This window comes from Zingiber officinale, chromosome 6A (genome assembly GCF_018446385.1).
Source record: "Zingiber officinale cultivar Zhangliang chromosome 6A, Zo_v1.1, whole genome shotgun sequence".
Lineage (NCBI taxonomy): Eukaryota > Viridiplantae > Streptophyta > Magnoliopsida > Zingiberales > Zingiberaceae > Zingiber > Zingiber officinale.
Genome location: NC_055997.1, coordinates 43,702,114 through 43,774,202, shown reverse-complemented (window position 1 = coordinate 43,774,202; position 72,089 = coordinate 43,702,114). Strand labels below are relative to the sequence as shown.

The 72,089-nt window shown below is 38.3% G+C and overlaps 1 protein-coding gene across 1 annotated transcript; it reads right to left on the bottom strand.

Moving 5' to 3' along the window:
- Window positions 1–20,304: 20,304 nt before the first annotated feature.
- Window positions 20,305–60,269, bottom strand: LOC121994777 (uncharacterized mitochondrial protein AtMg00860-like). The gene is made up of 2 exons (XM_042548700.1): window positions 59,759–60,269; window positions 20,305–20,393 (listed from the first exon to the last, which is right to left on the bottom strand). The coding sequence occupies exons 1-2, from the start codon at window positions 60,267–60,269 to the stop codon at window positions 20,305–20,307; spliced, it is 600 nt and encodes a 199-aa protein (XP_042404634.1).
- Between the last annotated feature and the right edge of the window lie 11,820 nt (window positions 60,270–72,089).

The following is a 72,089-nucleotide window of genomic DNA, read 5'->3' as shown; positions in this document are numbered from 1 at the left end:
GTCCTTAGACCTGAAGTCACCATGGATCCCTACATAAGGAGTTATGTACTTTGGTTTCGTCAAACGTCACCCGTAACTGGGTGGACTATAAAGGCGATTACTGGGTATGTAACGAATTATGCAGAGGGATGTGATTGATGTAGATGGGATCTATCCCTCCTATATGACGGGAGTGACATTGATATTCTTGATAGAGTAAGACCACGAAGTGTATGGCCATACCCAAATGAGTCAATATGAGATATTGAGCTCATTTGATTGAGTGAGTCTACTTGGAGTTCAAGATTTAGATTGGTCAGAGGATGACACGGTCTATGCCTCACATTGATCAATCTAGATGTCTAGGATAGAAGGACACTTGTCATATATTGTGAGGAGTCACAATTAATAGTCACAAGGTGATGTTGGATCTCAACATTCTTGTAACTTGGGTAGCAATGATGTATTGCTAGATGCCGCTCATTGCTTATGTTTCTAAAGGAGTTTAGAAACATTACCAACGTTACAAGAACCAATTGGGTCACACACAAAGAACAAGTGGATGGATATTAGGTTCATATGATGAAACAATTGGATTAGGTACATATGATGCACCAAAGATTGGATTCAAATTAGACTTATTGAGTTAGACTCAATTAGATTCAATTGTTGAATGAGTCTAATTTAAATTTGATTCATTTAGTCAATTTATATTAATGAATTGAGATTCATTAAATTGAAATTGACTTGAATCAAATGTTGGATTTGACTCAACAAGGAAGAGAATTGATCAATTTGACTTGACCAAATGGAAGTTGAAACGTCAAGTTTGACTTGATGCATTGCCACATCATGAAGGTTGACTCATCCTACATGGCATGACTAACCTTGCCACATCATCTCCACCTCATGAGGTGTGCCACCTCATGGAGGTTACAACACCTCCCATTCCATTTAATGTGGCCGGCCACATTAAATGATGGAGTTATGTGTGTGGTCGGCCACACTAAAGGATGAAATGGTTTTCATTTAGTGTGTATTGATGGGTGGTAATTGTCTCATCTTCTTCCTTGCTTCTTCCTTCTCTTCTCTTGTTGTTGCCGAGAGCTTTTGATGAAAAGAGAAGGTGGTTGAGTGGGTTCCAACAAAAAGGAAGGGTGAAGGTCACAAAGGAGGATACTACTTCTTGAGTGTAAGAGATTCTTTTGAATCCTCTCTATTTCTTCTTTTCAAATCCTACCCGAGAGCCCTAGAAAGTGCTAGCACACTTGGGTGCTCTCTTCTCCATCCTTGTGTGTTAGAGAACACTCCTTGTTCGTGTGGATATCACTAGAGAGTTGTCTACGTTGACAACTTCGAGATCTGGCGTACCATTGGACGAGCGGGATTTGCGAGGGCACGCTTCGAAGGTATAAATCTCTTCCATGTAGATCTAAGAGTAGATCTCAGTAGAAACTCGTACTCCTAAATTTTTTGAAACCTTTTCTTCGCACGAGATCCAATGGCAAGGGTGATTCGGGGTTTCCGCGACGCGAAAGCGCGGTTTTCGCAGCCCGAAAAACCCAACAGTGGTATCAGAGCCACGTGCGAAGCTTGTACGAGTTTAGATTCGTATTTTTATGAAAAATATGCCTACTGTAACATTCTGTGAATTTCCTAATTTTTATGATTTTATGGGTATTTTTCTCGTAGAAGCGAAGCACAAGTGTTTTTACACTTGTAGGCTTCGACTACCGAGAAGAATTTTCCGAAACGGCAATGTTTCGACCCAAATCATTTTGGGACAGTGGACTTAGGTGCTATAGGATCGCTTAGGAGCAACTCGCGATGGTTAGATCGCGGGTAGGGGCAATGCCCCTAACCCCGCAAGGGGATTTGCTCCGCGATTGCGCCCGAAATCGCTAATCGGGACCGCCGGGAAAATTTTACTCATAAAATCTGTAAAATTATGAAAAATTACAGAAAACTATGAAAAGTATATAATTTTGAATTATATATTAATTTTGTGATAGTCATGGCCCAAAGACCCAATTTGATTGGACAATATGTGTTGTAATTCATAATACGGCCTGCGTGCCGTTATGTGATGTGCGTGCTTATATTTTTATTTTTATTTTTATTTTATTTTTCGCGACCTGCACATCGTGCCTTTCTTTTATTCTGGTTGTTAATTAGATTTAGACTCGAATGTAACTCGAGTTTCAAAATTGTAGTGTACAAAATTGGAGCTGTGGAAGGTCCACTCGCGACGGAGTTACGAGGAAGGCGCGAGCAACACAAGGTGGTCAAAAGGAAGGCGCTTGAGAAGTTGACCTTAGGTTGACCATCCGATCTTCTCATTAGCTTGAGAAGATCGTAGTAGGGTCATGACTAATCACAAAACTTAGTTAATTACTTGTGTATATGATGCATGTTTAATTAAGTAATTAATTAGTGCCTAGCGATTAAGATTAGATCTAAATCGTGCACAAGATGTACCCTTACGATTAGATTAGATCTACATCGTGTACAAGATGCACTCTATCGATTAGATTAGATCTATTTCATGTATAAGATACAACATCATTTAGATTAGATCTAAATCCCGACAACTCAAAAATGCCTACCATGCCGTGATACCTACCACTACCTCGATCGCATGATGTTGTTGAATCTGCCAAAGCAGAGCAACACATACTATCTTGGTAGGGTACGGAGGGACAATCTTGGTCCCGCCTATCAATGCATGGGCGAGTACAAACTCAATTAGATTGAGTATTCCTAGTTTACTCGGTTAGATCGAGTACAACTATAGGCATTCTTCCAATGGTTGGAAAGGTAGGACAAAATCACGTTTATATTAATTCTCGGGTGTATTAGCCAAAGCTAACTCGAGTTTTAATATAAATGCGGATTTCATCCTATAAACAAGAGTTGCATAGAGATGTAATTGGTAATCGTTACATACCGATCATACTAAATCTTGGGCGTATTAGCCAAAGCTAACTCAAGGGTTAGTATGATGTGGATCTTGTCCCACATGAATTATAGAATTCAGTGGGAGCATCATTTAGTTAAAGGCCTAATTAAATGATTAAGAATATGATACTTATTTCTGCATTTATTTCTGTTGTAGAATTGTCATGACGTTAAATACGAACACTTTCTCTCTGCGATCTATCCTTAAGAAGGACAAGCTCAACGGAGCAAATTTCCTGGACTGGTACAGGAACCTGAGAATAGTTCTCACCCAAGAACATAAACTGTACATTCTGGAGCAGCCCATTCCGGAGGCTCCTCCTGCCATTGCCACGTGAGCAGACCAAGATGCTTACAAGAAGCATCAAGATGACGCATTAGATGTGTCCTGTCTTATGCTCGCGACCATGAACTCTGAGCTTCAAAAGCAACATGAGTTGATGAGCGCTTACGATATGGTTGAACATCTTTGTCACCTATATCAAGGACAAGCAAGGCACAGGAAGAGGAACTCCAAAGAATACCTGGAAGATTTTAAGAAGAAGAGAAATAAGATTTCTACTTCAGGTATACATGTTATAGAAGTCAACCTCTCTATTTCTTCATCGTGGGTATTAGATACCAGATGTGCTTCGCACATTTGTACTAATGTACAAGCGCTGAGAAATAGCAGGGCATTGACGAAGGGTGAGGTAGACCTACGAATAGGCAATGGAGCACGAGTTGCTGCTATTGCTGTAGGAACTTATCATCTATCTCTTCCCTCTGGGCTTGTACTAGAATTAGATGATTGTTGTTATGTGCCTACCTTGACTAAGAACATAATTTCAGTTTCTTGTTTGGACAAGAAAGGATTTTCGTTTATAATAAAGAACAAATGTTATTTCGTCTATTTAAACAATATGTTCTATTGTAGTGCACCTCTGATAAACGGACTCTATTTTCTAGACCTTGAGAGCCCTATCTATAACATAAATACCAAGAGGTTCAAGTCAAATGACCTGAACCAAACCTATCTCTGGCACTGTCGCTTAGGTCATATAAATGATAAGCGCTTATCCCAGCTCCATAAGGATGGTTTGCTGGACTCATTTGATTTATAATCATATGAGATATGCGAGTCATGCCTACGAGGCAAGATGACCAAGACTCCCTTTAGTGAGCACAGTAAAAGGGCGACTGATTTGTTAGGACTCATACATAGTGATGTATGTGGCCCTTTCAATGTCGCTGCTAGAGGCAGTTATAGGTACTTCATCACATTTACTGATGACTTCAGTAGATATGGTTATGTGTACTTGATGACACATAAGTCTGAATCCTTTGAAAAGTTCAAAGAATTCAAGAATGAAGTACAGAACCAGCTAGGCAAGAGTATTAAGATACTTCGATCAGATCGAGGTGGAGAATACCTTAGCCATGAGTTCCGTGACTATCTAGCTGAGTGTGGGATTATATCCCAACTCATTCCTCCTGGAACACCACAGTGGAATGGTGTATCCGAAAAGAGGAATCGTACCCTGTTAGATATGCTACGATCTATGATGAGTCACACAGATCTTCCGGCATACCTTTGGGGCTATGCTCTAGACACGGCAGCTTTTATACTCAACCGAGTTCTATCAAAAGCCGTGATAAAGACACCATATAGGATATGGACTGGGAGAGATGTCCAGGTGTCTTTCATGAGGATTTGGGGTTGTGAGGCTTGCGTACGACGTCAAGTCTCAGACAAATTTGGACCCAAATCCGACAAGTGTTATTTCATTGGATATCCCAAGGAAACTAAGGGATATTACTTCTACATTCCCAGTCAGCACAAGGTAGTTGTGGCAAAGACTGGGGTCTTTCTAGAAAGGGACTTTGTTTCTAGAAAGACTAGTGGGAGCGCGTTCGATCTTGAAGAAGTTCAAGATGCGAACAATAGCACAGATGCCCCGATGGAAGTTGAGCTGGAACCACAAAGTGTTGTGGATGATGTTGTTCCACAAAGAGTTGAGGAATAACAACCAGTTCAAGTAGACATACCTCTTCGCAGGTCTGATAGGGTACGTCGTAAGCCTGAGAGATACTTATTTCTCTTGTCTGACCATGATGACGTTGTGCTCATAGAGGATGAACCTACTACCTATCAGGAAGTTGTGATGAGACCAGATTCCGAGAAATGGCTAGAAGCCATGAGATCCGAGATGGAATCCATGTACACCAACCAAGTATGGACTTTGGTTGATCCACCTGAAGGGGTAAAACCCATTGGGTGTAAGTGGGTCTTTAAGAGAAAGACTGACATGGATGGACTTATCTATAAGGGTCGCTTGGTAGCTAAAGGTTTCAAGCAGATTCATGGTATTGACTATGATGAAACCTTTTCTCCAGTAGCGATGTTTAAGTCCATTCGGATCATGCTTGCTATTGCAGCCTACCATGACTATGAGATATGGCAGATGGATGTCAAAACCGCGTTTCTGAATGGAAACCTGCTCGAGGATGTGTACATGACACAACCTGAGGGTTTTGTAGATCCACAGCATACTAGCAGAGTATGCAAGCTGCATAGGTCCATTTATGGACTAAAGCAAGCCTCTCGGAGCTGGAATCTTCGATTCGATGATGCAATCAAACAGTTTGGTTTCATCAAGAACGAAGATGAGCCTTGTGTCTACAAGAAGGTTGTAGAGAACACAGTTGTCTTCCTCATATTGTATGTGGATGACATACTGCTCATTGGGAAGGACATCCCTATGCTTCAGTCTGTCAAGACCTGGCTAGGGAGTTGCTTCTCAATGAAGGACTTAGGTGAGGCATCCCGCATTCTAGGGATACAGATCTATATAGATAGATCTAAGAGATTGCTTGGCCTAAGTCAGAGTACATACATTGACAAGGTACTCCTTCGGTTTGCCATGCAGAACTCCAAGAAGGGATTTCTGCCGATGTCACATGGCGTGAGTCTTTCGAAGACTCAAGGTCCCTCTTCTAGAGAGGAGAGAGACCGTATGGATCAGATCCCTTATGCCTCAGCCATAGGATCGATCATGTACATCATGCTATGTACTCGACCTGATGTCTCGTATGCTTTGAGCATGACGAGCAGATACCAGTCAGATCCAGGTGAAAGTCACTGGATAGCGGTCAAGAATATTCTTAAGTACTTAAGATGGACTAAAGAATATTTCTTGATATATGGAGGCAATGATGAGCTAGCTGTAAAGGGTTATAGTGATGCTAGCTTCCAGACCGACCAGGATGACTATAGATCGCAGTCAGGGTTTCGAAGCAGGATACAGTAGCTGATTCTATAACAGAAGCCGAGTACATTACTGCATTAGAGGCAGCAAAGGAGGCAGTTTGGATCCGCAAGTTCATCACTGAACTTGGGGTGGTTCCTAGCATTGCTGACCCCATTGAGCTCTATTGTGACAACAATGGAGCTATAGCGCAGGCGAAGGAACCTCGCTCACACCAGCGGACCAAACACATACTACGGTGCTTCCATCTCATTGAAGAGATCATCGAGAGAGGAGATGTGAAGATTTGCAGAGTACCTACAGAGGCTAACATCGCAGATCCCTTGACCAAGGCTTTGGCACAGAGAAAGCATGATGGTCACACTAGGTCATTTGGGCTTAGAGCCTACACTGATTGGCACTAGTGCTAGCGGGAGATTGTTAGCTAGAGCCCTAGAGCCAATCATTTGATGATTGTATTTTGGACTTATTGTATCATATTCTATATTAATAAAGGCATTTGGTTTTTGGTTATTATACTTACTTGTATTGGTGCCAAATAAACTAAGTATAATAACGTCCTTGAGTAGACGGTTCTCACCTAAATCAATCGGTTAGTTGAACCGATAGTGAGATGATATAGGGAACACTACTCTTAATCATTCCTAGTTGAGTATTAACATTCAGGGACAATGTTAATGTAATAAGACTAGCATGTAGGTCAACTCGATGACTTGATCTCACAAGTCATGGATATAGAGATATCAAGTTGACACATGAGTATGCATTAGAGAATGTATACTGAATGACCCGCCATAAGAAAGTATCATGAATCGTTATATGAGTGTCATATACTTTCTCATGTGGCTATTAGTATGACTACTAGTCTTTAGACCTGAAGTCACCATGGATCCCTACATAAGGAGTTATGTACTTTGGTTTCGTCAAACGTCACCCGTAACTGGGTGGACTATAAAGGCGATTACTGGGTATGTAACGAATTATACAGAGGGATGTGATTGATGTAGATGGGATCTATCCCTCCTATATGGCGGGAGTGACATCGATATTCTTGATAGAGTAAGACCACGAAGTGTATGGCCATACCCAAATGAGTCAATATGAGATATTGAGCTCATTTGATTGAGTGAGTCTACATGGAGTTCAAGATTTAGATTGGTCAGAGGATGACACGGTCTATACCTCACATTGATCAATCTAGATGTCTAGGATATAAGGACACTTGTCATATATTGTGAGGAGTCACAATTAATAGTCACAAGGTGATGTTGGATCTCAACATTCTTGTAACTTGGGTAGCAATGATGTATTGCTAGATGCCGCTCATTGCTTATGTTTCTAAAAGAGTTTAGAAACATTACCAACGTTACAAGAACCCATTGGGTCACACACAAAGAACAAGTGGATGGATATTAGGTTCATATGATGAACCAATTGGATTAGGTACATATGATGCACCAAAGATTGGATTCGAATTAGCCTTATTGAGTTAGACTCAATTAGATTCAATTGTTGAATGAGTCTAATTTAAATTTGATTCATTGAGTCAATTTATATTAATGAATTGAGATTCATTAAATTGAAATTGACTTGAATCAAAGGTTGGATTTGACTCAACAAGGAAGAGAATTGATCAATTTGACTTGACCAAATGGAAGTTGAAACATCAAGTTTGACTTGATGCATTGCCACATCATGAAGGTTGACTCATCCTACATGGCATGACTAACCTTGCCACATCATCTCCACCTCATGAGGTGTGCCACCTCATGGAGGTTACAACACCTCCCATTCCATTTAATGTGGCTGGCCACATTAAATGAGGGAGTTATGTGTGTGGCCGACCACACTAAAGGATGAAATGGTTTTCATTTAGTGTGTATTGATGGGTGGTAATTGTCTCATCTTCTTCCTTGCTTCTTCCTTCTCTTCTCTTGTTGTTGCCGAGAGCTTTTGATGAAAAGAGAAGGTGGTTGAGTGGGTTCCAACAAAAAGGAAGGGTGAAGGTCACAAAGGAGGATACTACTTCTTGAGTGTAAGAGATTCTTTTGCATCCTCTCTATTTCTTCCTTTCAAATCCTACCCGAGAGCCCTAGAAAGTGCTAGCACACTTGGGTGCTCTCTTCTCCATCCTTGTGTGTTAGAGAACACTCCTTGTTCGTGTGGATATCACTAGAGAGTTGTCTACGTTGACAACTTCGAGATCCGACGTACCATTGGACGAGCGGGATTTGCGAGGGCACGCTTCGAAGGTATAAATCTCTTCCATGTAGATCTAAGAGTAGATCTCAGTAGAAACTCGTACTCCTAAATTTTTTGAAACCTTTTCTTCGCACGAGATCCAATGGCTAGGGTGATTCGGTGTTTCCGCGATGCGAAAACGCGGTTTTCGCGGCCCGAAAAACCCAACAGATAGACGCCGAACTATTCAGGATCAACATTCTCAAGTTGGAGGCACCTTCAATGGGTATGGAAGGCACCCTCAATGCCCTATATATGGCAGTCTCGAGGAAGCTTCAAAATAGAACCAATATACGAGCTACTACTCATCCATTTAAGATTCTGACTGCACCAGGCTCTTGCAACAACTCTGCTACAAAGCTGCTATGCCTGATGACTACTCTAAGGACTTCTGATCATGGCCAGCAGACAGACATCAACACACAAACAGGCTACTTCATTCCCTAAATGTCGGTAATAATTTTTGTACTTAAATTCTGCAAATGGGAAGTGCAGCCTGTTGCACTTCAAAATGAGAAAACAAGTTTTCAAAAACCATGTGATTCCCCCCCCCCCCCCCCCCCCTCTCTCATGTGCGTATCAATCCTATAAGTGGTATTAGAGCCAAGTTCTGCTCTGAATTAATGCAACCACCAATCAAGACAGGGGGATTTGCTTTCTTCTTGAATTTCATATTTTTCGTATTCAATTTAAATTGGTAAAACTTTATTGATTCGGATAATATTTTTCTCATTCGGTTTTTACTTGAAGCTAGTGCAACACCACTCAAGTTCTTTGGAATTATATATATATATATATATATATATATACTTCTTCTCAAACTCTATTAATCCAAGACCAAGTCTTGTTACCTTTCTTTAGTTTTGTTTTACAACTCTAAAATGGCACAAAACGAAGAATACGGCACCGTTGATCCCCCACTCTTCAATGAGGATGATTTCCCATACTGGAAGAAGCGAATGGAGGTGTATCTAAAGACAGACTTCAACCAATGGTTCAACGTCACCAAAGGATACAAGACGGCCATCGACAACTCCAGAATTCCAATAGACCCAAAAAATTAGAATCCATAAATGAAGAAGAAAGCCCAGATCAACTTCGAGGCCCTCAACACAATCCAGTGTGGCCTAACGAAGGAGGAGCTGAACCACATTGACCTACACGAGAACGCAAACGAGCTATGGGACAAGCTCATAGAATTGCAAGAGGGAACCAACCATGCAAAGGAAATGAAGAGGGAATTTTTTAAATAAATTATTTAATGTTAAAATGTAGGAATGTGAGATAGCCAGTCAGCTGCACGTAAGGATAAAGGATATCCTCAACAGACTTCACACAATCGACCACCAAATGGAGAACCGAGATCTAATAAGGTATGGTCTAAACACATTTCCTCATAATACACTGTGGGCATCCATCGTGGATGCCTATAAAATTTTGAGGAATTTATCTAAATTGAAATTTGCTGAACTTTTCTATGAATTAGAGCTACAAGAATAGACTAACGCCAAAATTGAGAAAAGTATTGCTCTTGTTATAGGAATGTCACAAGGAAAATCCATAACTAAGATAAAACCAAAAGATGAGTCTGACCCAAAATCAGATGATGAAGAATACCTTGTGAACTTGGTAAGAAAATTATTCACTAGGAGAAAGAAGAACCTCACCAACAAGGACTTGCAGAAGATCAACTCCACCTCCAACTGTAATAACAAGAATGTGTCATGCTTTGGATGCAATAAGAAGGGGCACTACAAGAACGACTGCTCGAGTCGAAAGAAGAGGAAAGCCCATAATGTGACTTGGGATGAATCGTCCGCAGAGCAATCGGATGGTGAAGAACCAAAGCACACCAACTACCTCATGTTGATGGCCTACGTACCATAATCAGAGAGTGAAATAGAAGATGGGTCCGAACCCGAGTCGAGCCACGAGTATGCACTCGTTTCTGAAGGTTCTGATGAGGTACATTTTAATTTAAGCAAAAAGTTTTTTAAGATCATTGCATGCTTAAATAGGAAATTAACTATTTATAAAAAATTAAATAAATGAATTAACCAAAGAAAATAAATCACTTAATGAACAATTAAACTCAACCACTAAACCGATTCAACCTGAAATCCTAACTCAAGTTTAAAACTTAAGGAGGATAACTCCAGGTTGATAAGTGAAATACTTGAGCTAAAACAATTACTAGAGAAATTTACAACAAGATCCATGTATCTCGACATGATACATGGATCACAAAGAGTTGTGTACAACAAGTTCAGACTCGGATACAAGTCTAGCTCAACCAACAAAACCTTTATATCCTTAGTAAACCAAAATAAAAATAAAATAAAAGCTTGGGTTCTGAAAGCATGTCTAACCACACAAGTAGGACCCAACCAATACTACGTACTTAAAAATAAAATATACTATCTAAAATCAAATAAACCAATTAACTCAAACTCAATTACTCCCTTTATGATAAATCCAATAAAGCAACATAAAACAAGTTGAACTACCTCATGTAAAATTAATCCAAAATCAAACTATAATCAAGTCTATTATAACTATAAAATAAAACGACACAACCCTAAAACTTAGAATCTAAGCTCAATAATTCAGGGGGAGGTTCCAAAATAATTGTCACCTCCAAAAATAAATAACTTACCCAGATGGGTAATTAAAACTAGTCTAAAAACGGATAAAAGTTTAATTTGACCTACGGTACTGGTGAAGTTTTGAATGATAGTAAGTTAGGTAAACTCTGTATATGCATGTCTAGGAACATATGGCTTCGACCTGGTGCATTTGGCATAGTGGAACTAACTGAAGCTACCCCTTATGGATCCTAACTAGTTAGACCATGGTTTTGTACCAAGTTCAGTCGATAGGACTATTTGAAAAATCTCGAAGTCATGGTTACTATAATGATGTCCAGGTGACTCACCATAACCCAGAAGTTTATCCAAAGAATATCTATTTGTTGAACCTAAAGTTAAACTTAAATCTAATACAAAATTAAACCCCACCCAAAAATTTAAATTAAATCATCTCACAAAATCATAGGATTCCCTGATTAGATTGGGTGAGATGACTAAGGTAAATAATTAAATTAAATTAAAAATAAATTAAATTAAATTAAATTAAATTAAATTAAAATTAAGTAAGCATTAAATTAAATTAAATTTCATTAAATCAAAATAAACACTAATATTAAATTAATTAAATCCTAAAATCAAAATTGAATTAAATTTAGGTTAATTAACATATTACACATAACTCATTTTAAATCTATCAAACAAAAAAAAAAGGTGCATACACCTACCGAAGGCGCCTCCATGCCCATTGGAGGCACCCTCGGAAGGGCGAGAAAAATCCCACCCTAACCAATGAAAGACACCTTCTTCTCTTTGAAGGTGCTCTCCATAACGCATAGAAGGTGTCTTGAACCTGGTTGAAAGTTCCTTCGATCCAATTTTTTCTAACAAACAGAGTCGTGCTCTATTCATGATTTTGGACACAAAAAGGTGCCTTCCGACCGATTTCTCCCACCTTCTTTCATCTCCAAACCTCAAAAATACCTCCTAGGTATACCTTAACTCAATTTATCTCATCAATACTTAGTTTATATGCATTCTCTTTGTCAATTTGTGTTAATATGCTTGCATAAAATTAGGAAAAGATGACACATTGCCCCTAGCCCTATTAATGCCCCATCTACTAATGCTAGGTTTCCCTCTGAGTAGCTTGGATTAGATTTTATGAAACACACATATGTTCCATTGAAATTTAGATATCTAAGTAGGGCTTTCTTCACCCAATACTATGCCCCTATTATAGAGATTATAGTTTACTACCAATTAGATAAATTAGTTTACTGTAGTCATTTAGTAAACTAGATTTATATGCCTAATTTATGACAACCTAATTAAAATAGATGACCTGACCTATTCTACCAGAGTTGGTGGAAAGGACTTTCATTTTTTCCCCCCACCTTATTATATGATAGCTTAGGACTTAGGAGATCTGTATGTCCATTTTTGTGCTACCCTATTAAGGAGTTGCCATTTGGTGAACCCTACTCTCACATTACATTAGATACTATATATATACATTTTTGGGGTGAGGATAGATTACCTACAGTGATAGACTTAAGGTCACACTTTCTTAGGGTCCAGGACTATATCCTGTATAGAGTCCTAACCATGTGCATTTTGCCGATCATATCTCATGACATTGTGATGATGCAACCTTCCCACTCTTTCTTTTTATATGCCCTTTGCCAGTGTCTAGACATTGATATTTGTTGCGTCACCGCAAGTGCACGGTTACGTCGTCAGTGATATAAAAGATTATCGATCCCATAGGGACTGTTGATTAAGCACTAGTTAACTTCTCATGGTGAATTATCTAGACAAATGTAAGATTGGTCAGAAAAGAGAGAGTGAAGAAAAGAGAAAATGTAAAAGAGTAGAGAAAGAGGGAGAGTTAGATTTGGGGATGGATAGATACTAGGACTTGGGTTTCGTTGCGATGTTAGTTAATGCCCCTATGCATTATTCATTTACCTAACTCCATGCTTACAGTTGTGTAGGAGTACTGACTAAAGTCCGGAACAATCCTACGAAGATTGCACAAAAGAGTTTACCCAAGTTCTACCGCTATTAAGTAGAAGAGGTAATTCAGAATGTCCGATTATAGGGAACATCCTTCTATCACAAGGGCCCACAGTCAACATTCCTAAATTACACAGATCACTTCCTAACGGTAGATTAATGCAATAAAGTAGAAGAGATAATTTAGGAAGTCTGATTATAGGGAACATCATTCTCACACAAGGGCCCATGGTCTACATTCCTAGATTATACAAGTCACTTCCTAACATTAATTTGGGAGAATCCTTTAAACTCTAATTAGTTTTCCAAGTAGAGAGTCGTTCCCCGTTTCAAGAAACTGCCTTAGAAAGTAAGGGATACCTTCTGTCACAAGGTCCCATGATCTTACATTCCAAAGCTCTTCCTCTACATGGTGATCAAACCCTACACCTACAGGGATTTACCTCACACACATTTTGTCAAATGCATACAAGGCACAACACACATAAATGATGATATAAACACTTCATTGCATAGGAAAATGTGCAAATACATTGTTCATACATCCATAATCACATCACAGCTAATTCCTACATCCAAGATCTAGAGATCTACTCCATAGCAAATGAAATACAACCAAAGATGAAGACAGAAGCAAGCTACAACCCAATACAAATATGTAGAAAGACAAGAGTGCTTATCCTTTAAACGTAGCATCCATGGAAGTGCTCCCTTTCTCTGTAGGTGGGTGGATCGGCGAAGATGTGGTTTCTAGGGTTCCCCTAAGGGAGAGAATCCTCCTCCATGAAATGGGGGTGAGCCCCAAGCCAAAGATAAGTGTAAAGGTGAGAAAAACCCCTTTTATAGAGCAGGGCATGGGCACCACATGGCATGTGACACGGCCATGTGGATCCACATGGCCTCATACATCTTACTTTCAGCCAAGGTGACATGGTCGTGTAGCTCACACGACCATGTTCTGCTTTAGTTCTGGATATGCTACATGACCATATGGCTCAAACGGCCATGTGACTCACGTAGCTATGTCGCTCACACAACCTAGCTCTTTTTAACATCTGGAAATACTACACAGTCGTGTGGCTCACACGGCCTAGTTGTTCTTGCTCTCTGGAAATGTTGCACGTCCATGTGGCTCACATGGCCTAGCTATTTTTGGTCATGTATCAATGATGTGTACATTTGTAGGTCATTTTAGCACCTCTTATATTGGTATTCTTGAGTTATAGTCTTCAATAAAGTTATAGATCATGAAGATAGCTACAATTAAGTATAAAGAACATCTAGAAACTCCAACCGAACACAAAGTTATGCTAATTTTACTCTTGATATGGAGTGCAGGATTTGACACGACCATGTGCCAAGGTCGTGTCTCATAGAAACGCATTTTATGCCTTCAAGACGTGCTTTTATATGGTTGAACTCTTCATAAGAGTTGTAGATCTTGAAGTTATATACATTTTGATATAAAGAAGAGCTTGTAACTCCAACCAAGTACAAATTTATGGTCATTTTAGTTTTAATCTACAGTGCTGATAATGACATGGCCATGTGGAATTGACACACCCATGATTGACTTGGATAGCCACAGACCTGTGTGCCATACACATCCCAAGCTTGGCTTCTCCAGATGCTCCATGCTTTTTAGCTCCATTTTTGCTCCAAATCACATCCTGTCAATCAAAATATGGAAAGAGTAAATTTTCGAACAAAATGTAATGGAAGTATGACATTATAATGAAGTAGGGTGCAATAAGCATACATTATAAGCATGAAGTACATGTAGATGTGCGTCAAAGTGTGCATAAAAGTATATATAATCTATGAACATCACACCCCCAGACTTAAATCTTTGCTTGTCCTCAAGCAAAAACCACAATCTAGATTTATGCGTGTAGATGATATGTAATAATCCATAATGATTCAACATAAACCTATCATATAGTTTCAATGATGAGCATGATACAAAATTTATTTGATTATGGCCTAAGTAGAAGTTCTCCGTGCTTAGTGTAATAAGTGGCTTAACTTTCTCAAGTGTCAATCTCTAAGCCTAGTCAATTTTTCATTTAACTGTGTTCCTCATACTTCTGAAGATAGGCACTTACTTGCCACACGCAAGGTTCATTCCCCACAAAAATGCTATGCATGTCTACACAAGGTCTCAAAGGAATACTCAGTATCAAGAGAAACATAGCATTCATTTTCCTAGTAATCTAACTCGGTCTCAAAAGGGTGAATTACTAGTTTCCACTCACGATAACTATTTTTATCCCTTATTTTTTTATTTCTTTGAATTTTTGCAAAGTATCAAACTTGAACAAACTTTCATTTTTTTTAGGGATTGATTTTTCCAAATGAGCTTGCCTGATCTAAATTTATCCAGTAACCAAAATATAGTTGAGAGGTCACTATAGAAGTAAGAGTACTAGTCCGGTTCTATGAATCATGACTATTTTCAAAAATATCTACCATCAAAGTCGAGAATAATGTAAAGAGATCCTAAAACTAGGTCAACATTCAAATTCTTCTAGTAATAACAATGCTCACTTCATGCTACTATGGATAGGAAGACATAGATCAATAGACATACTAGCATACCAAATCACACAACATAAATATCTAGATAAAACGTGCTAGCATTTTACATTAGGGGAAAAACAATCATGATATGATGAATGATGTAACTAGGAAAAATTTATTAAGCAAAAAGAAATAAGCAAAAACTAAACTAAACCAAATGCATCTAATGCAACCCCCCCCCCCCCCCCTAGACTTAAACTTTTCATTGTCCCAATAAAAACTTGAAATGAAATATGGAGGAGATTTTTGAAGTTAGAGGAGTTACCAAATGATAAGCTCCAAATGGTTAAGACATTCATGTTCTGAAGATACTTCTCTATCTGTGAGTTGCACTCTTCCACAACATTTAATCTTATAAAGAAAGATAGATAAGAAAAATTAAGTAGAAGATATGAGCTTATTATGAGGAAAGAAGTGAAACTCGGAAGGAACTAAAAACATGAATGAAAATAAGATTGAACTTGGGTTGCCTCCCAAGAAGCGCTTGTTTAAGGTCATTAGCTCGACCCCTTATTAGGCTCATCGAAATCGTAATCTTGCCGGAGTGAGAAACTTCCAGACTTTTCTTCTAATGGCCCAATTTATTATGAAGAGAGTTGTCATTATAAGAACAATGTAGTGTCTCACCGCTCTCTTCATCTTCATCTCCTTAAAAGTCCTTTCTGGTGGTTAGAGATGGTTTAGATTGAGCTTCCAATTATCAACCTCATGAAAAACTGCACACCCAAAGAAAAATATACCTCCCACATACATGTTAATTAAGTAAGAACTAGAATGATATCAAGTTTAGTTAAGCAGTTATAATAAATGGAATCGCATCCAACAAAATCAATCATAGGTACCTTCATAAAATTTTCTAAAAGATCACTAAGAATACTAACCTTGTAGTGCTGAGAAGTACCTGAAAGTTCTAAACAAGTGGATGTGACCTCTTCAAAATTTTGTAGTGGTTCTAGCTCTGGTTTGAGTGGAAGTGCCTCTAAAAGTGGTGATTCTTGGGGCTTTGCTTCCATTGCATAAGTTCCTACACATTTATCATCAACCAATTCCATTCTTACAAATTCCATTGTATCAAATGGTTGTGCGACCAAAGGAGGTGATCCTTGGGATATTTCCTCCATAGTACATGTCTCTACACTTTTATCCACCACATCATCATCATAAGTAGTGAAGAGTCTACTAATATCAAAATTATCAATAGAAGGAACAACATTATTAGAAATTTTGTTCAATAACCATAGAGCTAGGATCCCCCGTTGTACCATTATCTCTTCAGAATTCTGACTAGGAATAGGAGTATTTGAGTTTTGGGAGTCCTCCCAGACAACCGGCTTATCTAATTGTGAATGATGTGGTTTATCTAATGATGAATCATCCTGAAACTCTGACGAACTCTGATTTACATGAGAAGTATGCTCAACATTTTGTATGCAGTTGTAGTCCAAATTTTGATGATCCGTCAAAAATTAATTGTAATATTGAGGAGGATTAGAGATCTGCTGCTAGGATAGTGATTGCTCACTCTGCTCTGAAATTAGCTAGGGTTAAAGGTTCTGAATTTGATAATTTCCCCAATCATAGTCATAAGTATCAGGAACTTGCTCATATCTATCTTGATGTTGAGGTTGAATCAAATACTGAAGTTCTAGAGTAATAGTAATTTATTGAAAAAAGTGGCAAATAGCAGCTGGATGAGACGTGCTTCAACACACTCTACAAAAGAACTCAAATTGATTATCTTCTGAGTCATGATTTTTATTGATGTAAGATCTTTCTCTTGCATTCATGGGTGTGAAAAATTCTCTTAAAGGCATGATTGACATGTTAGTGCTCAAGATATCTAAAAAAATTATAAGAAAAAACAAAAATACAGAATTAAAGACAAGAAATAAAATGCATAATGAAAACAAGAAAGAAAATACAAAAAGAAAAAGAAGAATGTCCAGAGTAACTCATATGCTAATCAACTAATGTCAATCGAAAACAGTCCCGGGTAACGGTGCCAAAAACATGTTACGTCACCACAAGTGCACGGTTACGTCGTCAGTAATATAAAAGATTATCGATCCCATAGAGACTGTTGATTAAGTACTAGTTAACTTTGCACAGTGAATTATCTAGACAAACATAAGATTAGTTGGCAAAGAGAGAGTGAAGAAAAGGAATGTAAAAGAGTAGAGAAAGAGAGAGAGTTAGATTTGGGGATGGATAGATACTAGGACTTGGGTTTCATTGTGATGCTAGTTAATGTCCCTATGCATTATTAATTTACCTAACTCCATGCTTACACTTGTGTAGGAGTTCTAACTAAAGTCCGATACAATCCCGTGAAGATTGCACAGAAGAGTTTACCCAAGTTCTACCGTTATTAAGTAGAAGAGGTAATTCAGGAAGTCCGATTATAGGGAACATTCTTCTGTCACAAGGGCCTACGGTCCACGTTCCTATATTACACAGATCACTTCCTAACGGTAGATTTATGCAATTAAGTAGAAGAGGTAATTTATAAAGTCAGATTATAGGGAACATCCTTCTCAAACAAAGGCCCACGGTCCAGTTCCTAGATTACACAAGTCACTTCCTAACATTAATTTGGAAGAACCCTTTAAATTCTAATTAATTTTCCTAGTAGAGAGTCGATCCCCGTTTTAAGGAACTGCCGTAGAAAGTAAGGGATACCTTCTATCACAAGGTCCCTTGATCTTACATTCCAAGGCTCTTCCTCTACATGGTGATCTAACCCTACATCTACATGGATTTACCTCACACACATTTCGTCAAACGCATATAAGGCACAACACATATAGATGATGATATAAACACTTCATTACATAGGAAAATGTCCAAATACATAGTTCATACATCTACAATCACATCACAGCTACTTCCTACATCCTAGATCTAGAGATCTACTCCATAGCAAAGGAAATACAACCAAAGACAAAGAAAGAAGCAAACTACAACCCAATACAAAGATGTAGAAAGACGAGAGTTCTTATCCTTGAAGCGTAGCATCCTTGGAAGTGCTCCCTTGCTCTGTAGGTAGACGGATAGGTGAAGATGTGATTTCTAGGGTTCCCCCAAGGGGGAGAACCCTCCTCCAAGGAATGGGGGTAAGCCCCAAGCCAAAGATAAGTGAAAAGGGAAGAAAACCCCCTTTTATAGAGTAGTGCATGGGCACCATAAGACCCGTGATACGACCGTGTGGATCCACACGATCTCATACATCTTACTTTCGGCTAAGGTGACATGGCCGTGTGGCTTACACGGCCATGTTCTACTTTAGTTCTAGATAGGCAACACGGCAATGTGGCTCACACGACCATGTGGCTAACACGGCCATACGGCTCACATGGACTAACTCTTTTTGACCTCTGGAAATTCTGCACGGTCATGTGGCTCACACGGTCTAGTTTCTCTTGCTCTCTGGAAATGTTGCACGGTCGTGTGGCTCACACGGCGTAGCTATTTTTGGCCGTGTGTCAAAGATGTGTACACTTATAGGCCATTTTAGCACCTCTTATCTTGGTATTCTTGAGTTTTAGTCTTCAGTAAAGTTGTAGATCTTGAAGTTAGCTACAATTCAGTATAATGAACATGTCAAAACTCTAATATAACACAAAGTTATTCCCATTTTACTCTTGGTGTGCAGTGCAGGATTTGACACGGCCATGTGCCAAGGTCGTTTCTCATAGAAACGCATTTTAGGCCTTCAATCCGTGCTTTTCTCTGGTTGAACTCTTCATAAGCTTTGTAGATCTTGAAGTTATCTACATTTTGATATAAAGAACAGCCCATAACTCCAACCAAGCATAAAGTTATAGCTATTTTAGTTTTAGTCTCCAGTGCTGAAAATGACATGGCCATGTAGAATTGACACACCCGTGTGGAATTGACACAACCATGCATTTAGGCACAGCCAGGCCGTGTGGGTCTTGTTTTGTGCCATTTTTTCACACATCCATGCCTCATAAGCACGGCTCGGGCATTTTGGAAGCTCTAGACTCCATTTAAGCTCCATTTTTGCTCCAAATCACGTCCTGTCAATCAAAATATGCAAAGAGTAGATCTCTAAACAAAATGTAATGAAAGTATGACATTATAATGAAGTAGGGTGGAATAAGAATACATTATATGCATGAAGTACAAGTAGATGTACGTCAAAGTATGCATAAAAGTGTATATAATTTATGCACATCAATATTGCATTACAAATGTTTCATAATGTTATCCATACATCCAGTCTCGTCACTGGGTTGCAAGTTCACATGTCATATTGCCACATTTTGACATATATATTTTCATGCATAGGGGTAGAAATGACTAAGGGTACGCTCACTCCCCTTAGTGCATATGGCGAGATTGGTCAGCGTCAGTTTGTATTAGTACATATAAATATCGCTGCTAGGGGGGACTAACATGGAGAGTAGGACCACAGCCAGATATACCAGGCGAGGATAAGGATGAGTTACTCGGTGAAGAGATGCTAGCATTCATAGTCGAGGAGCCCTTCGGATATCCTCTGACTCCGACCTAGCCCTCAATCTCGACTAAGTCCTCGACCTCACTATCTGTCGAGGACTGACTGGCTCGACTCAAGGAATCCTCCGCATAGCTATGACAGTCAGTCTCGGATGGATTTAGCACTATTCGGGGAGAGATGACTATCAACTTCTCTACTCTCCGGGAGGAGATTACCACTGGTTTGCAACAGATCCTGCGAACTGTGAAAGCGCCTGAGCAGCCTCAACCTCTAGCTGATGGTCAACTCTGACATTATTAGCTATAAAGTGAATGTTTTAGATTCTATAAATATTTGAACATATGCTATTTCCCACTTTTTATCTCAGTTGTTTGATCAACTAGGAATATGGTTAATAGAATAGGACTACTATGTTTTCTTTGACAAATTTAAAAATTCTAAGGGAGATTCTTTACTCTTTTTTTTTTTTAAATTCACAATTTCTTAAATCTTCAAAATAAATTTTAGCCTTAGTCTAAATTAAATCCATAGAAAGCATGTTCCTATAGAGTTAGGACTTGAGCATCTCACAAACACAATAGGTCTATCTTGATTGTGTATTTTAAAACATAGAATGGCGTGAGATGCATAAGCCCTTTGCCTGGACTTAAGATGCTTATATCAGTGCATCAATATAAGTCTGGGCACAAAATACCAAACAGAACGGTGATCAAGTTAAGTAATCCCCTTTTAGTCAAACACTAACTGGATACAATTGTTGGTGCGGTTAGCACTAACAATTTAACCCAGGTTTTGATGAATGACAAATCAGGTTAAGTTAGTTTGTTGTTGTCTGACAATTTGATCAAGTGTGTAGGAGAAGTTCAGACAGGTCGACGGGCTGACCGGATGTCTGGCACGAAGCCCAGGTAGGTCGACGGGCTGACCGGACACTTGGCGAGAAGTCCAACTAGGTCGACGGGCCGACCGGATAGTTGACGAGAAGTCCAGACGGGTCGAAGGGCTGACCGGACGTCTGGCAGGTAAGTAAGGTAAGTCACTGGAGGAAAGTGACTGCGAGGACGCGTTCCGGGGAAGGGAACATTAGGCGTCGATCCAGCTTAGATCCATTTCGGATATCTAAGTCGAGATTGTGACTAGATTCCGGTCTCGGAAAGACGGAATCTAAGTCATACTCTTTGCTATTACTTTGTTGAACTTTAATTGTGCTAACAATCTGTTTTACAGGATATATATTTGCCTCGGACTAACTCTATTGTGCAGGAGAAGGAGTTCCTGGAAATAGGAGGTCCGGGTGCCCGGAAGGGATCCGGGCGCCCGGAGGTCCAGTCGCCCGGAAGGGATCCGGGCGCCCGGAGGTAAGTTTTATCCAAACTCGCGCGTCGCCACGTGGAGCTTGCTGGTTGGACCTGCCACGTCCCATCAGGGCGCCCAGAAGGGATCCAGGGCGCCCCGAGCCTCATATAAAAGGAGGGTCAGAGGGGAGCTTCATAACAACAACGAAAAGAAAGTCTTCTACTGCTTGCTCTACTGCTCTGCGCTCCAGCGATGCTAACAAAGATCCGACAATACGCTCCTTTCCTTTCCTTTAATTCTTGTCGATATTTTCTTTATTTTGCTAGCATTCCTGTACTTTAAATTGTAATAATTTTCGAACTGCTAGTGATTGCCCAACGAAAGTGCTCACGGAGTACGAGCCTTCGAGTAGGAGTCGTCACAGCTCTGAACGAAGTAAAAAACACCGTGTTCAGTTTGTCTAAGTTTTTTATTATTCCGCTGTGCTTAACTCTTTTTAACGCTGTTTTTCGAATCGATATTTACCCCCCCCCCCCTCTATCGACGTTTCACGATCCAACAAGTGGTATCAGAGCAGGTACCACTCTGATTTGGTGCAACCACCAATCAGACAGGGCGTGAAAATATTTTTTTTCTTTTTTTCTTTACGCTTAATTCTAAGTTGATATTATTATTAATTTGGGAATTTTTTTCTCGTTGCAATTAAATCTAAATTGGTGCAACACCAATTTAGATACAGCTATTATTTTTTCCCGCACTACTAATCCAAGACCAAGTCTTGGAATATTTTTTCGTTGTTTACTTGTGTGCAGAATGTCTCAACTAGAAGGCTTCAGCACAGTACGTCCTCTCCTATTCAACGGGGATGACTTCTCCTACTGTAAGAAAAGAATGGAGGTGTACCTAAAGACGGATTACGATCAGTGGTTCAGCGTTATAAAGGCCTACCGAGCTCCAACCGACAACTCTAGAAATCCACTAGACACGGAACAGTGGACTTCGGACATGAGGAAAAAGGCGTCGATAGAAAACAAAGCAATCAATACGCTACACTGCGGCCTAACACGAGAAGAGCTGAACCGGGTAGGACCGCATCAGAATGCTAAAGAATTATGGGACAAATTGATCGAGCTGCACGAAGGAACGAGAGACGTAAAGGTAATAAAATGAGATTTACTTTTAAATAAAATATTTAATATAAAAATGCAGGAAGGGGAAACGGCAAGTCAACTACACGCAAGAATCAAGGACATCCTCAATGGACTCCACGCGATAGGCCATCAGATAGAGAACAGAGATTTAATAGCTTGTGGGCATCAATCGTAGATGCCTACAAAATTTCAAAAAATCTATCTAAGTTAAAATTAGACGAGCTTTTCTGTGAGTTAGAATTACATGAACAAACTAATGCTGGAGCCGAGAAAGGTATTGCTTTATTTGCAGGACCATCCAAAGAAAAGAAGAGCAAGTCTGAATCTGAAGAGGATTCCGGTCAAGATTCAGAAGACGAAGAATACCTGGTGAACTTGGTAAGAAAAATGTTCACCAGGAGAAAAAAGAGCTTCAGCAAAAAGGACCTTCAAAAGATCAGTCCTCCCGCGGAACAAAAGAATGTGACTTGCTTCGGATGCAACAAAAAGGCGCACTACAAGAGCGAATGTCCAAGACTGAAGTTCGACAAACCGAAGCCAACCAAAAAGAAGGCCCTCAAAGCAACGTGGGATGACTCCTCGGACGAATCGGAGGTAGAAGAGCAGAAACACCAGAGCCACCTCATGCTGATGGCCCGCGAAGCTGAAACGGAAGACGAGTCAGGAGATGAATCGGAAGACGGGTCCGAACCCGAATCAAACCACGAGTCCGTACTCGTTTCTGAAGGCTCGGATGAGGTATATTTTAATTTAAACAAAAAATTCTTTAAAATTATTTCTTGCTTAAATAGTAAGTTAATTAAAATAGAAAATGAAAACAAATCACTCCTTGAGGAAAATCAAGACCTCAAGGAACAAATAAAAAATTCAAATCCAACTCAAGATCTAATACTTGAAGAGAATTCATCATTAAAATCAGAAATTAATGACTTAAAAGAAATACTAGAAAAATTCACTACAAGATCAAAAAATCTAGACTTAATCCTGAACAATCAAAAAGCTTGTTATAATAAATCTGGACTTGGATACAAGTCGAACTCAAATAAAACCTTTAAGTCATTAATAACCCAATACAAATCAACTAATCAAGCTTGGGTTCCGAAAGCGTGTTTGACCACGCAAGTAGGAATGAATCAATATTATATACCTAAAGAAAAAATATATTATATAAACTCGAATAAACCAAATCAAAAACCAAAATACAAGTCAAAGAAATCAAAAACTCAACAAAATATAAATTACCACCAAGTTAATTATAATTATAAAAGAAATCGACACAAACCTAAAGCGAAAATTTAAATTAAAGGCCAATAATTCAGGGGGAGGCTCCAGAATAGCTGGCACCTCCAAAACTAACTTACCCGACAGGGTAACCTAAACAAACTAACCCGACAGGGTAATTAGGATTAGTTAAAAAGAGACCAAGTTTAACTTGAATCATGGTACTAGTGAAGTTTTTGGATGATAGTACGTTAGGGAAGCTTGGGCTTCGCATGTCTAGAAAGATATGGTTTCGATCTGGTGCATTTGGCCAAGTGGAACTAACCGAAGCTACCCTTAAATGGATCCTAACTAGTTAGACCAAGATTTAGTACTAAGCTCCGTGGATAGGACTATTCGAAAAACCTCGAAAGGTTGGTTACTTCTAATGACGTCCATGTGACTCACCAAGCTTAGAAGTTTATCCGAAAAATGCCTATTTGTAGAGACCAAAGCTAAACCTGAATCTAACACAAGTTAAACCAAACTCCATAATTAAAATCCAACCCATCTCACAAAATTATAGGATTCCCTGATTAAAAACTTAAATCGGGTGAGATGACTAAGGATCAAAATTAAATTTCCAATTTAAAATTAAATTTCAAATTTCAAATGAATTAAATTAAAATTTTGAATTTCTAATTAAATTAAATTAAAATTAAATTTCAAATTTAAAATTAAATTTCAAATTTCAAATTTCAAATTTCAAATGAATTAAAATTAAAATTTTGAATTTCAAATTAAATTAAATTTAAATTAAATTTCCAATTTCAAATTAAATTTTGAATTTCAAATTAAACTAAATTAAAATTAAATTTCAAATTTTAAATTTAAATTAAATTTTGAATTAAAACTAAATTTCTTTTAAATTCATTTTAAACTTTAAAAATCATTTTAAACTTTAAAAATTATTTTAAACTTTAAAAATTATTTTAACTTTTAAATTAACTTTAAAAACTATTTTAAAATTATTAGTCAATACTAACTTTGAATTAAATTTCAAATTAAATTAAAATTAATTAAAATTAAAATGGTGTTTTTGAATTGAATCAAGTTAATTAAAATTTGAATTAAGTTAATTAAATTAGTTAAGTTAAATTTTGAATTAATCAAACTTCAATTAAAAAAAAAAAAAAAACCAGGGCGGGCGCCCCTGGTATTCCCTTCCGGGGCGCCCCGCAAGGGATCCGGGCGCCCCGCCCAAAATCAACCCCGGGCGCCCGGAATGGCTCCAGGCGCCCGGAGCTCCCTATAAATAAGGGGCAGCAGGCGGCCCCAACAATTGCCCCATAACCTTTCACTCTTACCAAGGTTCTATCCGAACCTCAATGTGAGAGTGCTCTAAAATTAAATTTTCTAGCGGTGAAGATGCTGCTGCGACTCAACCAAGGTCATTAGTTCTATATTTTACGATGGCTCCTCGGTAAATTCTTTTTCTTAGAATTCTTTTAACTTTGTCTTGATATTTTCATTTAGAATATCTCTTTTATATACAGTAGGAAACGAAAGAATACTGGTGCTGGGCCCTCTAACGCTAGTACTGACCCTAGGTTTCCCATAGATGAACTTAGAGTCAAGTTTGAGTCAACCATTTATATGGCCTCTAGGACTAAATGTATAGATAGATCGTTCTTTCTAGTTTCTTGTGCTCCCGTTATGGAGGTTATAAACCACTATAACTTACGGAACCTTATTGAATGTACTAGTCCGGTAAACATAAGTCTGTGTGCTGAATTTTATAACAACCTAGTGAAAGTAGACGACCTTACCTATACCACTAGAGCAGCGGGTACTGATATCACGCTATCCCCTACGACGATCCAGGAGTTTTTAGGGTTACGTCCATCCACTTGTTCCTTTTTGTGCTATCCTCCCGGGGATCTACCATTCGGAGATCCCTACTCACATATCACTTTTGATACGATTTATTCGTATTTTTTTTAGGGAGAGCGAGATCCCACTGTGACCCAGTTTAGGTCGGTAGAACTTCGAGTCCAGGACTACGCTCTTTATAGGGTCTTAGTCTTCTGCATTTTACCACTGACTACACGGGACATCACTGTGATGCGCCCTTTCCATTCATTTTTACTCTATGCCCTAAGTCATAGGTTAGATATTGACATCATCCTACATATCTTCTCCACTATTATCTACTCTGCTGGATACGTGACTAATAGACGAGTCCACATGCCTTTCTGTCACATTCTGACAGCATATATGTCCTCGTTGGACATTGATGTCACTAGAGAAGACATTCGCTATATGACTGAGTTTGACGTCATAGCAGCTAGGAACTTCTCTCTAGCTAGTATCCACATAGATGAGGGTGACGGTACTATGTCTTGGCGGAGGAGGGCACGGCACCAGCACGATCCAGATGCACAGGAGGAGGCCGAGCAGGATGAGTTCATGCTTGCACTGTTTCCAGAGGAGGCCGTTCCACCTCCACCACTAGCTCGAGCACCACATCACGCACCACACACTCTAGCTGACCGCATGACCGGACTAGAGAGAGCCATGGCGAGTCTCCAGCAGGAGAACTCTGACTTTCAGCGTGATGACACTACTCCGCTCCTTGGGATCTGGACCACCCCCTTCCTCATCTCAGTAGCTCGACTTATGACACTTCAGTTATCTACATCACTTGTAGAATACTTTTTGATCTATCTAGTGTTCTTTCTGATATGGATTGATTATGTTCGTGCTTAATAGACTAGGAGTTTCAAATTTCAAAAATATTTTTCAAAAATGGTTATTCTCAAATTATAGGTTAAAACATATTTCATTTTCAAAACTTTCCTATTTTTAGATTTTTAAATATATTTTTAGCCTTAGACTAGTTCAAAATCCTTAGAAAGCATGTACCCATAGGACTAGTTTTGAGCATCTCACCAAAACTCTAGGTTTACCTTACTTGTGATTGACGAACATAGAAAGGGGTGAGATGTATAGGCCACTTGCCTAAGACTTAAGATGCTTATTTCAGTGCATCGATATAAGTCTGGGCGTTAAATACAAAATATACATTAATCAAGTTAAGGTTGAACTTAACTTGACTAACCAAGTGAAAGCTGCTATCTTCTGATAAGTCAGTCAGTAACAAACTGGTTAGACATTTGAGTTAATGTCAGGTTCAGGGGGAGAAATAAAACAACTTCAGTATTTCAAATTGAATTGTTAAACTTATTTTTGAAAATCAAAGTGTAAACTCAACTTGGTTAAAAATGTGCAATTTTTTATTTTTTAAAAATTTGATTCTGAAAAAGAATTTTACAAAATTATTTTGAAAACTCCTTTGTTTTAAAAAAAAAATATTCTGCTTTGAATATTTTTAGCAAATACTTTCAACATTTTATGTTAGTGACTGAAAAATGTTTTCTTAAATATTTCTTAAACTTATTTTTGAAAACTAACTCTTATAAAACTAAGTTGTTTTGGGCTTTACTTTTTGTTAAAAAATTGATTTTGAAAATTATATCTAACTTAGTTTTGAAAATTGAATTTAAAAATCTAGTTCTTAAAATTTGATTTTACTTAATTTTGACAATTTGATTTGAAAGTTAAATTTTACACAAATTAGTTTTAAAAATTGCTTTGTTATTGAAAATTGTGAAAATTAGATTTTTTTCAAAACTTAATTTTACAAAATCATTTTTCCTTAATTTTGAAAATTGAATCTTTTAGAAACTTAGTGTTGAAAAATAAATTTCAAAGTTTTAAAACTGATTGTTTTCCTTAATTCTAAAATTTAGTTTTAGAATTTTGATTTTGAAAACTTATGTTTGAAAAGCGTTTCAAAGTTGAAACTTATTTTGAAAATTTAAACTTGATCTTGAAATTTAGAACTTATACAATTATGTTTGAAGATTAGACTATCTAAACTTAGCTATTTTTCTAAAAAGCTAATGCTTTAAACAAGTTTTCAAAAGTTTAAACTCCCCCAGATTAACTTGACATTATTTCTTACTTTGTCTAAAGTCTATGTTTATGCTTACTTAATCCATGCTTATTTTTTGATAAATGCCAAAGGGGGAGGGTTAGGTGGTTAAGTTAGCTAAACCAATTTGACCAATTTGAAAATACAAACTAACTTTAAAACCACATAAATGCATGTTGTTTCTTGCATATGTTTTCACTAACTTAACCAGGTTGTCATTCTATTAAAAAGGGGGAGAATGTTGGTGCGGTTAGCACTAACAATTTAACCCAGGTTTTGATGAATGACAAATCAGGTTAAGTTAGTTTGTTGTTGTCTGACACTTTGATCAAGTGTGTAGGAGAAGTCCAGACAGGTCGACGGGCTGACCGGATGTCTGGCACGAAGCCCAGCTAGGTCGACCGGCTGACCGGATAGCTGGCGAGAAGTCCAAGCGGGTCGAAGGGCTGACCGGACGCTTGGCGAGAAGTCCTGCTAGGTCGACAGGCCGACCGGATAGCTAGTGAGAAGTCCAGACGAGTCGAAGGGTTGACCGGACGTTTGGCAGGTAAGTAAGGTAAGTCACTGGAGGAGAGTGACTACGAGGACGCGTTCCCGGGAAGGGAACATTAGGCGTCGATCCGGCTTAGATCCATTTCGGATATCTAAGTCGAGATCGTGACTAGATTCCGGTCTCGGAAAGACGAAATCTAAGTCATACTCTTTGCTATTACTTTGTTGAACTTTAATTGTGCTAACAATCTATTTTACAGGATATATATTTGCCTCGGACTAACTCTATTGTGCAGGAGAAGGAGTTCTTGGAAATAGTAGGTCCGGGAGCCCGGAAGGGATCCAGACGCCCGGAGGTCCAGGCGCCCGGAAGGGATCCGGGCGCCTGGAGGTAAGTTTTATCCAAACTCGTGCGTCACCACATGGAGCTTGCTGGTTGGACCTGCCACGTCCCACCAGGGCACCCGGAAGGGATCCAGGGTGCCCCGAGCCTCATATAAAAGGAGGGTCAGAGGGGAGCTTCAAAACAACAACGAAAAGAAAGTCTTCTACTGCTTGCTCTACTGCTCTACACTCCAGCGACGCTAACAAAGATCCGACAATACGCTCCTTTCCTTTTCTTTAATTCTTGTCGGTATTTTCTTTATTTTGCTAGCATTCCTGTACTTTAAATCGTAATCATTTTCGAACTGCTAGTGATTGCTCAACGAAAGTACTCACGGAGTACGGGCCTTCGAGTAGGAGTCGTCACAGGCTCTGAACGAAGTAAAAAACACCGTGTTCAGTTTGTCTAAGTTTTTTATTATTCTGCTGCGCTTAACTCTTATTAACGCTGTTTTTCGAATCGATATTCACCCCCCCCTCTATCAACGTTTCACGATCCAAGAAGTTGTAGGATCGAAAAGAATTTAGATATCTCCACAATGGCATGATATTGTCCACTTTGGGCTTAAGCCCTCATGGTTTTGCTCTTGGGCTCTCCCCAAAAGGCCTCATGCCAATGGAGATATCTTTTCTCTTATAAACTCATGATCTTTCCCATGTGTTTCCAATATGGGACTATGTTTGCAACCTTGCAACCCCAACAATCCCCCCTCAAACAAAGGACCATAGGCTTCCCACGTCCGATCTTCGACCCACCAGGTCTTCCTGCCCCTCGGTCCACCTGAGCTACTAGGACTTCCTTGCCTAGTCGCAACTAGGACTTCCTGCCTAGTGTCTGGTCCTCTTGATCCGAACATAGGAGCCCCCACTTTCTTTGTTCGAGGTCAATATTATACCCACATGGTTCAATCAGACCATAGCTCTTGTGTACAGTCGGCGATTAAACCTTCTGGCAGTCCGGGCTCTGATACCAATTGTAGGATCGAAAAGAATTTAGATATCTCCACAATGGCATGATATTGTCCACTTTAGGCCTAAGCCCTCATGGTTTTGCTCTTGGGCTCTCCCCAAAAGGCCTCATGCCAATGGAGATATCTTTTCTCTTATAAACCCATGATCTTTCCCATGTGTTTCCAATATGGGACTATGTTTGCAACCTTGCAACCCAACAACAATCACTTAACTTGACTAACCAAGTGAACATTGTTATCCTCTGATAGTTAGTTAGTAAATAATGGTTAGACACTTAAGTGTTGGTGCGGGAAGCATCCAATGATCAAACCTTAGTTTTGAATATGGCAAAAGAGATTCAAAGTTAGGTTAATTGTTATCTAATGATCTTATTTGAGTGTTTTAGGAAAGTCCTAACTGCGGTTACGCAAGTGTAAAATCCTAAGGGGCGGTAACCTTAGGTCCAAAGGGGTGGTAACGCTAGGTGGAGGAAAACCCTAAGGGACGGCAACCTTAGGTCCTAGGGGGTGGTAACCCTAGGTTGAGGAAAACCCTAAGGGGTGGCAACCTTAGGTCCTAGGGAGTGGTAACCCTAGGTGGAGAAAAAATCCTAGGGGGTGGTAGCCCTGTAACACCCATAGGATCCCTAGAAATTTTACATAAATTATGCATGATTAAATGGGTTTCATGTGGATCCTTCTTTAAAAAAATATATATATAATAAAAAGAACCAAAAAGAGGCATGACAACGATTGAACCTTAGACCTCTTAATAAGTGGTTCCATGTTATAACCAATAGCCCCAGCAGGGGTGTGCTGTTAGAAAGAGGAGGGAAATGATAGTTAAAGGTAGGAAAGGTGAAGGCCCCCTTCACTTAAGAAGAAAAGTTTGAGTTTTCTTCTTCTTCCTCCAATGAAAATTTCATTTGTCTTCTTCTTTTCATGAATGAGAGTAAGAGAGATAAGGGAAGAAAAGACCATTTTTCCTTCTTCTCATTATGAATAAATAAGAAAAATGAGTAAGAAAACTTCATTTGTTCTCTCTTCCTCCTCCTCCTTCTCTCCACCGAAAACCAACCTCTTCTTCCTCACCATTGCCGAACCAAGCAAAGGAGCTTCTCTCTAGGAAAAAAAAAGTTTCACCAAGCAAGGTTACTTTCCTTAGTAAATCAAGCGAGAGGAAGTAAGTATCCCCCTCACCTGCAGTACAAGTAGCCTCCTACGATTTCTATGTTTGAAAATTTTTTTAAAAAAAATTAGGATGTTATCTTGTAGGGTTCGGCCATGATAAGAAAGATGGAAACATGCTATCTATTAGTTTTTGGTTATCTATGGTTGTTAAATAGTTTTATGGACTCATGTTGTTTAAAACTTGGAATCACACTCTTGAAGTTTCAGCCATGAAAAGATAAAATGGTTATTAGAAAGTTTAAGATATAAACTATGTTTGTTCATGATTTCTTATGGTTTGTACCTCACTACATGATGTTAGGTTAAGGTTTTTCATGTTGATATTGCTTAGATTTTTGGAACCTTGCTCTTTAGGGTTCGGCCATGTATAGATAAAGCGGTTTAGGGAAAGTTTAAGATATAAACTATGCTTGTTTATGACCCCTTATGGTTTATAACTCACTACATGATGTTAGCCTAAAGTTCTATTGTTTAGGTTGCATAAAAGGGTAGATCCATAATTTAGGGTTTCGGCCAAGCAAGAAACAAAGGCATAAGAGGAAGTTTAAAAATTCAACTAAGCTTGTTATGATTCCTCATGATAAATAACCCATTGTATGATATTTGCTTAAAAGGTTTTATGCTTCAAGTTGTTAAAAACCTAGATGTATGTTCCTAGGATTTCGGCCAAGAAGGAATAAGCAGATTAGAGGAAGTTTAGAAACTTAACTATGTTACTAATGATTTCCTCATGATGTGTACCCACTATATGATGATTGGTTTAAAAGTTTCTAGTTTCATATTGTTTAAAAAAAAAAAGAAAAAAGAATCCAAAACCAAGACATGTATGTTTCGGCCAAGTAAGAAAATTTGGATTAAGGAACTTTTCATGATATCTAAAGGCCTCACATGTATGCTATGTATCATGAGATATTAGGTTAAAGATCCATGCTTAAAATGTTGCTTGAACAACCTAAGAATCATGTCTACAAGTTTCGGCCAAGGTTGAACACTAGGGTTAGAAACCTAATTATGCTTATTAAAAACCTCACTTGCTATGCTATGGTGGTTAAAAGTTTCATGTTACATATTGATTTAAAAGTTAGAAACCATCACCTTAGGTTTCAGCCAAGAGGAAAAAAAAAAGGGTTTAGAGTAAACTTTTGAAACCTAACTATGTTTGTTCATGATTCCTTATGATGAAGGGTTCTCCTATATGATGTTAGTTTAAATCTTTCTTGCTTATGTTGCTAAAAAAAAAAAAAGAAACCTAGAACCATGACATGTAGGTTTCGGCCAAACCAAGAAAACTAGGGTTTATATTTGCTAAAGGTCCTCTATGTTATGATAAGTACCATGTGATGTTAATATGATGCTTTCCTTATTTAAAGTTGCTTAAGATCCAAGACCAAAACCCTTGCAAGTTTCGGCCAAGTATGATTAGGGTTTGTAGAAGGCTCAAAACCCCTAACTATGCATGAAAATGATATGTTTTATATGACAAGAACATGCTATGCTTCCTTATATGACAAGAACATGTCATGCTTCATGATACGATAAAAATATGCTATGCTTCATGATATTGTAGGAATATGCTATGCTTCATGATATGATGAGAATATGTCATGCTTCATGATATGCTAAGAACATGTTATGCTTCATGATAAGACAAGAACATGCTATGCTTCATGATATGTTTATGAAAGGCTTATGTAAGATGAAAAGCCTAAGAGATGCTTCCCTTAAGTTGGGATCAAGGGCACTTTTCATGATATGATAAAGAGAAGCTTCCCTTAAGTTGGGATTAAGAGCACTCTTCATGATATGATAAGAAACATGATATGCTAAGATATGATAACATGATATGATATTTTACTTTTGTATGGCTTGTACCAAGGGTGGGCTTCATAAGCACCCCTAGGTCGATGGTCTATGAAACGGACCTAGTACAAAGGGATGGGCTCCTAAATTACCCCTAGGTCGATGGTCTATGAAACGGGCCTAGTTCCTAGTAGGTTCAAGGTTTGCTACCTTGGATCTACTTAGGATGTGCGCATTCATGTATGTATGTGGTACAAGCCGGGCCCTCATGATGAGATTATGTTTAAGTATGTATATGATATATGTTTTCAAAAAGGACATTTTTCATATGTATTCATCTCATGACACATGTTTTCAAAAGAACATCTTGCATCTACAAGTTCATGTTATGTGTTTTCCTTTTATGCTTATGTAGGATCATTTTGACATTATGTTTATGATGCTTATATGATCATGTTGCTATTTTATGTTTATGCTCTGACATGATATGATATGATGTTATGTTATGCTCTCGCATGTTATGATATGACTCTATGCTTATGCTCTCACATGTTATGATATGACTCGATGCTTATGTATGATTTGTGGTTTTAGTGAGTAGGAAAGGGACTTACTAAGCCTATGGGCTTATAGTTTTTATGTTTCCTTGTACTGCAGAAAAAGGAAAGGAATGGCTAAACTAAGAGGAGCAGCAGGAAGGGCCAGAGTGTGTGTGGCAGTGGCATGGTGGAAGAAAACTGCCTTGTGCTTATATGTTATAAGTTTTGCATATGAACCATGTGTTGTCTTTATTCTTGATAGTACTTGAACTAGTATGGATAGTTATGCACTTATGTTCTCCTGGTTTCATGTTAGTATGCTTATGATATCATGAACCATGTTTTAAGTAGTTGGTATTAATTAAGTTTTATGCATGAATATTTGCATGTCTACAAGTTCAGTTGATAAGCATGATGATTAGTTTAGTTACAAATAAATAATTGTTTCCGCTGCCATGATTTTATATGTATGCATGCACGTATGATTCAAGTAACCCTGTCCCTTCCTAGGCAGTGGGAGGCCGGGCATTACAATATGGTATCAGAGCAGGTCTACCTTTCCACGACACACACACATCAAGCCTACATCCTGCCGCACCAAGTAAGAATTTCTATGCCTACTCTATTTTTTTATGTATGATAAGGAATGCTTTAATTTAAGTATGCATGTTACCTTATTTTGATTTTGATAAGTCACAGTTTTAGTCTGAGTATACATGATGGTAGATTAGGAATAATAATAACTTATGCTAGCCTTGTTGTCATTATAAAGATAAACATGGCTAGAAGACGCAATACCACAGTTGATGAGATAGTACCTCCACCTGATCTGATGCATGTAGTCACCAAACTTCAGCGTCAGGTCACGGAACAACAGCAAATAATAAATACTCTGACGAATCAGCAAGGGAACCCTATTACCCCACCAAGGAATCAGAATGCAATGCCAGTTATACCTACAACTGCACCAGTACCACCGGCACCGGTACTACCGGCACCGGTACCACCGGTAGGCCCAGCTCCAGTGGTTCGACAGGAGGCGTACCTGATTCAGTGGTAGAGGCTGAAGCCAGAAGCTTTCTCCGGTAACTGCGAGCCATGGGGTGCCCAAGCCTGGTTCAAGACTGTGGAGAGCATAGTAGAGCTATTAGACTGGCATGAACACGAGAAAGTCAAGTGTGCATCGTTCTACCTTACGGGCGATGCCAGAATGTGGTGGGACAGAGTTAAAACGAAGAGACAAGTAAATCAAATGAGATGGATGAACTTCGAGACTGAATTCTTCGAGGAATTCTTCCACATGCGTGTGACCAACAAGCACTACGACGAGTTCACCGAGTTCCGACAAGGTGACCTCTCAGTTAATGAAGCTGTGAAGAGATTCAACCGTCTAGCGCGCCTATGCCCAGAGTTGGTCAGCACCGAAAGAGAAAGGGTCAAACTTATGCTGAAGATGCTCAGACCCGAGATAGCTTTGAATGTGGCCGGTGGAGTTAATAGACCGCAGACTGCCGAAGAGCTAATCAGTAGTGCCCTGATCACCGAACACTATTTGAAGGCACTGCACGAAGGCAAGAGCCAAGCTCAATCAGGAGGACAGAAACCTCAAAATACCAGAGCCAGCTGGAAAGGAAACCACAGTGGTAAGAGAAAGCAATGGAACGACTCTAAGGGTGGTCCAGCAAGCAAGCAACCTACGTTCCCTCAGTGTACCACATGTGGGAAGAAGCATCCAGGAATATGCCGTATAGGCACAAATAGGTGCTACAACTATGGATTGGAAGGACATATGGCCAGAAACTGTCCTACCCTGATTCAGACACCTCCTCAGCAGCATGTCCAGAACAGAGGTGCTCCCCCACAGCTACACCTAATGCAAGCTGCGATAGAAGGCCCTCAGATAAGCCAAGGGAGATTGGAAGCTCCACCTGTTACGACGAATGCCAGAATCTTCTACCTCACCAAGGAAGATGTGACGAATGCTTCTACCGTTGTCACAGGTCAGATATTTATTTTCAGTCAGCATGCTACTGTATTATTTGATACTGGAGCAACGCACTCGTTTGTCTCTACACCTTTCACAAGGAAGATAGACATACCGTCACAAGCCTTAGATCGCAAATTCTTAACAACCCTACCTTCGGGTGAAGTAATGTCATCTACTCATATGCTGCGAGCTGCACCCATCAGAATCGCAGACAGGGAACTCTACTGTGATATGATAGTGCTTGACATGCGGGATTATGATATTATTTTAGGCATGAATTTCCTGAGCAAGTACAGTGCTTCGATAGAGTGTCGTAAGACAAAAGTGGTTTTCCGGCCTGAAGTAGAACCGATGTTTGAATTTATTGGGAAGCCAAGAGAAATTTGGTGCTACGGGGTCGAAAATGTGTCCGGACAGCTCTCTACCCTTACTATAGCACTGACGCTATTCGACGATATATTGGGAAAGCAAACCCCTGACCCAAGCATCCAAAGGATCAAGCAAGAAGTCTTAGAGGAAAAGAATGATGGATTCTGTATCGCTGACAGTGGAATATTATACCTCAAGGATCGCTTATGTATTCCCGACGACCCAGAGTTGCGAAAGAAGATACTGGAAGAAGCCCATGCAACACCCTATGCGATGCATTCTGGTTCCACCAAGATGTACCAAGACCTGAAAAAGAAATTCTGGTGGTTCGATATGAAAAGAGACGTGGCTCAGTATGTCAGTACCTGTCTGACCTGCCAGAGGGTTAAAGCAGAACACCAGAGACCTGGAGGAGTACTGTAGCCAATCTAAATTTCGGAATGGAAATGGGAAGATATCTCTATGGACTTTATTTCAGGATTACCCAAAACGACAAACGGCTACGACGTTATATGGGTAATCGTGGACAGATTAACAAAATCCATCCACTTTCCAGTAATCAAGATGACCTATTCGATTGAGCAACTAGCTCAATTATACGTCAAGGAAATTATTAAATTACATGGGATTCCTAAGACCATTATTTCTGACAGACATGGTTGCTTCATTTCACAATTTTTGGGATGTGTTCAGAAGGATCTTGGCATGAAGCTATTGTTCAGTACTGCCTTCCACCCTCAGACCGACAGACAAACAGAAAGGGTGAACCAAGTACAAGAACATATGTTACGAGCTTGCACCTTGGACTTCAAGGGGAGCTGGTGCCGGTATCTATGCTTAGCGGAATTCGGCTACAATAATAGCTACCAAGCTACTATTGGAATGGCGCCTTATGAGGCATTGTACGGGACGAAATGTAGATCCCCTATATGCTGGTACGAAGGTGGTGAAAAGAAGGAGATGGGATTCCGAACAGATTTTATTGACAACACCACTCGTGCAATACAGAATATCCGCCAAAGAATAGAGACTGCTCAAAGTCGGCAAAAGAACTATGCAGATAAACGGCGTAGGCCATAGGAATTCAGTGTCTGAGAATCAGTATTTCTCAAAGTAGCTCCTATGAAAGAAGTGATGAGGTTCGGAAAGCAGGGAAAGCTAAGCCCGCGCTACGTGGGACCTATCAATGTCTGAAAAGAGTTGGCAAGGTAGCTTATGAGATAGAGCTGCCTCAAGAGATGTCATCTATCCATAACGTCTTCCATGTTTCGATGCTCAAGAAATGTATTCCTAGTACAGAACAAGTGATCGAGCTGGAGACAGTGCAAGTCCAAGAGGACCTAAGTTATGAGAGCCGATCGCTCCAGATATTAGACCGAGATATCAAAAGACTAAGGAACAAAGAGGTGCCCCAAGTAAAGGTCCTATGGCAAAATCAACGGTTCGAAGAGGCCAATTGGGAATGCGAAGACAGTATATGAAACGGAAGTACCCAGAGCTATTTTAAGTTCGAGGACAAACTTTTATGAGGTATGGGGGACTGTAACACCCATAGGATCCCTAGAAATTTTACATAAATTATGCATGATTAAATGAGTTTCATGTGGATCCTTCTTTTAAAAAATATATATATAATAAAAAGAACCAAAAAGATGCATGACAACGATTGAACCTTAGACCTCTTAATAAGTAGTTCCATGTTATAACCATTAGCCCCAGCAGGGTTGTGCTGTTAGAAAGAGGAGGGAAATGATAGTTAAAGGTAGGAAAGGTGAAGGCCCCCTTCACTTAAGAAGAAAAGTTTGAGTTTTCTTCTTCTTCCTCCAATGAAAATTTCATTTGTCTTCTTCTTTTTATGAATGAGAGTAAGAGAGATAAGGGAAGAAAAGACCATTTTTCCTTCTTCTTCTCATTATGAATAAATAAGAAAAATGAGTAAGAAAACTTCATTTGTTCTCTCTTCCTCCTCCTCCTTCTCTCCACCAAAAACCAACCTCTTCTTCCTCACCATTGTCGAACCAAGCAAAGGAGCTTCTCTCTAGGAAAAAAAAAAAAGTTTCACCAAGCAAGGTTATTTTCCTTAGTAAATCAAGCGAGAGGAAGTAATTATCCCCCTCACCTACAGTACAAGTAGCCTCCTACGATTTCTATGTTTGAAAATGTTTTTAAAAAAAAATTAGGATGCTATCTTGTAGGGTTTGGCCATGATAAGAAAGATGGAAACATGCTATCTATTAGTTTTTGGTTATCTATGGATGTTAAATAGTTTTATGGACTCATATTGTTTAAAACTTGGAATCACACTCTTGAAGTTTCAGCCATGAAAAGATAAAGTGGTTATTAGAAAGTTTAAGATATAAACTATGCTTGTTCATGATTTCTTATGGTTTGTACCTCACTACATGATGTTAGGTTAAGGTTTTTCATGTTGATAATGCTTAGATTTTTGGAACCTTGCTCTTTAGGGTTCGGCCATGTATAGATAAAGAGGTTTAGGGAAAGTTTAAGATATAAACTATGCTTGTTTATGACCCCTTATGGTTTATAACTCACTACATGATGTTAGCCTAAAGTTCTCATGTTTAGGTTGCATAAAAGGGTAGATCCATAATTTAGGGTTTCAGCCAAGCAAGAAACAAAGGCATAAGAGGAAGTTTAAAAATTCAACTAAGCTTGTTATGATTCCTCATGATAAATAACCCATTGTATGACATTTGCTTAAAAGGTTTTATGCTTCAAGTTGTTAAAAACCTAGATGTATGTTCCTAGGGTTTCGTCCAAGAAGGAATAAGGAGACTAGAGGAAGTTTAGTAAGTTAACTATGTTACTAATGATTTCCTCATGATGTGTATCCACTATATGATGATTGGTATAAAAGTTTCTAGTTTCATATTGTTAAAAAAAAAAAAAAAAGAGAATCCAAAACCAAGACATGTATGTTTCGACCAAGTAAGAAAATTTGGGCGAAGGAACTTTCCATGATATCTAAAGGCCTCACATGTATGCTATGTATCATAAGATATTAGGTTAAAGATCCATGCTTAAAATGTTGCTTGAAAAAACTAAGAATCATGTCTACAAGTTTCGGCCAAGGTTGAATACTAGGGTTAGAAACCTAATTATACTTATTAAGAACCTCACTTGCTATGCTATGGTGGTTAAAAGTTTCATGTTACATGTTGATTTAAAAGTTAGAAACCATCTCCTTAGGTTTCGGCCAAGAGGGAAAAAAATGGTTTAGAGTAAACTTTTGAAACCTAACTATGTTTGTTCATGATTCCTTTTGATGAAGGGTTCTCCTATATGATGTTAGTTTAAATCTTTCATGCTTATGTTGCTAAAAAAAAAAAAAAAAGAAACCTAGAACCATGACATGTAGGTTTCGGCCAAACCATGAAAACTAGGGTTTATATTTCCTAAAGATCCTCTATGTTATGATAAGTACCATGTGATTTTAATATGATGCTTTCCTTTTTTAAAGTTGCTTAAGATCCAAGACCAAAACCCTTGCAAGTTTCGGCCAAGTATGATTAGGGTTTGTACAAGGCTCAAAACCCCTAACTATGCATGAAAATGATATGTTTTATATGACAAGAACATGTTAGCTTCCTTATATGACAAGAACATGCCATGCTTCATGATACGATAAAAATATGCTATGCTTCATGATATGATAGGAATATGCTATGCTTCATGATATGATGAGAATATGCCATGCTTCATGATATGATAAGAACATGTTATGCTTCATGATAAGACAAGAACATGCTATGCTTCATGATATGTTTATGAAAGGCTTATGTAAGATGAAAAGCCTAAGAGATGCTTCCCTTAAGTTGGGATCAAGAGCACTCTTCATGATATGACAAAGAGATGCTTCCCTTAAGTTGGGATTAAGAGCACTCTTCATGATATGACAAGAAACATGGTATGCTAAGATATGATAACATGATATGCTATTTTACTTTTGTATGGCTTGTACCAAGGGTGGGCTTCATAAGCGCCCCTAGGTCGATGGTCTATGAAATGGGCCTAGTAAAAAGGGATGGGCTCATAAGTTGCCCCTAGGTCGATGGTCTATTAAACGGGCCTAGTTCCTAGTAGGTTCAAGATTTGCTACCTTGGATCTACTTAGGATCCGCGCATTCATGTATGTATGTGGTACAAGTCGGGCCCTCATGATGAGATTATGTTTAAGTATGTATATGATATATGTTTTCAAAAAGGACATTTTGCATATGTATTCATCTCATGACACATATTTTCGAAAGAACATCTTGCATCTACAAGTTCATGTTATGTGTTTTCCCTTTATGCTTATGTAGGATGCTTTTGACATTATGTTTATGATGCTTATATGATCATGTTGCTATTTTAGGTTTATGTTCTCACATGATATGATATGATGTTATGCTATGCTCTCGCATGTTATGATATGACTCTATGCTTATGCTCTCACATGTTATGATATGACGCGACGCTTATGTATGATTTGTGATTTTAGTGAGTAGAAAGGAACTTACTAAGCCTATGGGCTTATAGTTTTTATGTTTCCTTGTACTGCAGAAAAAGGAAAGGAATGACTAAACTAAGAGGAGCAGTAGGAAGGGCCAGAGTGTGTGTGGTTGTGGCATGGTGGAAGAAAACTACCTTGTGCTTATATGTTATAAGTTTCGCATATGAACCATGTGTTGTCTTTATGCTTGATAGTACTTGAACTAATATGGATAGTTATGCACTTATGTTCTCCTGGTTTCATGTTAGTATGCTTGTGATATCATGAACCATGTTTCAAGTACTTGATATTAATCAAGTTTTATGCATGAATATTTGCATGTCTACAAGTTCAGTTGATAAGCATGACGATTAGTTTAGTTACAAATAAATAATTGTTTCCGCTGCCATGATTTTATATGTATGCATGCACGTATGATTCAAGTAACTCCGTCCCTTTCTAGGCAGTGGGAGGGTGGGCGTTACAAACCTTAGGTCCTAGGGGGCGGTAACCCTAGGCAGAAAGTCTAGTCGGTCTGGAGGACCGGACTGGCAAACAGGTATGCTCTTCTGAGTGGAGTAGGTGAGGACGAGTTCCCCGGAAGAGAGAACAGTAGGCGTCGGTTTGACCTAGGGTTTCCGGTTGAAATCTGAAGTCAGAACCGGACAACCCGGAGGCTATCAAACATTTCATCTATTATGTTTGTTATATGCTAACGTTGTGTTGCAGGGTATTTTGGGACTAACATATCTTGCAGGTTCTAAAACACAAAGATTTGCCTCAGATGAATATTACCCGAGGTGTCCTCATGGAGCTTGAGGCGCCTCGGGTGCAAGGCAGATGTAGCATTGGTGCGGGAAGCATCTGACGATCGAACTTTAGTTTTGATAATGGAAAAGAGATTCAATGTTAAGATTATTTGTTATCTAATATGTTCTTGGAGCTTGCAGGAAAGTCCTAAGTGATACTTAGGCAAAAGTCCTAGCTGCGGTTAGGCAAAGTGAAAACCCTAGGGCATGGTAACCCTAGGTCATAGGGGGTGGTAACCCTGGGTGAAGGAAAATTCTAAGGGGTGGTAACCTTAGGTTATAGGGGGTGAAAATCCTAAGAGGGGGGGGGGGGTAACCTTAGGTCCTAGGGGGGGTAACCCTAGGTGGAGAAAAACCCTAAGGGATGACAACCTTAGGTCCTAGGGGGCGGTAACCCTAGGTGGAGAAAAACCTTAGGGGGCGGTAACCCTAGGTCCTAGGGGGTGGTATCCCTAGGCAAAAAGTCCATTCGATCTGGAGGACCGGACTGGCACCAGGTAATCTCTCCTAAGGGGAGTAGGTGAGGACGTGTTCCCCGTAGAGGGAGCAATATGCGTCGGGTCGACCTAGGGTTTTCGGTCGAAAATCCGAAGTCAGATCTGGATAGTCCGATGACTGTCAAACTCTTAAATTATCATATTTATATATGTTCTAACTTTTTCTTATAGGGTGCCATATTATTTTGGGACTAACATATCTTGCAGGTACAAAAGAACAAGTTAAGCCTCGGATGAACAGTGTCCGAGGTGCCTCCATGGAGCTTGGAGGCGCCTCGGGTGCAAGCCGAAGCCAGCTATCTAGAGGGGCTAGAGGCACCTTCATTGGGACTGAAGACACCTTGGACCAAGGCTTGAAGGTGCCTTGAAGAGGCTTGAAGGCGCCTTAAACCAGATAAGGTGCGACTGGTTCTGTGATGATCCACGCATGCGACTCGGCGGCCTAGAGGCGCTTTGGAAAGGCTTGGAGGTACCTTCAGCACAATATAAAAGAAGGTCTCGAGGAAGAACTCAAATAATCAAGTTCTAAGCTTCCTTTATTCAACGTGCTGCCAACGAGACGACCTAGAAGTGCTGCGAATTGACACCGACGACCTGGAGCTCCGAATCTTCAGTTTTTCCAACTATCGTTGGTATAATTTAGTCGCTTCTTTTAATCATTGTACTTCATCTTGTAAACACATTAATGAGCTTATAGTTGTTGCCCACCAGAAGCGATCAACGATCGCGGGCCTTGGAGTAGGAGTCCCCACAAGCTCTGAACCAAGTAACTCCTCGAGTTCTTGAGTGATTGTCTTTTTGTTTCTGCTGCTTTAACTCTCGAACGATTTCCGACTCCGAAACACGAAATAGCCATGAGCGCTATTTACCCCCCCCCCCCCCCCCTTCTAGCGCTTTCGATCCAACAATTGATATCAGAGCGGGGTCGCTTTGAATCGGTGCAACTACCGTTCAAGCAATTTTTTCGTGGTATTTTTAGTTTTACAGAGTCAATTAGAATTAGCTTAATAGCTAAATTCTAATTATTTTTCCTTCGAATCAGTTTTAACTCGAAGTCAGTGCAACACCACTCTAGTTCATTATTTTATTAAACTTATTCCCGCACTACTAATCCAAGACCAAGTCTTGGAATATATTTTATTATTTTTGTCGTGCAAGGCATCAATGGCCCTTCAAGAAGGTTATAGCACCTCTCGACCACCGCTCTTCACCGGAGACGATTTCAGGTACTGGAAGGGCCAGATGGAGGCGTACTTGCAAACCCAGTTCGAAGTCTGGATGATCACCAAGACAGGCCTTGAACTCCCACTTGACGGCTCAGGCAAATTAGTATCATACCAGAACTATGATGCATCATTAATAAATAAAGTGGAGGCCAACGCAAAGGCAACCTGCATACTCCAGTGTGGACTGACCAAGGAGGAGCTCAACGGAGTTGGATCGTTCTCCAGCGCCAAGGAGCTATGGGAGAAGCTGATCGAGCTTCATGAAGGGACCTCCGATACCAAAGTAAGTAAGCAGGATTTGCTATTCAATAAATTTTATAACTTAAAAATGCAGGAAGGTGAGACGGCTAGCCAGCTCCACGCCCGAATTCAAGAACTACTAAATGGACTCCATGCGATCGGACAGAAGGTAGATAATCGGGACATCATAAGGTACTCCTTAAATGCCTTTCCGAGGAACACCTTGTGGGCATCCATGGTAGATGCCTACGAGGTTTCTAAGGATCTCTCTACTATTAAATTAGATGAGCTATTTTCTGAGTTTGAGCTTCATGAACAGACTAACTCACGTCCATCCAAGAAAGGGTTGGCTTCGATTGCAGGTACAGGAAGAGCACGCGAGTCAAAATCAAAACGTAGAACCGAACAAGAATCAGAAGAGGAACAAGATTCGGAAGACGACGACGAGCTCACAACCGAATTTGTCAACCTGATGAAGAAACTCTACAAAAAGAAGGGCTTCAACAAAAAGGATGTCAAAAGGCCATCTAGACCAAAGAAGCCCAAACAAGCTCAAAAGTTAAATTCGAGGTGACTTGCTACGGGTGCAATTAGAAGGGGCATATCAAGGTGAACTGCCCGAATCAAAAGGACCCAAAGAAACCAAGAAGGAAGAAGCCTCTGAAGGCAACTTGGGACGAATCTTCTTCCGAGGAATCTGACGACGAAGAAGTTGAGCAGGCGAGCCTCCTCGCATTAATAGCCTGAGACTACACCAAAAGCGAGGACGAATTGGAAGCCGAGTCCGAGAGAAGCCACGGATCCGCATCCGTTTCCGAATAGTCATACCCCTCTCTAAGTATAAATCATTTATACAGTTTAATCAATTACTTAATGCATAAAGTAGCTAAGTCAAAAGTTCAAATCAAGTTGCTTCTAAAGGAGGTAACACTCCTTAAAGAAGTGACTAATACTGAATCATTGACTGATCCAGCTCAGACTGGAACCTCAACTCAAGTTCAAAAACTTAGTTAATACTCGAACTATCGGTTCAAAAACTCAAGTCCCTGAATGTTAATACTCGACTAGGAATGATTAAGAGTAGTATTCCCTATATCATCTCACTATCGGTTCAACTAACCGATTGATATAGGTGAGAACCGTCTACTCAAGGACGTTATTATACTTAGTTTATTTGGCACCAATACAAGTAAGTATAATAACCAAAAATCAAATGCCTTTATTTATATAGAATATGATACAACAAGTCCAAAATACAATCATCAAATGATTGGCTCTAGGGCTCTAGCTAACAAATGCTTATCTAATCGATTCCAGTGTCTTCAAATGATTCCCTCACTTTGATTGTGGATGTATCAACATGATGGTTGAGAAGGTGGCTTCCCTAGATTCCCTAGAAAGGGGAGAACCCTCATCCTTGAGTTAGAAGCATTCTTGGACCTTCGATAGTCATCGCAACCATTAAAAATAGTTGGGAAATCCCTATCTATCCTGAAAATTGTCACACGACATTACTGTTCCTGTAAGGCATGACCTGGCTATGTTGGCCTCGGCTATTCTCTAAGGACAAGGCACGACCGTGCCTTTTCAACCACGGTCATGCCTTTTGAGTCACAGCAAGGCTGTGTTGGCCTCAATTAAAATCTAAAGTTGAGGCATAGTCATACCCTTTTGAGTCACAGTCGTACCGTGTTGGCCGCAATAATAATCCGGGGATAAGGTAAGACCAGGCCATGTTGGCTACTCTAGGAAAATTTGAAGGTTGCTAGTCTCCGGGGCATGCTAGGAGGTATGGATGGACTGTGTTGGCTGTTGGAGGCTTTGTTTACACTCCGTTCTTCGGTTAATTTCATTCAGAATAATACGCTCGTGCCATGGAACATGATCAAAGCATGTTCATTGCTACAACTTCTCATTCCAAGGCTTTAATGCTCCATTTTTATTCTGAAAACATGTCCTATCAATGAAAATTAGAAAAGAGCAGCTCTCTAAAGTAAAAGAGTAAAATTAATGAAAATAATAGAAAGAAGATGTGCAAATGCAAAATATGCTCATGAAATGCAACAAAATGTATGCTAAACAATACTTAAAAATATGTACAAAATACACAATTGATACATTTGTAACTCAATTCTATCAAGCCCACTGAACACTCTATTCAATCTAGGATTCTAGTCCTCGAGCATAATTTTTTTTTTCTTCTTATTGTCATATCCACACGCTAAGACGTCAGCTCAATCTAGGCCTCCAACCCTCAAGCCCATGATCTCCATGGTTGTCATGTGCACTAACCAAGTACTTGGACACTTGATACACATATTAAACATAGAATAAATGTAACTTAATCATATTACCATCATAGTAAACTAATGTAATTAAGTCCAACTCTAGATAGGAGTTGTCACTTCAACAAAAGCTTCGCATTAGAAACAATTAAAAGGGAATTAGTATCCAGTTTATGAAGTTTTTCTTTGTTCAGATTTTGTACCAAGGACAATAAACATAAAATAATCTTGAGAATATTTTGATGTTCTATGCTCCAAAGACATAACATTGTTTCCGCAACTTGGATTATTTTTTTAATTCAAGTATTTAGCTCTTCGTACTGATTAATTCTCAAGATAACTGACTTGGTTCAATACAAATTTTATATTGGTTATCATGGTAAATCATAAAGTACTCATGGAGGTCCATCCAAGCGGCCAGTATTTTTAAAATTGTCGGTCCACCGGAGGAAAATCACTATAGAGTGCCACAGTTAGATTCAACCCGTAAATTCCCGATTAATCATTTGGAAAGCATAACTGTTTCACTGTACCCCTGAGGATAATAAACCTACTCTTTAATCTGTAACTTATTTGATAATATATATTCTGATCGAATTATATCATCTTTGGCAAGTTCATGTTAAAAGATGTAGAAATAATTTGTTCTTTGGTTATATTCTTATATGATTGAAGAAAATTGTGAGTTAGGTAACAATCTTTGGTGTTTTTTTTTTTTGTTTTTCTATCTAGTATCAGTTGAAGTTCTCTTGTAGATGAATATATATTATTAGGACATGAAACAATATGCTATCATCACTTCTATAATCTCTCTCTCTTTTCTTTTAAAAAAAATTCTCTAGAGATTTGATCAGTCCATATTCTAATTCATCATAGTGGACAAAAGACAACCTTATGGCTGTGAACCAAAGTTTCATCAGAGATTGCCTATGTATAAACCAAGAAGGCCAGCCAAAGTTTTTAGTTGGAATCTTTACAAAACCAACTATGTGTTATTAGAAATCTCACATTCAAAAAAAAAAATCATGGATTAATCTAATTGAATCTTTGGATTGTAATTTGGAGACCATCTTATTAGATAAGACATTGAGTTAAGTAGGTTACAACATATGTTATCTAATAAGATCATGTGAGAACATGTCTTATTGATAAGTTTGTGTAAGACCATGTCTTATCTAATAAGATCATGTCAACCCTAAAAGTTAGGGTTTGATTTCAACTTATATATATCTGTGCATAATGTTAGCATAATGATTACGTGAGAGAGATATTATAACGACTGTAACTGTGCTTGTGAGATAGGCGGCGACTATATACGTGTAGATACCGCTAGAAGTACGAATGTACTGATCGTGTTTAGATTGGTCAAACTCTATATTTGCAAAAGAGGTTGTGTGCATCTAAAGGTAACAATTTACACCAATGTGAATTTTTTTCCGGTGTATTTTTCTTATTTAATTTTTGTAAGGAACCAACACTTATTGCTTTGCTCATATATCGATTAGGTTGATGAGACTCCACAGGTTATTCGAGTTAGTATGTGGTGGGATGCTTGCCACATGAGGTCGCGGGGTCGAAACTTAGGGTAGTTGGGGCGTAAATCCCCGGTCCCTGTGCAACTCACCCCACCTGTCACATGCTCGCTTAGGATGCTGTGATTTACCTCCCTCATGATGGCCTTGGGTTGGGTGTGGCGGGGACACTGGGGACAAGTGATTTCATCTTTTTACCACATATATCGATTAGGTTGATTAGCTAGATTATTGCACTAAGTAAAGCAACACAAGTCACTAAGCAAAGTAACACAAGTCCATGAATGACCACCCGGAGACCCTGTAACATTAGATTGGAAAAGAAAACACATGTCCCTACCTTTTGCTCACTTTAATTGATTGTCCTTTTATATCAGATATCGTTCACCCTAATATAATAATCTTTCATACGAAGAATATCAAACTCAACTAAAAATTTTATATCCATTAAAAATTATCCTAAAATCTATAAAAATAAATATTCATCTAAATACTGTCAATCCGTGGAAACAAGACGCTTCTTTAATTTTTATGTCGCCCTTGAAATTATTGTGCAATAGTAAAATATTCAGATTGTCACTTAAATACTCACGATTTGAATTCTAACTATAATAAATTTATAAAAATATTTTCTCTAAATAAAATATATAATTAAAAGATATTGAACTCTTAAATTATTTATTATGAGTATTTTTCTATTTATATTAATAATCGATGAAAAATTTCATCAGAAATTGAGGTTACGTAATCATTCTTTTGTCTTTAATTTTCATATCCTCTTATTTTATTTTCTGGCCAGTCAATGCACACCAGTTAATGCAGCTGCCAACTGCAACTCTATCTGCAGTGGCCATAAATAAGGCCCATATGTATAATTAATGCACAACAGTCAATTGATTCAGATGTCAGGAAAACCCCAGTATACTTGGAAGGAGAATTTCTGCGTATTTGAGGACCACTGCGTGAATAAATGCAGTGGTATCTTGTATAAATGCTACTTGTCTTATGTAAAATTTTCATCGCTTCTTTTAGTATTAGTAAATGAAATTCCTATAGCATTAGCTCTCATGTCTATACTCATCATATCGATGGCAGTAATGTTAATTTTTGTTTATTGGATTGGAAGATGGAATAGTGCTAACATATATTTAATTCTAGAACTCAAAATTTTTTATGTAAACTTGCGTTTGATGAAATGGAAGAGAATACAAATAATTTGTTCGTTGTTTGAATATTTTGTAATGCTTGATAAAGAAGAATTGGAAAAAAAATTAAAAAAAGTTGTTTTGTATTTGATTTCTTTCTAATGATTGATAAAAATGAATGGTATATAATGGAAATAACTTTTTTTTTTCCTTTCTATTTGATTACATTTTAATGCTTGGATGATAGCTTTAGGCTAAAATGCTTGTTTCAAGGAAAACAAAACATATGTGATTCCACCAAAGTACGTACTCATTGGATGAGATCAACTAGACAAGGTGGCATCTGAACAATTTATTGTGATATTACATCACAAGGTGTCTCTTAGAAATTTTGTCTCGGAACTACGGTGCGGCCTAACCCAAATGATAAATGAAACATCCACGGCTTGATTGATAACTACGGTATATTGTATAGATCTTTTTTAGTAGGACGAAAATTTAAGAATATTAGTTGTTTGGATATGTCTCCGTGAGCGTTTCCTAATTTATTTTGATGATTGATTGAAAATTTGTATGAGATCGGACCAGTCACATTAAGAATTAGTCAGTTTAAAGAGATGGATACCTAGATTATAAAAAAAAAAATTAAACTACTTCTTAATTTTATGATGTAGGACCGAAGCAAGAGGACCCGAGTTTTAACGGGTCATAATTTTTGACAGAATTAGACATAATTTTTTTTAATCGAAGCTTGTTTAGATACTACGATTTATTACTGGAGGAAATTCGTAAACGACCAACTTTCAAATCCAAAAAATATTATTTAAAATCTTTTCGGAGGCTTCAAACATCTGTTTAACTATTTTTTTTTATTTTTTATCTTTTATGAGTTAGGATTTACCTATTTAAGTATTTCTTTTTTTGTTGGTGGGATTATCTTTTGAATATTATATAATTTTTCTTCGAGGAGAATTAATCAAGGAAGTTGGTCAAGAAAAATATTCTAGGGGTTTGGTTTCGTTATAATGCTAATTAATGTACCATGAATTGGCCATATAGGAAGTTTAACCAAATACCGACACTCCCCATGGTGGCAGTATTGGAGTATTACCCCTAGTGTTATCCGATGTCATTAAGTATAAGAGGTAACCTAGAAAGTTCAATTAAAGGAATACCCTTTGTCACTAAGGACCCTCGGTCGAACAATTGTTAGATTACACAAGATACTTATTAACAAGAGATTAGGAATAACTCGTTAAGTCTAATTAGATACTTCCTTATAGAGACTTATCCTTCCTTTCAATACGACGCTCTAGAAAATTTGGTTAAAGGGATACCTCTTATCACAAGGCCCCCCGGTCATATGATCTAGAACATCCCCTCTACCTGGTGAGCAATTAATACAACCATCCAATCAAACATGAAATATAAGTATAAATTCATCACATAGACACATTTAATCAAATAAGTATAAGACATAAGCATGTCAAACAGATACGAAATTGACAAATTCAAGAGTTTACATCAATCTCATATCACAACTACTCCCTTAATCCTACAACAAGTAGATCTACCCCATAACAAGAGGAGATAAACCCAAAGACATAATAATTGCAAGCTTTAAACCCAAATCTAAGAATAAAGAGGAAGAAAGCTTAGCCAATGCAAAGAGAGGTCTTTGAGATCTTCAGATCCAATTCTTTGCTTTAAAAGGTGAAGGAGATGGTTGAAATGACTTCAGATCATCAATGAGAGAGTGGATGACGAGCAAATATGGATCAAATAGGTCTCCCCTAAAGGGAAAACTCTTCCTCCCTTTTGAAAGGGGGAAGAACACCCTTTATAGACAGGGCACAACCCAAGCCTGGGTTGTGTCATGACCGTGCCTCTAGGCATGACCAAAGCATGAATGAGCTTGGGTAGAGAGGCATGGTCGTGCCTTGGGGCATGACCGTCCTATAAACCAACTCTGGAATGGAGGCACGACCGTGTGATTTCACACGGCTGCCCCTGGATTGGTTGCTCGTGGGAGGCACGACCGTGCCTCAAGGCAATGCCAGACGCTGGTTGCTCTCTAATGATGGGGCACAACCAAGCCTCCAAGTAAGATCCGGCTCTACTTAAGTTCTTGTGTAACACATGACCATGCTAGGGGGCATGACCAGGACTTTGCTACTCTTCTTAGATCGCTCTAAAGCACACCTTAGCTTAGTTTTCACACTAAAAATACATCCTATCAAGAAAAAGCAAGCATGAACAGATCTAACAAATAGAGTAATTATGTTGAAAATATTATAAAGAAGAGTGCAATATAATAAAATATACTCAAAGAATACAAATGAATGTACGTCAAAGTATGCATAAAAGTGTATATAATCTATGCACATTACACCCCTAGATTTAAACTTTTACTTGTTCTCAAGTAAAATTTTTTAATCTATACTTATGTGCAAATAAAGTGCATCATAATCTCTAGTGAATCAATTCAACTCTATCAACTAGTTTCATTAGTAGCATGATCATAAAGTAACTTAAGTGTGGTCTAAATATAAGTTCTTGTGCATAGTGCGATAAGTGACCTACATTTTCCAAGTTTCAATCTCTAATCCTAGTCAAGTCATCGTCTAACTAAGTTCCTTGTGTTCTCGGTGATAGACACTTAGCTGCCATATGATTAGTTCATTTTTCTCAATCTTCCCAAGGTCTCAAAGGTGTGCTCGATATTAAGAGAAATATAACAGTTATTTCTCCAATAACCTAACTCTGTCTCAAAGGGGTAACTTACTAGTTTCCACTCACGAAACTATTTTTATATCCCTTATTCTATTATTTTTTTCTTTTTTTCCTCTCATAGTAATTGCAATGTGCAACACTTGAACTCTTTTTTTTTTTGTGATGCAAGGATGCTTTGAATTTTTCAAATGAGATTACATGACTCGAGCATCATCCAGTAACCAAGATATAGTATAAGAAATCACCATGAAAACCCAATCACTAAATAAGTTTGATAAATAATGACTACTTTTAAAGCTATTTACTATTCAAACTTAGGCAAAGTAAAATTAGATCCTTAAAATTAGGTCAATCCTTAAATTATTCTCAATACAACATAATATAGCTCATTTCATGATATTAAAGATAGAGAAAATGGCTCACTAAACATACTAGCATTATTTCTCACAGCAACATAAATCTAGAAATGAACATGGTAACAACATTACTATCAGACAAGTCAATAATGAGGTGAAGATTAATGCACTCAAATGCCACAGAAGTAAATAATCAAGACAAGCAAAGCAACCAAAGCAATTGAAGAAAACTATAATCAAAATGAAAATTGAAATGAAAATAGGTAAAATGCAACTAAGATGAACTAAAATGCAAAGAAAAACATCAAATAAATAGAAAAAATTGTAATCAAAATGAAAATTAAAATGAACTAAACTGAACTAAAATGCGAAGAAAGTAAGTCTATACATATGTACAACTCCCCCAAACTTGGACCTTTCATCATCTCAATGAAATCAAGATGGTGGAGGAGGAGGGAATTCCGAGAAGCCTGGAAAGGTCGGAAAAGATTCAATAAACCACTTATTTTTGCTTTCCAATAACTTGTGATACATGTACATAGTATTGATTTCAATATGAATTTGTCTCATGACTCCCCTAAAATCCTCATTTAAATTCCATTCCCCCCTTTTGCCATCCATAAAATTAGTCATTATTTCAATATGATTTATCTCATTCGTGTTGTCCAAGGGATGGGTTGGTGGGGGAGATGGGGTAAGCGAATCATCTTTTTTGTCACATTATTTTAAAAAATTCATTCTTACTCTTCAAATAGTCTCACAAATATTGAAATTATTCATCCGGCAAACATTTATGCATCTTCAATAGATTTTTATGTAAAGCATTGTCACGATGAAGGGTGTCTAAGATAGCATGAAACACATGAAAATTAAACCTAGTGAGATCCTGACTACTTGAAGGAATATCTTTGGTAGCTAGTATTGGAGTGGGGATGTGTTGTTTATTGGCATTAGAGAAAAGCCAATTTTTCTTAATGTGAATTGTGGTTAAATCAAGATTTGACAATCGCAAAAGGAAATTATTTTTCAAAATAAGACTTTAGGCAAAACCATCTCATCGTATCATGTATTTCCAAACATGCATTTAAATCAACCCCGAGGGTACTATCCTGTTAGTTAGAGCCCTAGAGCCAATCATATGATGATTGTTGTATGGACTCGATGTATCATATTCCTAAATACTTATAAAGACATTTTTTTATGGCTATTATACTTACTTGTATTGGTGCCAAATAACTAAGTATAATAGCGTACTTGAGTAGAAGGTTCATATCTATATCAATCGATTGCTTGAATCGATAATGAGATGATATAGAGAATACTACACTTAATCATTCGTAGTCAAGTATTAACATTCAGGGACAATGTTAATGTGATGAGACTAGCATGTAGGTCAACTCGATGACTGGATCTCACAAGCCATGAATATAGAGATATCAAGTTGACACATGGGTATACATTGGAGAATGTATACTGAATGACCCGCCATGAGAAAGTATCATGGATCATTATATGAGTGTCATATACTTTCTCACGTCACTATTAGTATGACTATTAGTCCTTGGACCTGAAGTCACCATGGTTTCCTACATAAGGAATTGCATACTTTGGCTTCGTCAAATGTCACCCGTAACTGGATGGACTATAAAGGCGATTACGGGTATGTAACAAATTATGGGGAGGGATGTGAGTGATGTAGATGGGATATATCCCTCCTATATGACGAGAGTGACATCATGATTCTTGATAAAGTGAGACCACTAAGTGTAGGTCCCTTTGGAGGCCGGCAAGAGAGGAGGGGTGAATTGCCCTACAAAATAAAACTAAAAACCCTTCTCGGATATTCAACTAACTTAAATGAACTTGTAATTAAAAAGGCAGAGACTAATTAAAACAGAAAGTAGACACAGAGGAATTACTTGGTTTGCAATCAGAGGATTACTAATCCAAGGCAAAGAAGGCGCACTAATTGATTCTCCTCTGGGCGGAGTAGCCTCTTACAGCGTTGAAAGCACAGAAAGAAATAACACAAATGAAAGCACTGGATTACAAGTAGTTTCTTTTAAGCTTCTGGACCAAGGCTATATTTATAGTCTTGATCCGGGCGCATGGAAGGGTTCTGGGTGCCCTGGGGGGGATAAATTTTATCCCCCAACGGTCGGATCGAGTCAAAACTCGATCTTGTTGAAAAGTCGATTCCGGGCGCCCGGAAGGGTTCCGAGCGCCCCGGTCGGTTCCGGGCGCCCGAAGCCCTAAGGTCAACATAAGTTGACTTTTCGACTTCGGTTCAGCTCGTCTCGATCCAGCTCATCTCGGTCCGGGTCTGTTCGCTCCGGCTCCGTTCCGGAATAGGGCTCACCCGAACCCATGTTCCGGCCTTCTCCTCGAGCAGCCTTCCTTCTCGGTTTCTCGTCCCTCGAATGTCGCGCACGTTCTTCTCGTCCGCCGGTGTACTCTTCCGCGGTCACCTCATCCCTCGGACGCACTGAGCCCGTCGGCTCTCTCCCCGTGCCGTCCTTCTCGTTAGCCGCATCTTCCGCTCGACTTCTTGTGTTCCTAAGCTCATGCACACTTAGACACAAGGGTTAAACAAACGCAGGACCTAACTTAGCTTGTTTGATCACATCAAAATACCTTGGGGTTCCAACAATCTCCCCCTTTTTGATGTGAGCAACCCAAGTTAAGTTAGGGTAACCATATGCAATAAAAATGATTTATATTCCAATAAGTCCAAATATTTTTCAATTGAAAAATTATAGTACCTCCCCCTAGACTTAACATATTTCTCCCCCTTTGATCACATAAAAATTGGGGTTAATGTAAAACATTTAAAGACACTCTTCAGAATTTTTCTTCCGAAAGAGAAACATATAAGTAAAACATTTTCCAGATAAAACAGTCAAAAGTGTTAAAAAAATTTTAAGTTTTGAAACTTATCTCAACATTCAAAAAAAAAAAATTCTAATTTAAAAATTCTAAGTTAATATTCATAAGAAACAATTCTAAGTCAATTTTAAGAAAAATTTTAAGGCAAAAAAAAATTCTAAGATAAAAAAAATTCTAAGTCAATTTTTATAAAAATTTCTAAGATAAAAAAAAACTTCTAAGTAAAAAAAATTTTAAATTTTTATTTTTCTAACATAAATTGAATAACTCTTTTAAAGCATTAAGTAATTTAAATTAATGCTTTTTCAGTTAGTCAATTAAACTCTTCATTTCGATACTTGGCTCCCAGGTCGTGGCGAGGCACTAGGCCTTCTTGGTTATTGGAGCAACAACCACTTCCTTAGACAAAGCCTCATAAAGAAATTAGTTGTCTAATTTCCTTGCTGAAAATGCTAAGTCTGATTTTAATTTTAAATTAAATAGGTTTTGGAACCCAATAGAGGTTCCTACCTACAGGATTAACCAAGTATTTCCTAGGTATATAGATTTTTGATATATTTCTAATTTGACTTTGATGAAATCTATAATACCAATTTAAACCTCTATAATTTCTAAAAGTAGAAATATTTGAACCATTAGATTTTTTCAATCTTTCTATTTCTTCTTTTAGTTTTTCATTTTCACTTTTCAATTTTTCAAAATCCTCTATAAGACATGATTTTGCCAAAATTCTCTTTGTTTCTAAAATTTCATTTTCTAATTTGGCATTTTTATTTTCTAATTTATACATGGATTTAGTCATAGCTTTGATACCAAAGTAAAGTTCATCAGGGGGTAAGAGGCATACCTCACTTACCACATCAGACTTGAAGCCTGAATCTCCCCCTGCTTCACTACTTCCATCTGAGGTTGCTCCCCCTTCATCGATGCTGGGTTCTGATGTACTTTGTCCTTCGTGGCTTGCCATCAGTGCAATCCCCGCATATTCTTGAGCTTCTGATTCAGATGAAGAAGTGTCATCCCAAGTTGCTTTTAGGTTGTGTTTCTTGGGTGTTTTCATTTTGACCTTCTTGAGTTCTGGGCAGTCTTCCCTTAGGTGTCCCTCCTTCTGACACTGGTAGCACCGCACCTTTCTTCTACCTTTTTGATTCTTTTTATTCTGCATTTTAAATTTATTAGATCTAAAAATCTTTTTACAGTTTCTTACCATGTACGCTTCTTGATAGTCTTCAGAGTCTGACTCGGGTTCATCCTTATTGGTTGCGTTCAGCGCCATAGTCTGGGTTGTGTCCTTTGATATCTCGGCACATCTAGCTTCGTGTAATTCAAGGGTAGAAAACAACTCTTCTAAAGTACTTACCTCCAGGTCTTTTGAGATGTAGGAAGCATCGACGATTGATATCCACTCCGGAGTTCTTGGAAACGCGTTGAGCGCGTAGCGTATAGTGTCCCGGTTTGTTACCGTTTCACCAAGGTTTTCGAGACCAGTAACTAGTTCTTTTACCTTTGCATGTAGACCGGCTACTTTCTCACCTTTCTCCAGATGGATGTTCATCAGTTTGTTGTGGAGGATGTCCCTTCTAGCGAGCTTTACTTCAGATGTTCCTTCGTGGAGTTCCAAGAACTTCTCCCAAAGTTCTTTAGCAGATGCATAGTTTCCGATGCGGTTGACCTCTTGAGGCGGTAACACGCTCAGCTGGTGATGTTCCGCACGGCTGTTTGCTACCGACTCATTCTGCTCCTTTTTTGTCCAATCGCTTTCTTCTTTTTCTTTTCCATCTTTATCTATTGGAGCTACAAAACCATATTTCATAATAAACCGAATTTCAAAATCTGTTTTTAGGAATACCTCCATACGACGCTTCCAGTCTGCGAAGTTCCCCTCGAATTTTGGTGGAACGATGCTTGGTCCGGCCATCTTGTTACTTCGATCGGCGGTTAGTCCTCCTGAAGCGCCTGGCTCTGATACCACTTGTAGGTCCCTTTGGAGGCCGGCAAGAGGGGAGGGGTGAATTGCCCTACAAAATAACACCAAAAACCCTTCTCGGATATTCAACTAACTTAAAAGAACTTGTAATTAAAAAGGCAGAGACTAAATAAAACAGAAAGTAGACACAGAGGAATTACTTGTTTTGTAATCAGAGGATTGCTAATCCAAGGCAAAGAAGGTGTAATGCCCGCCCTTCCAGGTAGCACTAAGGCCACCCCGGAGGGACGGACGTCACTGAAACATAGACATCAATTACTAATGCATATGGATTCATGGCAGTGGAAGACTTATTTAAATTTTCTTTTTTTTTTCTTTTATCATATGCATTTAGTTTACATATCATGGCATGTGAATCAAAGCATACTGAACATTTCATCATATCATCATCATTCTAACATGAGTAAAATATCATAAGTGTATGAAATACTAGCTGAAATCATCATCATAAGCATAGGGTCCAACTTAGTTCACATGCACAGCTTAACTAATTATTAGTTCCAAAACTTAAGTAGATCTATCCACCGAGCACTTCCACACACATCCATCACCTTTCCTGCTACTCCCCTTAATTGATCCATTCCTTGCCTTTATCTGCAGTACAAGGAAAACGTGTAGCTATAAGCCAAAGGCTTAGTGAGGTCCTTGCCTACCCATAAATCCGAAAAACACATAACATAACATAACATGTAGAAACCATAGCATAGCATAACATAGCATGGAGAATCATAACATAGAACATATCTTATCATGTAAAAACCATAACATCTCATAACATAACATGAGAGAAAGCAGAACATAATATATCATATTACATAAGGAGCATAACATATCAAAGTATATCATGTGAGTGCATATCATGATTCATATCACATTCTGTAAGCACATATCATGAAGCCTATCATATCATGTAAACATGTATCATAACTCATACCTGTTCATAAGGGTGTATAAACATAATTTCATAAATATGTGCATGTAGATGCAATATGTATATTTTTAAAACATGTATCATGGAATGCACATATGCATCATGCTTCTTTCAAAACATATAGTATACATACTTGAACATCATATCATCATCATGAGAAGGGCCCTGGCTTGTACCACATGTAAACATAAATGCTCGCAATCCCTAGGACAGGGTAGCTAGCCCCGAACCTACTAGGGATCTAGGTCCGTTCATAGTCCGTCGACCTAGGGGCGTACTGAGGAGCTCATCCCTTAACGAGGTCCGTTCATAGTCCGTCGACCCCGGGGCGCTTATGGAGCCCACCCTTGGTACAAGCCATACAAAGTAAAATATCATGCATATCATATCTCATCATATCATACATGTCATAATTCTTGTCATATCATTAAGAGAGCTCTTGATCCCAACTTAAGGGAAGCATCTCTTTACCATAGCATGAAGAGTGCTCTTGATCCCAACTTAAGGGAAGCAACTCTTTTCCATGACGTGAAGAGTGCTCTTGGTCCCAGCTTAAGGGAAACAACTCTTTAGACTTTTCTTCTTACATAAGCCATTCATACATGCATTATGAAACATAACATGTTCTTATCATAACATAAAGTATAACATGTCATTTTCATATCATCAAACATGGCATATCATCTCATGAACTTAGCATACATATCATGAACATGGCATATCATATCATGAGTCTAGCATATCATATCATTAACATGGCATATCTTGTCATAAGTCTATCATATCATATCATGAACATGGCATATCATATCATAAGACATAGCAATGCAACATATCATAAGGCATATTTTCATCATATCATGAAGCATGAAAGCTTAATCTACTCATATACAAAGGCTACATATCATGAGAATATATAAACATGTTTAGTTAGGTTTAAACTCTTTCCAAACTCAATTAATCCATATTGGCCGAACCACATCAGTAGGTTTCATCCTCATTTCATTCCATATTAAGCATAGAACTTACCCACATAACATGTAAACTTGATCTAAACACATACAAGGCATTATACTTCATGAATAAGCATGTTTGAGTTCAAAACTTTAACTTTAATCCATTTATCTCAATTTGGCAGAAACACATCAGTAGGTTTCTTATATCATTTGGTTCCATATGAAGCATAAAACTTATCCACATAACATGTAAACTTGACCTAAGCACATACAAGGCATTATACTTCATGAATAGGCATGTTTGAGTTCAAAACTCTAACCCTAACCCATTTATTTCAATTTGGCAGAAACATATCAGTAGGGTTTCATATCATTTTATTCCATATGAAGCATAAAACTTAAACATATGACATGCAAATTGGATCTAAGTATATACATGGCACTATACAAGCATATTCAAGGCACTATACTTCATGAATAAGCCTATTAGAGTTCAAAACTTTAACCTTAACCTATTTATCTCAATTTGGCCGAAACATATCAGTAGGGTTTCATATCATTTTATTCCATATGAAGCATACAACTTAAACATATAACATGCAAATTTGATTTAAGCATATATAAGGCACTATACAAGCACATACAATTCACCATACTTCATGAATGGGACTATTTGAGTTCAAAATTCTAACCCAAACTTATTTATCTAATTTGGCCAAAACATATCAGTAGGGTTTCATGATTTTTCATTCCATATCAAGCATAAAAAATTAAGTTATACACATGTAAAAATTCATACATCATAAAAGAGTACAACTACTATGGTTTCTATGCAAAATTCTTGACCTAAGGCCTATAAGTCATGTTGGCCGAAACATATGTATAGAAATCTCCTTGTTTTTGTCACAACATGAAGAATGAGAACTTAACTATCAACATATAAAATTCACATATCATATAAGTATGAAATCAAGCATGTTCTCACAAGAAAAAGAACCTAGTCTTAACCCTCTTTTGTCTCTTGGCCGAAATATTCATAGTGAGGGTTTAGATTTTTTTTTTTTTTAATAAAACATAACTTGAAACTTGTTGACCCTAAAAGATCATCCATCAAAACCCACAAGAAAATTTTACGGTTTTGAAAACTCTTGAAAAAATACTTAACGATCGATTCGACAACAACTTGTACTGCAGTGAGGGGAATACTCACATCCTTCGCTAAATTCTCTAAGGAGGGAACCTTGCTTGTGAATCCTTCCTAGAGGAGAGATTCCTTGCTCCTTGGTCTCGGCAAGAGGATGAGAGGGAGAGAGAGGTCACGGTGAGGGAGAGTAGGAGGAGAATGAGAGCAAATGACAACTCATCTTTAATTTCCTCCTTTTATTCATTATGAGAGGAGGAAGGAAAATATATTTTTCTTCCTCCTTTCTTTTACTCTCTTCATAATTAAGAGAAAAGTCTAGATACATCCCTTCTTGGTGAGTAAGAAAGGAATATTCTAGAGCATCTCTTCATTAGAGAGGGAAAGACAACTCTTACTTCTCCTACTAAAAGAAGAGTCTTTTCTTCTTACATTTAATTATGATTTCCCTCTATTTCCTAACAATAATTTCTCTTGGTCTAGTGGTTATCTTATTCAGGCATCTAATGAGAAATCTAGAGTTCAAGTCCTAGACCTTATGTATTTTTATTTCTATTTTATTTGTTTAAGTGTTCGGCTAGGAGCACAAATTCAACTAAAGCATATATATTTTTCTTTATTCATGATAGAATATTCTAGAATTTTTCTAAGGACCCTATGGGTGTTACAGTCTCCCATACCTCATAAAAGTTCATCCTCGAACTTAAAATAAGAATTCTGGTAACTCAGAACTTCCTACTGAGCGCATCTGCTACCTTGTTTGCTTTTCCCGGATGATAAAAGATCTCGCAGTCATAATCCTTGACTAGCTCGAGCCATCTCCGTTGTCGCATGTTTAGGTCTTTCTGTGTAAAGAAATATTTCAGACTCTGGTGATCTGTATAAATTTTACACTGGACCCCATATAGATAATGCCTCCATATCTTGAGAGAAAAGACTACAGCGGCTAGCTCTAAATCATGTGTGGGATAATTCTTTTCATGCTCCTTAAGTTGTCGAGAGGCATACGCAATGACTTTTCCATTCTGCATAAGTACAGCTCCGAGTCCCAATCTGGAAGCATCGCTGTACATATCGAATCCCTCGTTACTTTCTGGAAGAGTGAGAATTGGGGCACTAGTCAATTTTCTCTTCAACTCCGCGAAGCTTCTCTCACAATCCTCCGTCCATTCGTACCTTTTGTTCTTCTTGGTGAGGGCCGTCATGGGAGCTGCAATTCTGGAAAAACCCTCTACGAATTTCCGATAATAGCCAGCTAGTCCGAGGAAACTTCGGATCTCACTGGCATTCTTTGGCCTGTTCCAGTTACTCACGGCTTCTATCTTGCTTGGGTCTACTATAATTCCGTCCTTAGAGATCACGTGACCCAAAAACGACACCTGGTCAAGCCAAAATTCGCACTTTGAGAATTTGGCATACAATTGTCTCTCCCGGAGAATTTGTAATGTTATGCTCAGGTGCTCAGCGTGCTCTTCCTGGGTCTTCGAGTAGATAACAATATCATCAATGAAGACTATCACAAATTTATCGAGATATTCCGAGAACACTCGATTCATCAATTCCATAAATAGGGCAGGAGCATTTGTAACTCCGAAGGGCATTACTATGAATTCATAATGTCCGTATCTCATTCGGAAGGCTGTCTTTGGTATATCATCTTGTTTCACATTCACTTGATGATAGCCAGATCTCAGATCAATCTTGGAGAAGACGGTGGCACCTTTCAATTGATCAAATAAGTCATCAATCCGAGGTAAAGGGTACCTGTTCTTGATTGTTACTTTATTCAGCGCTGGGTAATCTATGCACATTCGCATAGATCCATCCCTTTTCTTCACAAATAGTACGGGAGCTCCCCATGGAGAGTGGCTAGGGCAAATAAGTCCCTTGTCAAGTAACTCCCGTAACTATTCCTGTAGCTCTTTCAATTCAGCTGGCGCCATACTGTAGGGTGCCTTAGAGATCGGTTTAGTACCAGGAATCAATTCGATCTCAAATTCGATTTCTCTGTCAGGTGCTAACCCTGGCAGTTCATCGGGGAAGACATCTGGAAAGTTGCATACAACTCTGACATTCTCTAGCTTCTGATCCTCTGCTCTACTTGCATCGACCACATGTGCTAGAAACCCCGTGCATCCATTGCCCAACAGCTTCCGTGCTTCCAGAGCTGATAGGAATTTCTCAGTCTCTCCCCTTTGCATTCCGCTAAATTCAAATATCAATTCTGCCTCGGGCCGGAAGACCACCTTTCTTTTACGGCACTCAATCGAAGCTCCGTATTTGCTCAAAAAATCCATGCCCAATATTATATCATAATCCTGCATATCCAGCACTATCAGATCTGTAACACCCCTAGAAAGCCTAGATAAGAAAGTAAGGATAATGAGAGTTTGAAGGTAGTGAAAAGAAGGTGTAAATATTCTAAGTTGAATATTAAGATGGGAAGAATTTAGATGATTAAAACATTATGAAAGAAAATAAAGTTGAGAATATAAATCATCTATATTTATAATACATGGAATTAATGTAAACAAAAGGAAGGAATATGAGATAATATATATGTGTATGAAATATTTATGCATAATGCATAATATGGTGATATATGAATTATTATGTACAAAAGAATATCAATAATATGTTAGAAGAGAAATAGGATTGAACCTTGGACCTCTTGTAAGGAACATGTATAGGATATCAAAGGGGATAGGAGAATTATTGATAAGGAGAGAAAGGACTAAGTAGTTAAGAATAAGAAAGGATTCTTTTTACTTAAAAGGAAAAGGAAGTAAAAAGAAGTAAAAATATACATAACCAAGTTTTGATCCTTGGTTCTCTTGTGGATGCATGCATATGTTAACCAAGTGTGATAGGAGAGGATATTGTAAGAGGAGAGATAGGAATTTTAATTAAAGGAAAGAAAGAGAGAAATTAAAGGAAAGAAAAGAGAGAACTCAAGAAGCATTTCTCTAGAATATTCTTATCATTAAAGAGGAGAAATAAATAAGGAGGATGAATCAAGTCAAGTTTTCCTCCCTCATTTTAGTATAAATAGGCATGGAGGGTGGCTTCATCCTCAACTCACTCTCCTCCTCTTCCCTAGAGGTGCCGAGACACTCCCTCTTTTCTTTCTTCCTTTTGTTGCCGAGCAACACAAGAGGAAGAAGCCTCCTCTTCTTCCTCCTCCTCTCCACCAAAAGACCTAGCCACTTCTTCCTCCATTGGTGCCGAGCAAAGCAAGCAAGGAAGAAAGGTCCACAAGCAAGTTCTCAACTCTAGGAAACTTAAGCAAAGAAGGTAAGCTTCCCTCACCTGTGGTACAAGGCTTTTATGTGATTTTCGGATTTATAAGGATTAGAAAACCTAGGAAAGAATTTAAGAAAATTCGGCTAAAGAAAAGGTTTTCAAATCTAAGATGATTTAAACAAGACCTCATTTCATGATAAGATTTTCTATGCTATGTAGAAGGATTCTTTTCCATGATTTTATACTGATATGATGTATGATCAGAGGAGTATCTAACCCTAGGATTTAACCAAAAATATTTTAAAGAGGCTAGGAAGATTATTGTCTAACCAAACTAGTGCAAGGTTCCTTCTATGAAATGCTAAGGACCTTTCTATGGTTTTCTTGCTTGGAAATTAATTGGAACCAAAAGAAAACTCACTTGTATGCTTCGGACCAGAAAGGTTAAGGGTTATAAAGACTAAACATGCTCCTATGATAGGATATAAAGTTTCTTAAAGGGTGTTCACATTGCTAGAAACTCATGAACTCTTTTTAGGGTTTTTCGGCCATGATAAAAGGGATAACTTAGATTAGCCAAAACAAAAATATTAATATGCTCAAAACCTCTGTGATATTATGATATGAAAGTTGATTAATGCTCTCATGTTTAATTGGAATGTAGAAAATTAGTTACATGATATAAGACATGTAAGATCACAAGAGTCCTAGCTTGTTTATGATCCAATTTTGTGTATGATGTTCTTAGTAACTTTTGCCATGATATTTACTTAGGCTTTCCATGCTTTAGGCCACTTAAGAAACCTAGCTTAAGGACTGGTAGGTTTCGGCCATGAAGGAAAATAAAAGAAAAAGGGAAAGAAACCTAGGAAATACTATACATAATGAGAAGAAATGAAATTATGTTATGTAATATGCCATGATATGTTATAGCATAAGGAAATGCTATACATAATGAGAAGAAATGAAATTATGTTATGTAATATGCTATGATAGGTTATAGCATAGGAAATGCTATACATAATGAAAGAAATGAAATTATGTTATGTAATATGCCATGATATGTTATAGCATAGGAAATGCTATACATAATGAGAAGAAATGAAATTATGTTACGTAATATGCCATGATATGTTATAGCATAGGAAATGCTATACATAATGAGAAGAAATGAAATTATGTTACGTAATATGCCATGATATGTTATAGCATAGGAAATGCTATACATAATGAGAAGAAATGAAATTATGTTATGTAATATGCTATGTTATAGCATAGGAAATGCTATACATAATGAGAAGAAATGAAATTATGTTATGTAATATGCCATGATATGTTATAGCATAGGAAATGCTATACATAATGAGAAGAAATGAAATTATGTTACGTAATATGCCATGATATGTTATAGCATAGGAAATGCTATACATAATGAGAAGAAATGAAATTATGTTACGTAATATGCCATGATATGTTATAGCATAGGAAATGCTATACATAATGAAAAGAAATGAAATTATGTTACGTAATATGCCATGATATGTTATAGCATAGGAAATGCTATACATAATGAGAAGAAATGAAATTATGTTACGTAATGATATGTTATAGCATAGGAAATGCTATACATAATGAAAAGAAATGAAAAAGGAAATGCATGAAAGATTGTTAGGGACATGATATGATAGTTATGCATGATAAGTTATTTTTTTTGTATGGTTTGTACCAAGGGTGGGCTCCGTAAACGCCCCGGGGTCGATGGAGTAAGACTCGGGCCTCGTCAGTAATGGGCCTCTGAATGCCCTAGGTCGATGGAGTAAGACTCGGGCCTAGTATGTATGCATGGTAGGGTTCAAGACTTGCTACCTTGGACCTACCTATGAAGCGCGCGCATTATGTATGTGGTACAAACCGGGATCCCCTCTAATGATGATATTAATTTCAAGTACTTATAAGTATAAGTTTTCAAATTCATGATGCATTGCCTACATATGTGCTTGAATTATCTGATGATTAGATATAATGTCATGTGATATTATGATATGAATATGAATATGAATATGATACCCTTGTATGTCGTATGCTTATGATACCTCGCATGATATTGATATGCAATGATATGAATTCGGTTTTAGTGAGTAGGAAAGGAACTTACTGAGTCATGAGTACTCATAGCTTACTTTCCTTGTACCATAGATATGGGAAGATATTCGGAACGACGGAGCAACAGGAGGAGCAGATAGTGATGTGTATGGTGGTGGCTCGGCAAGAACGATTCAGACAAATTAATATTTTTAGTTATATGATCAATATATGCACATTCGAACTAATTAGAATATGTGATATCATGCTTATTTAAATAAAAGGAATGATTTAAAATTTTCCGCTGTTATAGTATAACTAAAGCATGTACGTAAGTAGTATAAGATCGTAGCGCCGCCCTTGGGTAAGAAGGGTGGGTTTTTACAGGTGGTATCAGAGCGAAGTTTTGCCAGCTCACTACACACACATCAAGCTTCTTCCTGTCGCTCCAAGTAAGTACAGTTGCTTAATTTATTTATATGCAAAAATTAGTATGATACTCTAGGATACATGAATAATAGCCTAGGAAGGATACCTTAAGCTATACCCTAGAGAAGGGTGCATGATGACAAGTATGTGTTAAAAATAGTATGATACTCTAGGATGCATGAATGGTAGCCTAGGAAGGATACCTTAAGTTATACCCTAGAAAATGGTGCAAGATGATAAGTAGGTGATATTCTAGGATGCATGAATGGTAGCCTAGATACAAGAACCTTAGGCTATAACATAAGAGGAATAATGAATCTTTAAAATCTTGTAGAAATGGACTATATCCCGTTCGAATACGATCCCGAGGATGTAGAATATTTTGGCGAATACCTCGAGTTCGCGGATGAACCTGATATGCTGGAATACTTCGACAACTATGTGAGCGACTCGGAATCTCCGGAACACGGCGAGTTCGGAGAGGAAGATCTCGAGGAAATCGAGGAAGGGAATTCGAACGATAATGAAGATTCAGAAATTATGGAATATTATGAAGGAGAGAACGAGTTTCCTGAGATGGGCGAGGATGAATTTAACCTTGCTGAATACATGGAAATGGGTTTCAACCCCAACGATATAATAGACTTCGAGTGGGGACTGAAAAACCTCGAGGGGGAACTAAACGAAGACCCGATGGAACCGGACGAACATGTTGAAGAAGACGAGGGAATGAATAAAGAGACAATAATCGACCCGGAAGAGGCATCGGAGATTCAACCTCCGATAATGCCTGATCCACCCCAGAATGATCTGGGCAAGTCGATACAGGTTGGGTTGATAATGACTACTGCTATCATGTCCTTTATGACAGGAGTAGTCACAACCTACTTGGCCTTTTAAGAGAAGAAGTTATGAACAAAAAAATGTAATAAAAGCTTTTGATGAATAAAAAGAGTAGAAATGGTATCAATTTAGGCATGAGTCAAGTAAGAATGATAATACCATCGGCTAGATCTTGACGCGTATGAATGGTAAGGTAATCTAAAGATGATATGACAACCTAAGAAAGAATACCTCAACGATAACCCAAACATGGCATGAAACCTAGACATGATATGTTAAGATATTCATGCATAAATGATAACTTAGACTAAACTTATTATCATTTAGGAAAATAAGTATGACTAGAAGACGAAATGCCAGAACGGAGGAGACCGTACCTCCACCTGATTGGGCACATGTAGTTACTGAGCTACAACGACAGCTTACGGAATAGCAACAGATGATTGCTGCCATGATGAATCAACAAGGGAATCCTGCTACCCCAAATCAGAATAATACGCCAACTATACCAGTAGTTGAACCGGAGCCAGTAGCAGCACCGGTACCACTAGTGAATCTGGCACCGGTAGTTCGTCAAGAAGCGTATCTGATCCAGTGGCAAAGACTGAGGCCAGAGAAATTCTCTGGTAATTGTGAAGCATGGGACGCACAAGCTTGGTTTAAGACAATGGAGAGCATGATAGAACTATTGGACTGGCCTGAGCATGAAAAGGTCAAATGCGTATCATTCTGTCTCACGGGAGACGCCCGAATGTGGTGGGACAGAGTGAAAGTGAAAAGACCAGTAAACCAAATGAGTTGGGCAGATTTTGAGACGGAATTCTTCGAAGAATTCTTCCACACTCGGGTGACAAGTAGGCACTATGATGAATTCACCGAATTTCGGCAAGGTGACCTAACGGTGAAGAAGCGATGAAAAGATTCAACCGCCTGGCACGACTATGCCCGGAATTAGTTAGGACGGAGGGAGAAAGGGTCAGGCTTATGCTAAAGATGCTCAGACCCGAGATAGCACTTAATGTGGCCGGCGGAGTTAACAGGCCGCGGACCACAGAGGAGTTAATTAGCAGTGCCCTGAATACTGAACACTACCTGAAGGCACTAGGCAAGGACAAGAAGCAAGCTCAGATGGAAGAACTGGAAAATATCAAGGCCAACTGGAAAGGGAACCACGGTGGAAAGGGAAAGCGACGGAACGACACTAAGAATGGTCCGTCCAACAAGCAGCTCAAGTTTTCTCAGTGCAATACATGTGGGAAGAAACATCCAGGAACATGTCGTACGAGCACTAATAAGTGTTACAACTGTGGGATAGAGGGTCATAAAGCAAAAGACTATCGTAAGAGCAAAATTAAATGCTACGATTGTGGACTAGAAGGACATCTATCTAGAGACTGCCCTACCAAAACTAAAGCACCACAGTATGTTCTGAATCAAGGTGGTCCCGCAAGGTTACACCAACTGTAGACTTCTATTGAGGGACCTTCAATGAGTCAAGGGAGATTGGAAGCTCCACCAACGTCTAAGGAATCTGAGCAGAAATTGTCATTCTAAGTTCGGGGACGAACTTTCAATAAGTAGGGGAGATTGTAACACCCCTAGAAAGCCTAGATAAGAAAGTAAGGATAATGAGAGTTTGAAGGTAGTGAAAAGAAGGTGTAAATATTCTAAGTTGAATATTAAGATGGGAAGGATTTAGATGATTAAAACTTTATGAAAGAAAATAAAGTTGAGAATATAAATCATCTATATTTATAATACATGGAATTAATGTAAACAAAAGGAAGGAATATGAGATAATATATATGTATGAAATATTTATGCATAATGCATAATATGGTGATATATGAATTATTATGTACAAAAGAATATCAATAATATGTTAGAAGAGAAATAGGATTGAACCTTGGACCTCTTGTAAGGAACATGTATAGGATATCAAAGGGATAGGAGAATTATTGATAAGGAGAGAAAGGACTAAGTAGTTAAGAATAAGAAAGGATTCTTTTACTTAAAAGGAAAAGGAAGTAAAAAAGTAAAAATATACATAACCAAGTTTTGATCCTTGGTTCTCTTGTGGATGCATGCATATGTTAACCAAGTGTGATAGGAGAGGATATTGTAAGAGGAGATAGGAATTTTAATTAAAGGAAAGAAAGAGAGAAATTAAAGGAAAGAAAAGAGAGAACTCAAGAAGCATTTCTCTAGAATATTCTTATCATTAAAGAGGAGAAATAAATAAGGAGGATGAATCAAGTCAAGTTTTCCTCCCCTCATTTTAGTATAAATAGGCATGGAGGGGTGGCTTCATCCTCAACTCACTCTCCTCCTCTTCCCCTAGAGGTGCCGAGACACTCCCTCTTTTCTTTCTTTCTTTTTGTTGCCGAGCAACACAAGAGGAAGAAGCCTCCTCTTCTTCCTCCTCCTCTCCACCAAAAGACCTAGCCATTTCTTCCTCCATTGGTGCCGAGCAAAGCAAGCAAGGAAGAAAGGTCCACAAGCAAGTTCTCAACTCTAGGAAACTTAAGCAAAGAAGGTAAGCTTCCCCTCACCTGTGGTACATGGCTTTTATGTGATTTTCGGATTTATAAGGATTAGAAAACCTAGGAAAGAGTTTAAGAAAATTCGGCTAAAGAAAAGGTTTTCAAATCTAAGATGATTTAAACAAGACCTCATTTCATGATAAGATTTTCTATGCTATGTAGAAGGATTCTTTTCCATGATTTTATACTGATATGATGTATGATCAGAGGAGTATCTAACCCTAGGATTTAACCAAAAATATTTTAAAGAGGCTAGGAAGATTATTGTCTAACCAAACTAGTGCAAGGTTCCTTCTATGAAATGCTAAGGACCTTTCTATGGTTTTCTTGCTTGGAAATTAATTGGAACCAAAAGAAAACTCACTTGTATGCTTCGGACCAGAATGGTTAAGGGTTAGAAAGACTAAACATGCTCCTATGATAGGATATAAAGTTTCTTAAAGGGTGTTCACATTGCTAGAAACTCATGAACTCTTTTTAGGGTTTTTCGGCCATGATAAAAGGGATAGCTTAGATTAGCCTAAACAAAATATTAATATGCTCAAGACCTCTGTGATATTATGATATGAAAGTTGATTAATGCTCTCATGTTTAATTGGAATGTAGAAAATTAGTTACATGATATAAGACATGTAAGATCACAAGAGTCCTAGCTTGTTTATGATCCAATTTTGTGTATGATGTTCTTAGTAACTTTTGCCATGATATTTACTTAGGCTTTCCATGCTTTAGGCCACTTAAGAAACCTAGCTTAAGGACTGGTAGGTTTCGACCATGAAGGAAAATAAAAGAAAAAGGGAAAGAAACCTAGGAAATGCTATACATAATGAGAAGAAATGAAATTATGTTATGTAATATGCCATGATATGTTATAGCATAAGGAAATGCTATACATAATGAGAAGAAATAAAATTATGTTATGTAATATGCTATGATAGGTTATAGCATAGGAAATGCTATACATAATGAGAAGAAATGAAATTATGTTATGTAATATGCCATGATATGTTATAGCATAGGAAATGCTATACATAATGAGAAGAAATGAAATTATGTTACGTAATATGCCATGATATGTTATAGCATAGGAAATGCTATACATAATGAGAAGAAATGAAATTATGTTACGTAATATGCCATGATATGTTATAGCATAGGAAATGCTATACATAATGAGAAGAAATGAAATTCTGTTATGTAATATGCTATGTTATAGCATAGGAAATGCTATACATAATGAGAAGAAATGAAATTATGTTATGTAATATGCCATGATATGTTATAGCATAGGAAATGCTATACATAATGAGAAGAAATGAAATTATGTTACGTAATATGCCATGATATGTTATAGCATAGGAAATGCTATACATAATGAAAAGAAATGAAATTATGTTACGTAATATGCCATGATATGTTATAGCATAGGAAATGCTATACATAATAAGAAGAAATGAAATTATGTTACGTAATGATATGTTATAGCATAGGAAATGCTATACATAATGAAAAGAAATGAAAAAGGAAATGCATGAAAGATTGTTAGGGACATGATATGATAGTTATGCATGATAAGTTATTTTTTTTGTATGGTTTGTACCAAGGGTGGGCTCCGTAAACGCCCCGGGGTCGATGGAGTAAGACTCGGGCCTCGTCAGTAATGGGCCTCTAAATACCCTAGGTCGATGGAGTAAGACTCGGGCCTAGTATGTATGCATGGTAGGGTTCAAGACTTGCTACCTTGGACCTACCTATGAAGCGCGCGCATTATGTATGTGGTACAAATCGGGATCCCCTCTAATGATGATATTAATTTCAAGTACTTATAAGTATAAGTTTTCAAATCCATGATGCATTGCCTACATATGTGCTTGAATTATCTGATGATTAGATATAATGTCATGTGATATTATGATATGAATATGAATATGATACCCTTGTATGTCGTATGCTTATGATACCTTGCATGATATTGATATGCAATGATATGAATTCGGTTTTAGTGAGTAGGAAAGGAACTTACTGAGCCATGAGTGCTCATAGCTTACTTTCCTTGTACCGCAGATATGGGGGACGGATATTCGGAACGACGGAGCAACAGGAGGAGCAGATAGTGATGTGTGTGGTGGTGGCTCGGCAAGAACGATTCAGACAAATTAATATTTTTAGTTATATGATCAATATATGCACATTCGAACTAATCAGAATATGTGATATCATGCTTATTTAAATAAAAGGAATGATTTAAAATTTTCCGCTGTTATAGTATAACTAAAGCATGTACGTAAGTAGTATAAGATCGTAGCGCCGCCCTTGGGTAAGAAGGGTGGGTTTTTACAAGATCACAGTATAGTTCCCTGTCTACGATTCGGATAGGTGCGGCTCGCAGCATATGAGTGGATGGCATTACTTCTCCTGAAGGCAGGGTCGTTAAAAATTTGCCATCTAAGGCTTGCGGTGGCATATCTATCTTACTTGTGTAGGGTGTCGAGATAAACGAGTGTGTTGCCCCAGTGTCAAATAATACAGTAGCATACTGACCTGTGACAACAGTCGAAGCGTTCACCACATCTTCTCTAGTGAGGGAGTGGATCCTGGCATTCGTCATAGCTGGCGGGGCTTCCAGTCTTCCTTGGCCAATCTGAGGGCCTTCTAGTGCAGCTTGCATTAGATGTAGCTGTGAGGGGGCACCTCTGTTCTGGATATTTTGCTGCTGAGGTGTCTGCATCTGAGTAGGACAATTTCTGGCCAAGTGTCCTTCCAATCCGCAACTGTAGCACTTATTCGTGCCCACACGGCATTTTCCCGGATGCTTCTTTCTGCAGGTGGTGCACTGAGGAAACATAGGTTGCTTGTTCGCTGAACCACCCTGAGAACTGTTCCATTGTTTTCTTTTACCGTTGGAGTTTCCCTTCCAGTTGGTTCTGATATGTTGAGGTTTCTGAAATTGACTCTTACCCTCATTCATCGCCTTCTGATAGTGTTCAGTGATCAGAGCACTGCTAATTAATTCCTCGATGGTCTGTGGTCTATTAACGCCGCCGGCCACATTTAGGGCTATCTCGGGTCTGAGCATCTTCAGCATAAGTCTGACCCTTTCTCTTTCTGTACTGACCAGCTCTGGACATAGGCGTGCTAATCGGTTAAATTTCTTCACGGCCTCATTCACTGATAGGTCACCTTGCCGAAACTCGGTGAACTCGTCATAATGTTTATTGGTCACCCGCATATGGAAGAACTCTTCAAGGAATTCAGTCTCGAAGTCTGTCCATCTCATCTGATTCACCTGTCTCCTTGCTTTGACTCGGTCCCACCACATTCTGGCATCGCCTGTAAGGCAAAACGATGCACACTTAACCTTCTCGTGTTCGGGCCAATCTAAAAGCTCCACGATGCTTTCCACAGTCTTAAGCCACGCCTGAGCATCCCATGGCTCACAGTTTCCGGAGAAGGCTTCTGGCTTCAGCCTCTGCCACTGAATCAGGTATGTCTCTTGTCGGGCCACTGGAATAGGAACTATCGGTGGTACCAGTGCCGGAGGTACTGGTACAGCCGCAGGTATAATAGGTATCGCATTCGGGTTCCCTGGTGGTGTAACAGGATTCCCTTGCTGATTCATCAATGCAGTGATCGTTTGTTGCTGTTCCGTGACCTGACGCAGGAGCTCGGTAATCACATGCATCAGATCAGGTGGAGGTACCGTCTCATCTGCTCGGGTAGTTCGTGTTCTAACCATGCTTTATCTTCAATAATCACAATAAGCTAATATAAGTTATCGTTATTCATAACCAGGCTACCCTAAGGTTGTTATTGTTCCTAATCTACCATCATATATATCTAAGCTAAAAATGTGATAACTAAATAAATAAGATAATAAGCATGCATATTATCAAACATCATAAAGAAATAGATCAAGCATAAATATCACATCAAAATAAATTTAAGCATAAAATTCTTACTTGGAGCGGCAAGATAAAGGCTTGATGTGTGTGTAGTGGAAGGTAAACCTGGCTCTGATACCATACTGTAACGCCCGCCCTTCCAGGTAGCACTAAGGCCACCCCGGAGGGACGGACGTCACTGAAACATAGACATCAATTACTAATGCATATGGATTTATGGCAGCGGAAGACTTATTTAAATTTTCTTTTTTTTTTCTTTTATCATATGCATTTAGTTTACTTATCATGGCATGTGAATCAAAGCATACTGAACATTTCATCATATCATCATCATTCTAACATGAGTAAAATATCATAAGTGTATGAAATACTAGCTGAA

Bases quoted from the DNA above. Each gene is read 5' to 3' on its own strand.
- LOC121994777 (XM_042548700.1), bottom strand. From the start codon at position 60,269: ATGCCCTTCGGAGTTACAAATGCTCCTGCCCTATTTATGGAATTGATG. The intron at 20,394-59,758 runs GTAACGAGGGAT...TTCACTTTATAG, and splicing joins AATTCTCACTCTTCCAGAAA to CTAATAATGTCAGAGTTGAC.